At 28.9% G+C, this 72,089-nt stretch overlaps 5 protein-coding genes across 35 annotated transcripts in view; 2 read left to right on the top strand and 3 right to left on the bottom strand.

Annotated features, from left to right (window-relative positions):
* The window catches only part of LOC110613280 (two-component response regulator-like PRR37), a 16,933-nt gene extending 14,625 nt beyond the window's left edge, over positions 1-2,308 (bottom strand). Inside the window, exons 1-2 of one of the 2 annotated variants that reach the window (XM_021754331.2) lie at positions 1,994-2,308; positions 670-1,124 (exon numbers count right to left, since the gene is read on the bottom strand). In XM_021754331.2, the coding sequence (XP_021610023.1) occupies positions 670-1,036 (367 nt within the window). In that variant the 5' untranslated portion in view covers positions 1,037-1,124; positions 1,994-2,308. The remainder of the gene's footprint in view (positions 1-669; positions 1,125-1,993) is intronic. The other variant, XM_021754332.2, reaches the window with a different exon arrangement.
* An 11,522-nt stretch (positions 2,309-13,830) lies between these two features.
* Positions 13,831-14,457, bottom strand: LOC122723507. Its single transcript, XM_043955806.1, has one exon. The coding sequence runs from the start codon at positions 14,241-14,243 to the stop codon at positions 13,995-13,997; it is 249 nt and encodes an 82-aa protein (XP_043811741.1). The 5' UTR covers positions 14,244-14,457; the 3' UTR covers positions 13,831-13,994.
* A 6,725-nt stretch (positions 14,458-21,182) lies between these two features.
* Positions 21,183-39,027, top strand: LOC110614056 (DNA repair protein RAD51 homolog 2). Of its 22 annotated transcripts, XR_002487703.2 has the most exons (14): positions 21,189-21,416; positions 21,615-21,734; positions 21,886-22,038; positions 22,854-22,957; positions 23,070-23,133; positions 23,231-23,286; positions 25,311-25,391; positions 25,865-25,924; positions 26,022-26,113; positions 26,188-26,307; positions 27,801-27,944; positions 28,257-28,315; positions 34,764-34,922; positions 38,456-39,016. XR_002487703.2 is itself a non-coding variant. In XM_043955959.1 (13 exons), the coding sequence occupies exons 1-12, from the start codon at positions 21,333-21,335 to the stop codon at positions 28,298-28,300; spliced, it is 1,071 nt and encodes a 356-aa protein (XP_043811894.1). In that variant the 5' UTR covers positions 21,184-21,332; the 3' UTR covers positions 28,301-28,315; positions 29,281-34,494. The 22 variants fall into 22 exon arrangements, 17 of the variants coding, with proteins under 17 accessions (XP_021611209.1, XP_021611208.1, XP_021611207.1 ...); XR_002487707.2 differs by lacking the exon at positions 27,801-27,944 and having other exon boundaries at positions 21,183-21,416; positions 26,022-26,067; positions 38,456-39,027; XM_043955959.1 differs by lacking the exons at positions 34,764-34,922; positions 38,456-39,016 and adding an exon at positions 29,281-34,494 and having other exon boundaries at positions 21,184-21,416; positions 26,022-26,067; positions 27,806-27,944.
* A 7,803-nt stretch (positions 39,028-46,830) lies between these two features.
* LOC110613860 (ethylene-responsive transcription factor RAP2-7) lies at positions 46,831-51,404 on the top strand. 5 transcript variants are annotated; one of them, XM_021755218.2, is made up of 10 exons: positions 46,844-48,071; positions 48,454-48,479; positions 48,596-48,626; positions 48,724-48,811; positions 48,909-49,054; positions 49,270-49,314; positions 49,425-49,528; positions 49,652-49,776; positions 50,043-50,150; positions 50,631-51,404. In XM_021755218.2, exons 1-10 carry the CDS (start codon positions 47,515-47,517, stop codon positions 50,913-50,915), a joined length of 1,515 nt encoding a protein of 504 aa, XP_021610910.1. In that variant the 5' UTR covers positions 46,844-47,514; the 3' UTR covers positions 50,916-51,404. The 5 variants fall into 5 exon arrangements, with proteins under 5 accessions (XP_043812057.1, XP_021610913.1, XP_021610910.1 ...); XM_021755220.2 differs by having other exon boundaries at positions 46,845-48,071; positions 50,634-51,404; XM_043956123.1 differs by having other exon boundaries at positions 47,996-48,071; positions 48,454-48,495.
* A 5,586-nt stretch (positions 51,405-56,990) lies between these two features.
* LOC110612741 lies at positions 56,991-66,784 on the bottom strand. Of its 5 annotated transcripts, none has more exons than XM_021753517.2 (14): positions 66,575-66,784; positions 65,678-65,777; positions 65,137-65,264; positions 64,901-65,051; positions 64,688-64,797; positions 64,267-64,350; positions 64,135-64,183; positions 63,923-64,014; positions 61,442-61,580; positions 61,086-61,165; positions 59,510-61,017; positions 58,378-58,491; positions 57,553-58,301; positions 56,991-57,284 (listed from the first exon to the last, which is right to left on the bottom strand). In XM_021753517.2, exons 2-13 carry the CDS (start codon positions 65,768-65,770, stop codon positions 57,727-57,729), a joined length of 3,123 nt encoding a protein of 1,040 aa, XP_021609209.1. In that variant the 5' UTR covers positions 65,771-65,777; positions 66,575-66,784; the 3' UTR covers positions 56,991-57,284; positions 57,553-57,726. The 5 variants fall into 5 exon arrangements, with proteins under 5 accessions (XP_021609209.1, XP_021609211.1, XP_021609212.1 ...); XM_021753519.2 differs by having other exon boundaries at positions 58,378-58,488; XM_021753520.2 differs by having other exon boundaries at positions 61,442-61,574.
* Between the last annotated feature and the right edge of the window lie 5,305 nt (positions 66,785-72,089).

Raw genomic sequence — 72,089 nt, 5'->3', positions numbered from 1 at the left:
ACTTCTCCATTGACATTACTAAAAGGTATCACTTCAAAACCCCCTACAAGTTTTCAGTATTTCTTATCTGGAAGCCTATTCAACATAGAGGAGCAAAATAACTTTATTAGCAAAAGGAAACCCTGCTCATGACTGGAGTACAGATCAGTCACAAATATAAACATTCATCATGATAATGACATCGACAAAAGAATTGAGTTGTGACGTATCCAATGGAAGTGATTCATGTTTTCTCATACTTCAGTAGTGCTTTGAACCCATCACATGAAGGAACATCAACTCATCATGACATATCAACTCATCGTGACCAGCTGTATGCTAGCATACAGACTAGAAAAGCCACACTAGTTGCAACAATGATAAAGATGGTGACATGCAATGAATAGAATAAGATGACTTGCCACACAAACATCAAACTACTACCGACCAGGCAAACTCCTTGTAAATGGAGAATAAACTTATTGTTCCTGTATGATACAGAGTATATTAAAAATAAAAATATTTAAACAAAAATCAGTTTGCACCTGCATATCAGTGGCAGGTTACTAAAAGTTAGAGCTCTGAAAATTACATGTGCCTTGACCAAAAAAATTGATGTGATATACCTAAGGAGGAGTGTAAATATGAAGGAATCTGAACATGGACAGGATTCAGAGACTGTTAACTCACCTTCATAACTGCAATTCCGTAGTAGAGCACTGACAACATGACGTGTTGAATCATCATTTTCCACTAGAAGAACTTTCAGAGACCTAATAGGGAGAAACCTCTCCCAGCGTATGACAGAGTTTTGAGATTGTTGTTGTGCTATCTGGAACCCATCATGTACCTGAATTTCTCCTCCAGCCCCATTGTTTTCTGCTGCAGGTGCATCATCAACCCTGGTAACACCATCCTCAGATGAGCCAAAACCCTGACCCTGATCTTGACCCATCACTCCAATCCTAGCTTCCTTCTGTTCACAACACATTTCGTTCTTTCTATCAGCCAATCCTTTCTCGCCCACTAAAGCATTGGTCAATGCAGCAGCAACCATCAACCAGTTTCAGAAAGACCATTGATGAGCAATGCATAGGATTGCATAGACAAGCTACTCCTTTCTAATTTACTATGACAAGTAGATGCTGTTTTTCCAGAAATCATGCATGTAAGCACAAGCCATTCAACAGAAGCCCAAACGAAGAAAGTTTTCAGCAATCAACATTCATTATGGAACTAATAAAAATGAAAAGATTCATCAAATCCCAAATCATGTTCCAGCTAATATAATTTCACAAAAGAGCAACTCAAAACTCAAAGCCCATCCCCTCTATGTATAAATCTAACAGAAATGAGGAATATCACTTTGCTTTCTACTGGGAGGGAAAAAGAAAAAGATGCAAGTTCATGACTGCACAAGAAAATAACATTTCATATGTGTGTGTGTGTGTGTGTGTGTGTGTGTGCACGTGTATACATATATATATTTCCCATTAGCATGGAAAAGTAATAAGAAAATCAAATCTCCGACCATCAAAATCTCTTTGACAACAACTTAAAGCCCCCAAAATCTTGGTACAATAACCATAGCGCATACTGTTAGAAGTTAACAAAAGTATCCAAACTGATAATTAAAAGATTTAAACTGCTTTTCAGCACTACCTCAATACAGAATATTTACATATCAATAGAGCCTTGATTTCCAATATTTTAGCAGATAAAATAGGAGGAGAAGAGAAAGGGAAATGAGCAAATTATCCTCTGTTTAGAAGGGAAAAACAAAGATGCAGATAAAAGAAAACAATTTTCACTCATATATCAAAAGTAGACAATATTAGATCTAATAACAAATGCCGCCTCTAAATCCAGAACATGAAAATCCAAATTAGAAAATTTGCAATTTCAACTTGCTTCTCTTTCCTTAAATTTTCTCAGCAACCAAACATACTAGATTTGTACATCAACAGAACCTCCTCAAGTAAATTAAAAACAAAATTATATGAGAATATAATACCTTATTGAGAGATTCTCGAGGGAGCAAATATTCACAACAGCTCCATTATTTGAGCTCGAAGCAGATGAAATCAAAAAAATCAGATTTAAAAATTACAAAAACTTGAAATCAAATGAACTTGTTAGTGCTAAGAATCAAGGAAAAAAAAACTTCAAAACGCGATTCAAAAACCCCTTCCGTATTCCTTCTGCTTTTCAAAAACGTTGCAGGGAAAAAACTTGACTGGCTAAGAAATTTCGAAAGCATAAAACCCGTAAAAAACAAAGGAAAGGAAAAGAAAAAAAAAAGTTTAGAGAGAGTGAGAGAGGTTTTAGAGAGAGAAAGAAGATATTATTCAATGGGAGATGACGTGTAATAAGTGGAGGTCCAGAGAGGCTCCGATGTCCAGGTGGAAGTGGGGTCATGAAAGGTGGAAAAAAAAATAGCCATCGATGATTGTCTGACGTGGACAAAATCTAAAGCTGGGAGTTCGTGAGTTAAGGGCGATCCTCTAGATCCGTGGGTGGAAACGTGGCTGATCTCCCAACTATTTAAAAGGTCTCATCCTTGGTTGACACTCCAAAACTATACGGTGTCGTTTGAATTCCAGGAAAAAAGAAAACTAATATATAATTTCCCTATAATTTACTGAAACAACAAAATTGCCATTATAGCTTATCACCTTATCCATTTTCATTTTCATTTTTATTTTTATTTTTATTTTTATTTTTATTTTTATTTTTATTTTTATTTTTATTTTTATTTTTATTTTTTTAAAAATAAGAAACCAACTGACCTAACTTGTCCTCTTATTTTAGCTTTTCTTTCAAGACAGCTTTTTTTTTTTTTTTTTAATAAGACAGCTATTTTGTGTTGTAACACCAAAATATCTACTCTGGGGGTTTGGGGAGGAGATTCAATTATGGCAATTACTTTACATAATTTTATTTTTATTATTAGATCAAGAAATTGATTATTATGAGAAAATTTTCTAATTTTAGGTAATAATTTAAAATTTTTTATTTATATTTATATTTAACTTTACATTAAATTATTATAGTCTAATTATAATATAGATTGTAGGTTAAAAAAGTAATTTATTACCCAACTTTATCATAATGCTATGAAATTTTAAAATTAATAATTTTATATTTTATCTTATTTAAAATTATTGATTTTCAATAATAAATTTTGTTTAGTCATTTATAATTTGTAACATGTAACTAATTTTTCTGCATATATAATTTTGTATTGATAGTTTTATTTTAATATGACAAAAAATACTATTCACAAAGCTTTACTCTTATTAAAAAATTTTAACACTTTTCTTATTTTGATATTTTATTTTAATATTATTAGAATTTTAATTATTATAAGTAGTAAAATTATTTGGAAATAATAAAACTTAAAAGGTTTAAATTAATGAATTATATATTTTATAATAAAATTATTTAATAATTATAAATAAAAGCCACATTATCCCTTTCCACAACCGAAATTTATTTTTTTTATTTTTTTATAGTAAAATTATATAATTTTAGATAAAATTAGTCAACTCAGTTAAAAATAATATATTTTAAAAAAATAATTATAATTATTTTAATTTATTTTTAATTTTATTAAATTATATTTTATTAATAGATATAATTTAATTAACAGTTATATATATATGAGAGTAATAATAATAATTACAAATACATATACACATAAATATATAATTCATTTTAATAATTTATATTTTATTCATATAAATAGTATAAAACATAATTTATTTAAATATAATAAATTATAATTAATAAATTAAATTAGTTAACTACTATTATAAATATTTAATAATTGATAAGTGATTAAACTATATAATAATTTTATATTATTATTTTATATATAGATAATAATAATTATTATAAATATATATATATATAATTAGTTTAATAATTTATATTTTAACAGTATAAAAATGATGCCGCGCCATCTTTGATTCAAATTAAATAAATTAAAAATTAAACTTTAAATATTTATAAAAATTAAATTAATTGAATTAAAAAGAAAAATTAATATAAATTAATCTGCCTTGATTTGATTTATTTTGATTGATTAAATATTTTAATAAATTTTTTATTTTTATATTTTATTTTAAATATTTTATAATTTAATTAAAATATTATAATTTTATTTAAAATTTAATCGTCTTATATTATTAAAAGAATATATTAATATAATTTTTTAATTTAGTTTAATTTTATAAAAAAAATTATTAAAATTAAATTAAATTAAAATAATTAAAATTTTAAAATATTAAAATTAAATTAAAATTTTAAATTAATTCAATTTGATTCCTTACATTCAGGATATTGCCGACTCAAAAAGGTTACTCAGGTGTGTTGTACTGCAGTATCTCCCACCGTAGGATCAGAATCATGAGATTCCTCTGCCTTCTATCAGCATCGATCCTTTCCAACTCTACGTGTCTCCTTTTCTGTGTTTGGAGATAAAGAGAATAAGAAAAACAGAGAGCTTTCTCTTTTTGGTATATGTATATCCTTAAGGAGAAAAGCAGATAATTTATATAAATCGTCCCCAATTTTGATGATTGTTACAATTTAATCCCTCATTTTCAATATAAAGTCTTTCATCTTATAAACATTACATAAAAATCTATCATCTTTAAAAATGTTACATAAAATTTCTCAATTTTTAAAAATATTATCTAAAAAATTACTTAGTTAACTTTTCGTTTATTTATTTAGTAAAATTAATACAATGTAAAAAAAAATTAAAAATTAAAAATGTATGAGGGTGATTGTTGTTAATGTTTCGTGTACTTCTTTTAATTTTTATTTTTATATCATCACACTACATATTATTTATAAAAATAAGTATTCGATTGATTCGATTTAAAATTAAATTAAATTAATTTTAAATAAAAATTAATTTAAATTAAATTGACCTAATTTTTTTCGACTTCAGTGAATTCATGTATCACAATAGAAAATGGGACAGTTTTTTTTCTTTTGAATTTTTTTTCCATTGCAACTATTAAATTTGAATGATAGTATGAGACAAAGGCAAAATGGATTGAATATTCTAAGCATCCTGTTTGGTTTGAAGGAAAATTTTGAAGGATGAAAATGGAGCAAGCAAGAAAATATCAATAAAACAATAATTTAAGATGGAATACCTAAAGCTTATGTCCAATAAGGATTGTGTTACATGAGTTCACTAAAGACATTGAGAGTGATATTCAATTAGTGCGCCACCATGTTACTCAAACAACTCTAATCACGTGCAAATATTCCACTCCATGTGCTAATCACGTGCAAATATTTCACCAATGCTAATCCTTTGCTTCCAAGCAAGAAGAGATAGCTATTCAGACAAATGTTGTGGCTAAATGGCAACTGCTGCAATGACAGAAAAAGGCAAGCATTCGCAGTGATACAGAACTAGATGTGCTCGGTTTGGAATTCCCCGAGTTCATCTTAAGCAGATGATTGCGTGGCTTAGTTATTAGAGACATCAGGAACCTAGAGCTGAGTTTGGAAAATGTAGAAGATAATGATCCATTAAGATTCAGTTCAATAATGCTCTAGTGTCTGTTGCAGGTAACCAGTGACCAATTCTTACAAGCCTTGCCAAGAATCAGACAATTTCTTAGGATACCCCAAATAACATGCAATCTCTAGCATTATAGTTACCGGTGGGTCACAGTGAACCCCAGGAATGCTCAAGCAGAAATGCTACCTGTACCGATGCAAATAAAATTTAACTTTAATTTAATAAATTAAAAATATCTATAGTAAAAACTGAAAATAATAAACATTGGGATTTTGATAAATCTGGAATGCACCTGTGAACTTGTTGTCACGAAGCCACACCTTCTCCGACTATATCAAATGTTATTGATAGGGCATAGTATTTGGTAGGTGGATTGAATAAATTAAAAATTAAAATTTTAATATTTGTAAATATTAAATTAAATTGATTTTGTGTAGAAATCAATTTAAATTAAATATGTCTGAATCGTTTTGATTCGGTTCTGTTTAATCTATTGAACTTTTTAATGGACTTTTTAATTTTTTACCTCTTATTTTTAGTATTTTAAAACTTTATAATAATTGGATGCTTGGAATGTGGAACGTTACATATCAACGAATTACGATAAATTGAAATTGTATATAATAGTTAGTACGAAACTATTAAATAATTTGAATTAATCATTTTGGATCAAGTGAAAAGTGGATTTAAAAAGTTATTTAGGTCAGTTTGGGTCGAACTATTTCAATTTGTATCAAAGCCATCTAGATCAAAAAAATTGTGCAGAGTTAATGGACTTACGAAAAAAGGCTACCCGTGTGAGACTGGGTGGAGGCACTAGCAAACCACAATACCTAAGTGTCCGCGAATCTGGTCCTGATTTAATAATCGTGTTCACTTCAATTGTAATGAGAACATCACAAATTATTTAACGGAATAGACTGTAACGATCAGCTGATTGGGATGTGGAACACGTTCCATATCGGCAGATCACAACAAATTGAAATTGTTTATAATAGTAATTATGAAATTTGGATTAACTATTTTGGGTCAATTAGAAAGTGAGTTTAAAAGTTATTTGAGTGCTTTACAGTTTCAAATTTAATAAAAGTATTTTAATTTTAATTATGATCTAATCTCTATATTATCAAAAATAATATACTGTTGTCACTAATCGGTTTGATTTTATTAATTTTTTTTATCAAAATCGAATCGAAATAATTAAAATTTTTAAAAATAAAAGTCAAACCTGTTTGAATTTTTGAATTAATTCAGTTCGATCAATTTTTTCAGTTTGAATCGAATATTGTTACCCCATTATCGATAATAACACATTTATGCTACTAAATGACCCAGTTTCTGATTGTTAAGCTTCAAGCCTTAGGTTTCCTGAATTTCTAAAAAAATCCAGGCAAAACTCCATGGTTTATGAAGGCATTAGAGCTTGGAGAGAGTAGAAACTCAGGAAGGGAGGATGCCAGAGAATTGGAGCTATTGCAAGTATTGATGCTGGTGACTCGATTGGAGGGTCACAGTCAACTCAGTTCCTTAGAGTGGGAGTTAGAACTTTGGCTAGTTCAAGCATAGCGATGGCAATGGACAAGAGAAGAAAGAGAGAGTAGAGGAGAAGAATCTTTTTTAAGGTTTCACTTGGACATAGTGTTTTCCAAGCTTTCAATAACATAATGAAAGATAAACACCACATCTGATGGAGCTAACTCAGGTTTATGATCATGTCAACTCCAAATGAACGGGAGATTTGGACAAAAAAATAAAAAGAAAGAAATTTTCCTAAAAATTCCTCTGGCAAGTTTTAAATTTTAGTGTTTTATTGCTTCTTAAAGATGGGAATTATATTCATGATAGAGTCGGAAGGCCTCAGAATATAAGCATGTAAGCCCAAGGCTTCATTAAATACAGTAATCAAAAGGGTCTTAAGGCCCAGAAAAATAAAAGATCCAAGATACCAAAAAAACATTTAAGATCCAAGAAAATGAATCTAACCCATTTCTTGACCCGGCACGCAACTCAACAAACTGCTGCTCCACCATCCCAGCAACCTCAGTAGTCCCTACTGCTAATAAAATGGTCGGAAAAGGAACTCAACCCATATAAGCCAAACTAACTGAAGATCAAGGAAGATTATCAAATCTATCAACTAGCAAAGAATGAATCAAGGATTGACTGAAATCAACAATTAGTATTTGTTAGCATTAGTAGTATTTTTACATAATGTGTGAGGGTTATATTTGGGTCATGTATTTTTTTTTTCTTTTCTATTAGTAGGTTTTTAGTTAGTATAAATATATTTATGCTGTATTTTAGTTAACTCATTCCCTTTCCTTTCAAACCCGTAAATCACGTAAAACATGGTAGAAAACCTTGCTAAAACCTTGTAAAAACTTCAGTGTCCCGTGCAATGCCCCGCAAAACGAATCCGACATCCGAGATTCCACCTGACGGGAGGAATTCCGATGCCTGAACGAGCCGGGTATTACATTAGTAGATTCTAGTTAGTATCCTTTTGTCTATAAATATGATGTACTGATAAACATATAGGACATTTCTTCTATATCCTTCAATATTATATAAGATAATAAAGAAATATTTTCTCTAAAACTAAAATAGTACCAGAATAGGTTTGCTAGAAAGGCAATACTCTTTGCAGTGTGTTTTTTATTTTCTTCAAGATCTGTATTATAGAGTAGACTAATTCGGCTAGATCAAGCAATCCGATGACTCGAACAAAAGACTCAATGAAAAATGTTCTTGATAATAGTTTGGTCTTGCAGAACTCTGATAATTCGGCGATACTTCTTGTTTCCATTCAACTAATGGGAATCAACCGCAGATGATGGAATCGAGTGATGAAGATAGCTCTCGAAACAAAGAACAAGCTCCGCTTTGTAAAAGGAAAAACAACTATTCATGAGGAAGGATTTGAGGACTATGAAAAGTGAAGAAGTTGTGACTATATGATAACTTCCTGGATCTTAAACTCCATATCAAAGGATCTAGTAGGCATTTTTCTCTATGCCACAAATTCTAGAGAACTTTAAAACAAAACTAGGTGAACGATGCGATGCGACGAGAGCAACGACCTGATAATCTGTTAAATTAAATGCAAAATCGCATTGATTCCTCAAGAAAACTTGTTGGTGACTACATATTACAGTAAGTTGAAACAACTTTAGGATGAGTTGGCTAATATTGAGACTATACTGTCATGCAGTTGTGGATATGAGAAATTGGCGATTGAAATGCACAATACGAGTCATTTGATGCAGTTCCTCATGGGACTCAATGATGCTTACGATCAAGTGTGAAGTCATATCTTACTTTAAACCTCATTACCGACAGTAAATAAAGCATTTGTATTGCGAGTTGAATCATAGAAGGAAGTTCAAGTTAATTTCTCTGAGCAAACAGAGGCGATGGCCCTGGCCGTTAGGACACAAGGAGATCGTAAGGAAAATTGGAGATACAATCCAAATAGAGGCCGTTGCGACTATTGTAACTGAGACGGACAAACCATATTAGGTTGCTTCAAGCTTATAGGGTATCTGGAGTAGTTTAAAGCACGCCACAAGAACTATGTTAACTAAGGACAATCTCAACATAAATTTGTTGCTTGCACCTTACAATCGCAGAGACACAACATTAAATAAACACTATTAGTAGATGAGACTCCCTCACCCATCGTCGAGTTGAGCAAATATAATGAAGTTAAATGCAAAACTCGAGTTGTTGTACTAAGAAATGAACAAGCTCATTAAAGATAAGGCAGTTGCTACTGTGAGTACACTGAGCTCACATTCAGCTCATCCATCAACATACAATCCATTTGGTTACTTTGGTAATATTTTGTAATCTCAATCTATAATTATAATACTGGTATTTTATTTATTCAAATATGGTGTTCTATAATACAAAGAAACAAAATATAAATTACCGATACATTTCATCACATTACACCATTTACTCATTTGATTTCATGCATTTCGTTTGTTAGATCGCCTATTATGGTACACTTAGTAAATGATTCTGTGTATATATATACATAATAGTTTCTCTTTGGCACTTACATATAATTTTATATATTTATTATTTTAATAGTAAAATTTTAATTTTTAAATAATATTTTTAATTTAATTACACGGTCGATAAATGTATAAAATTTTATAAAACTAAAAGTTTTATTAGATAAAATTTTAAATCATCATTATAAAAATGCGACCGTAATATTTTATTACTGCTATTATTAATTTTTTTTATCTATTTATTAAATAAAATTTACATTATTATAACTTGAATCTCTTTATAAAATTAATAGTATTTATTAATTTACATTGAAAAAATAAAAACTAGTAAAGTTATTAATAATAATGTATGTTTGATAAAATAATATAAAAATTATATTTATTTTGCATATGTAATTATAATATATTATTTTCTATTTTTATTATATATATCGATTTCACAGAAATAATTAAGTGAAAATATTGATATTAAAATTTAATTTATCATAAATTAACTCAAAATAAAATAAAATAATTTTTATTATATATATTGATTTTACATAAATAACTACAATTAAAATATCTTTAAAGTAAAAATATTGACATTAAAGTTCAATTATCATAAATTAACTCAAAATTAAATAAAATATAAAAATCTTAAATTATATATAGCTATTATTTTATTGCTCTTAATAAGTATATTTACATATTTAAACTACGTAGAATTATAATATAGAATTTTCAAGATATGATAATTTTTTTTAACAATAATATATTATGTTAGTATCAATTTAATTTTTTTTATAAACATTAATATATTTAATATTAAAATAAAAAATAATTATTTTTAAATATTATTAATTAAAAATATTTCATTACATAAAAATATATATTTTCCTGCAAAATACAGCGATTCATCGTCTTGCATTCACCATTTTTATTATACGCATATTAATTAAATTAAATTATTATTACTTACAAAAAAAACATATTAATTATATTCAACTATTTTAATAAAACTATTAATTTAAAAAGAATTTTGTAGTATTTTGTTAAATAAATTAAAATAAAATTAGTAAATACCATAATTTAATATTTTTATAATTATATATATTATATTGTATGAATCAATAAAAAATAATTATTTTTAATGAGATTATATTTATAATTATAGTCTCAATTTTTAATGTAATTAATAAATTCTATGATTTATTTTAATTAACTTATTATTATTAAAAGTCTTATTTATAAGAAATTATAAAATAATTAAAAGATAACCTAATATTAAAGTATATCTGAGTAAATCTGAGAAATCTCGTATTTTACTTTCCTAATTCTTAAATTTCAATTAAAAAAATATACGTAAAATAATAATATTATTTTCATTAGAATTACAATAATTTTATATAAAATAATTTTATAATTAAAAAATTAAAATTTCATTTTTAAAAAAAATTAAAATTAAAATTTTATATTATTACTTAAATTTTTATAGATAATTGTAAAAAATAACACCTCCTAATAATTATAATTCCTTAAATTATAATAAACAAATAATATTTGAATTTAAAATTTAAACATTAAAAATTTTGTGTTAAATTTATTAATATATACTTTTATATAAAATGGGAATGAAGAAAATATAATAAATTGAGAAAATTTTGAGAATAGAGAAAGGTTTTCTTAAAATTTTTTTTATTAAACATTAAAAATTAAAATTGAATAATCAAATTAATAACATTATCAAAAATCAAAATGTATAATTTCAATATCTGCACGTGGTTAATTAATCAATCCTCGTGATGATCAAGAATAGGCTTTGATTATTTCAATGCAAAACTCATTGATTTATTTGGTTTATGATTAGCTGGCCTAGAAAGAGTTTTTCCTTTGAATTTTCCTCACCAAGGGTATAGTCTTTTTCTAGGATTATATAAATACTCCATATTTTTATATAAATTTAAAAATATAAATAAATATTAATTTATTTAATATTTTCTAATATAACTTTCACTATTCTATTTAAAAATTAAATAACTCATATTATTAAATTATTTTTTTAAGTAATGAATTTTACATTTTCATTATTTATTAAATAGATAATAATTCTATATATATAAAAGAAAAGGAAAAAAATACTTTATTTTTTTATTTTTTTAAGCAAAAAATACTTTATTATCTTTCATTATGATGAGATGTGACTATAAATTTTCACATTTTGATTTAAAATTAAATTGAATTAAATAAATTAAAAATTTAAATTTAAATATTTATAAAAATTAAATTAAATTAATTTTAATTAAAAATTAAATTGAATCAAACTGATTTAATTCGGTTTGATTTAATTTCATCGGTTTAAATTTTTAATAAATTTTTATTTTTTACATATTATTTTTAATATTTTAAAATTTAATTAAAATATTTTAATTTTAATTTAATTTAATCTATACTATTATTATTAATTAATTCAATTTAATTTTTGTAATTTTTTATTAAAATCGAACCGAACTAAAATAATTTAAAATTTTAAAATTAAAAATTAAATTGAACCAAACCGAAATAAATTAAATATTGAATCAAAATTTTAAATTAATTTAATTCAACCAATTTTTTTAATTTAAATCAAATACTGCTAATACATTCATCAAATCAAAACGTGAAAAATAAAATTAATTATCCAAAATTTAAAAGTTTGCTTTTGCTCTTTTCTACTCTCTCCAACACTTTTCCTTATTTCTGCGAACAAATTCACAAATAAAATTTTTAAATTTACTATTAAATTATCATTAAAATTTTAAATGAATTAAAAAATATATATAATTCATATTTTTAAAATTTAATTTTATTTAAACTTTTAATAATAATTCAATGGTAAATTTAGTATGTAAATTTAGCAATTTTTTGTCATAAAATAAATTCCTTTTTCGTGGAAGCAATTATTTGATTAGAAGATCAGTATCTGCTAAATCCATAGAAACGGAGTTCTGCATAAACAGAGTACTGTAGCAACAAATTTAAGAAGATAAATTTGTATTATTTCTTAAGTGGAATTATGGTAAAAGTCTCAAATTCACACGCAAGACATAAGTAAATATGAAATTTAAAAATTTGATAAACTCATTTCTTATGGCGCTCCACACCCCACATCTCACCTCTAGAGATAATAAAATGCTATAATGAATAGTTGATAAGTTAGCCAAAATTTTTTTGTATAATTGATAAAAGCGAATTCTCACTCTTACTCAAAACCATACATGTCAAAGGTATGAAAAAAATTATGATAATTTTGATTAAAAGCTAACTCTTATAAGTGTTTATTATTTTTATATAATAAGAAAAAAAAATAAAACTTTAAGACACTCTTTTTAGGGCCGGCCGAACTACACATAAAATTCAAACCCAATCACATACTAAAATAACACATCAAACACATAAATATTAAAACATAAACTCTAAAATATGGGCAGAATACAAGATAAGTGTTTAAATAATAAAATATAGCAAGTCCATCATAACAATATGAAATAAATTATACATCTATCTCTATTACACACTTTAAAAAAGGTGACTAGTTTAGGCGTGTTTTTAAGTTTCGAGACATTTGTCAATACAAACTCGATCAATTCTTGCGTCATTCTTGAATATATAAGTTCATAGCGGCTTCAATTTTCTTAACTTTAATTCTCATGTAACTGTGATCGATGGTTCCTATCACTTTCCAATCCCGTCACCAATATCATCACAAAATTTGGAAAAACATGTTATCAAACACTCAAAAAAAGCACATCCTTTTAGCTGCAAATGTATAAATTCCCTTGGTATATTTCACAAGAACAGACATGGAAGATGCATGAGTTACAAAACTACAAAGGAAATACCAAGAAAAAGCTCATCAATTTCAATTTTCAATTAGCTATATTCCGCTTATAACAACATGCCTACTTACATCAAAAGGGGGAAAATATAATAAAAGTATTATTTATGAATACAAATTGCGGCAGTAGGCCAATTTGGGAGAAAAAAAGAAGAAGAAAATCCCAATTCAATTGTAGCAACAGATAGCTTTGCTCCTTGTCACTGGTCCGCTGTGGAACTCTTACTTCCTTAATTCTCATTCATGTGATTGTACTTGATGGATCTTATCACTTTCCAATCCCGTAACCAGTATCATCACAAAATTTGAAAAATTTTTTTAGCAAACACTCAAAAAAGCACATCCTTTTAGCTGCAAATGTATAAATTCCCTTGGTATATTTCACAAGAACAGACATGGAAGATGCATGAGTTATGAAACTACAGAGGAAATACCAAGAAAAAACTCATCAATTTCAATTTTCAATTAGCTATATTCAGCTTATAACAACATGCCTACTTACATAAAAAGGGGGAAAATATAATAAAAGAATTATTTATGAATACAAATTGCAGCAGTAGGCCAATTTTGGAGAAAAAAAGAAGAAAATCCCAATTCAACTGGAGCAACAGAGAGAACAAGGCTCAAGGATCATCTGAGTTATACCCACTAGAAATTGCAGCAGGAGCAGGGAGCTAGAGCTAGAGCTAGACTCAGAGAACGATTTACCAAGAGAAGCAAAGGTTGAAGAAGCTGATTTTATTAAATCTTTGAAAATCTTCGCCTTTATCTGGCCTCTCTTAGGAGGGAGAGTTTGGTGGCGGCGGTGGTGCTGTGGAGTGGATTTAGAGGGAAAAAGCTCCATTTTCTTGGAGATGGGTAGTGATTAGATCAAAATCTTGAAGAAAAGAGAAGGCTACAGAGGGAAGAAGAGTCCATGAGAGGTGAGTGTGAGACTTAAATGAGCAGAAAAAGAAGTATTTAAATAGAAAAGCAGGGGCGATGTGGAAGAGAGCTTCCTTGGTTGCCAAGGCTTACTGTGCAGACCTATGATCCGTTTGGATAATTTAAGGGAGGGAATGGAAAATAAGGGAGGCTCATGTACCTGGAAGCAGGTTAAAGTCTAAATGGACCACTGAATGGTCCAGGTCGGGTGAGGGAGGCTTTGAGTTTCAGTGATAAGCAGGACTTGTTGCCACGTGGCAAACCGTCACTGGCTTTTTATTTTCATTTATTCTAGAAGATCATTTTCATTGCGTGCCATCCAAAATTATTTGCAAGATGTTTTACTTTGGACAAAATTGAAATGGCTCAATAATTTAAATAATTTAGATTTATCATGAGAACGCTTCTCTCTCTAATTATTTTTTCTGAAAGCAAATCTCTCGTTTCCCACTCCATTTCACTAGAGGAGGGCTTCCTATTTGAACACGTGGTATGTACATATATGGTTTTCAACTATAGATATTATTTTATTAAATTCCTTCTCCATAAGATATTTTTAAATAATTTTTTTAATAAATTTATTTTTTAAATTAAAGTTAAATAATTACTTGAAAAATATTTTTCATAAAAATTTTTATAAAAAATATTTTTTAAATATCAATTTTTTTCGTAAAATAAACGGGGATTAAATGATTAGATTTACTGCTCTCCATTAATTACGACATCTTTTAATTTTATGTGCGTTGCTAATAAGTCGCTAGAAGATCTTCTCATAACTTGGATTTATTTTAAAACTTTGTTCGTTTTGTAAAAAATAGTTTTAAATTTTTTTTTTTTACATTTTTGAATGTTTAGAATGTTTAAAAAAATTAATTAATAAACTCTTTTTAAAAATAAAAATTAATTTTTATATTTTAAAGATTTTATTAATTCATTTATATATAAATTTATTAATATTTTTTTTTAAATAAAATTAAATAATGAAAAAATAGTTATTTTATTAAAAAAAAATTAATAACAAGGCTATGAAGAAGGCTTATACACTGGGACATACCACGTTGTCCCATTGAAAGATGAAAACTACATCAAGCATAGAGAGGAACAAGGCAAAATAACAAGGCTTATACACTGGGATTCCAATCAAATCTCCTCTCGTAGAACCCTAGGATAAGACAAGAGCCATAAAAGAACTAGAGCAAAGTAAGATGGAAAGAAAGTAAGGTACGGAATTAAGAGGAATTAGTGAATAGTGTGGCATTGCTTGTTGGTCTTGTCGACCCCTAGGAGATTGGATGCTAGCAGGGGCAGAGGGAGGATACGGTAAGGGGCACGTGCCAAAATGTTTTGAAGGGGATGAAGGTGCCGTGGCGGAGCAGCCGATGGTGCCGCAGCACTACAGTTGCAGCTGGTGGTGCCCTACCAAAGAGAAGTTTCTGGCTCCGCCACTGAATGCTAGGAAGCATAGTTGACATTCCCAGGAATTAGACCATTGAGAAGTATGTTAACCTGTCATTCCCAATAGGAACTTAGTTCTCTATTGGCACCAAAAACAACACCAAGAACCCTAATACTGCAAACATAACCAAGAGTCCTAATATTGAAAAGGATGTTAAATTCAATAATTAGCACTACAAAAATCTGTCGGAATAGTAACGGATATTAGTAACGGATTTAAATTCGTTACAAATTTGTAACAGATTAGTAACGAATTTTATATTCCGTTACTAATTTTTATTATTTAGTAACAGATTAACAATCCGGTACTAAATCTATTACTTAATAAAATTATTTATAAATTTAATAACGGATTTTGAGATCCGTTGCTAAATTAGCTAAAAATTAGTAACGGATCTTAATCCGTTAATAAATTTGTTACTAAATCGGTTGTTAAATAAATAAAGTAAATAAATAAAATAGTAACGGATTTAATAACGGAATGCAATCTATTATATAATTAGTTACGGATTTAGTAACGGATTTAATCTGTTACTATTTTTTTAATAAAAAACTTGATTTTTTATTTTTTAAAATTTCAAATTTTCTTTTTAAGTTAGTAACGGATATAATCTGTCCCTAAATCCGTTACTGATTCGAAAATTAGTAACGGATTCTATAATCCGTTACTAAATTTTAGAAAATAAAATACCGCGCTTTTATTTTAAATTCCCGCATTTTTATTTCTAATTTATTAACGGAAAAAATCCATTACTAAATTCGTTACTAATCTAAAAATTAGTAACGGATTAAGAAATCCGTTACTAAAATTTGGAGAATAAAACCGCCTTTTTATTTTTGTTTGCCCGCGTTTTTTTTTTAAATTTAGTAACGGATTTAATCCGTTACTAAATCCGTTACTAATTCGCGTATTTATACACTTACCCATTTTGTCTCCCTTCACTTCATTCATTTTCTTTCTCCCCATTTTATTTCCCTTCATTTCATTCATTTTCTTTCTCCTCCTCTCTCCTCATTTCTTCATTTCTCCCTTATCTTATTTTTTTTCTTAATTATTAACTCCATTTTTTTTCATTTTCTTTCATTGCCTTCAATTTTCTCTTCAATTTTCTTTCATTTCCTTCAATTTTCTTTCATTATTGATCTTCCTTTTATCACTTGATTTTTGTTTTATTTTCTCTCATATTTTTTTCTTTCATTTTCTTCTATTTTCTTTCATTTTCTCTTCCACTTTTTATCATTTTCCCTTCCTTTTTCTATCATTATTCATTCATTTACTTTCTTTTCTCTCATATATATACTCTAACCTTTTTTTTACATTCTTTTGTATATCTTCATTTTCTCTTTATTTTTCTTCATTTTTTTCTTCATCTTTCTCTCATTTTCTTTCTTTTTTCTATTTTTTCTTCCTTTTTTTCTCATTTCCTTTAATTTTCCCTTTTTTCTTATTTGCTCTTCATTTTTATCACTATTTTCTTTTATTTTATTTCTTTTGTTATTTTCTCTTTTATATCTCATTTTTTTCTATTCTCTCACATTTTTTTCTTTTTTTAAATTTTCTCATGTAATTTTATAATAATTTTCTCATAAAATTAATAAAATTTAAAATATTAAAGTTAATATTTAATATAAAATACAATGAAAAAATTAATAGTTTACCATAATTAAATTATTATCTAATGTAAAATATAATGAAATAAATTAATTCCATTTCAAAAGAAATGAAATAAATTAATAATTTAATATAATTTTTTAAATATTTTTTAAAATTAATAATATATTTAATAACGGAATATAAATTTAATATATTTTTTTTATTTTATCAAATTAGTAACGGATTAGTAACGGATTTCTATCCATTACTAAATTTAGTAACGGATGCAATTTATTTCTATATTTTTAATTTTTTTTAAATTATTAACGGATTTAAAATTCGTTACTAAATTTCATTACAAATCCGTTACTAAATTCATTACTAAATCAGTAACGGATTGTTAATCGGTTACTATTGTATTAGCAATGAGACTCATAGTAACGGATGTAAATCCATTACTAATCTGTTACTAATTAGTTAGTAACGGATTTTTCATTGATTAGTAACGGAAAAATCCGTTACTAATCCGGAAAAATCTTGTAGTGTAGTATCATATTCTTAATTTACCGTTTCTAAAGGACCTTTGAGTTAAAAAAAAAAAATTCTTTAATCTTATTTTGTCAAAATGGCCAACAATAATATTTTTTTTTAATTTCTTTTTGGTTTTGTTTGTTTTTCTTTTATTTTTAGAATTCACATATCAGATATTTTGGAGTGAGGGATCTTTAGATCTGTAGTTCTCTTGAAATTTTCTTCCTATTTTTTTGGTGTTTCTATGGGTTTGCTTGTAGGTTGTATTTCACCATTAGTTTCGATTTTCTAGTTTTGCCTTTATGTAGTGATGGTTCGCCTATCTTTTCCACATCAATTTCATCTGCGTGCCTCATATGTGCTTGAAGTTCCTTCTTTGGCTGTTGGAGGTTCACCTGTTTATTTTTTATGCTGAGATTCTCATGGTTCCTTAACCGATTTCTCTTTGTTGGACAGTCGATCCATGGTATTTTAGTTCATATCTTAGTATCTTCTCTTTCAACTCAGATGAAGTTTTTTTGCTTGGATGTTTATGAATTTATGACGATGAGGTCCAGAAGATGTTGGGTGATTATGGTGCTTGCACTTTTTGATACTTCAATGGGTTTTGGGTTGTCCTTCCAATGATCAACTAGAGTTTTCTCACAGATGGCAGTGACTCTTTATCCATTTGTTCTAACTAGGGTTTTATCAAATAAATTATACGAGGACGAGGGACATGAACCTACACTCCTTGATATGATTCAGAATAAGTCGATGTTGCTAGAAATTTAAATCTGTGATGTGTTATGAGATTTTAGCTCTTTTAAAAAATGAATATAACCTTTTGACTGAAAAAGCCAAAATCATATATATAAATACTAACTTAGCAAAATCTTCAAATAAATGATGAGCATATTTCCTGCCAAAACTAGTTAGCAAAATCTTCAATAAAAGTAAATAAGTATAATTTTATTATTTTATAAAAATTTTATATTTAATTAATAAAGTTTCGAGTATAGTGAGCAATTAGTTGAATTAATTTTGAATATATTTTTATAATATAGTCAATTTTAATTTTTGTAAGTATATATTTGATCAATTTTTAACAAACACATGAAGCATGAAAGGAGTCCAAGAGGGGTTTAAGATAGATCTGATAAAGAAATAAGAGATTAGACCGCCATTTGATGGAAAATAATTTGTATTTAAAAAATATTTTTTAATGAAATAATTTATTTTTATTATTTAATTTTAATATAAAAAATAAAATTTATTAATAAATTTATATAAATCTTAATAAATTTTTTTAAAGAAAACGTAATTTTTATAAAATAAATTATTTTTTTCTTTAATTAAAAAAATATTTTATATTAATTAAAATTTTTAAATAATCTAAACATCAAAAAATACTAAGAGATTATTAATTTTTATCTATGGGCATAATAAGAGACTCCATGGGCACTCCACGTGGAGGAAGAGGTAATTAATATACTTTTAAAATCTTGTGAAATTTTTATATATTTTTTAAAATTGAATATTAATTAAAATTTTTTTATATTATAAAAAGTAAATAATAATTTTCTCCTAACAGTAATGGTAAATAATATTAAAATAGTAATTTAACAATATATTAAAAATAGTAATTATAATTTTCTCTATATTTGTAAATAAATTGTAATTTATTTAAAAATATATTATATTTAACAATAATTAATTTTATATATATATATATATATTTTAAAATAGGTATTGAAAATTGTAAAATATAATCTGAAATCTCTAATATTTATTCAGATTTATTTATTACAGATTTATTTATTACAATACTAAATTTATAAGTACATAAATTTTATATGTTAATATGTAAAATTACTGATATAGATATATATTAACGAAGTAAATATAAAAGTATTAATCATAAAATATATATATATATAATAAGTAGAAATAAAATTTTAAATTATAATTATTTATATGCATGTTGATAATTATTATAATATATTAATAAATATTATAAGTTTAAAAATAAATATTATAACTAGTTTTATTATTATTTATTATATTTTAAATTTATTTATACTATATTGTAATTTAAAATAATTTATTGATAAAAATTTATTTAAAAATTATAATTAATAAAGTTTAATTAATAATATCATATGAATAAAAATTAAAGTATACCAGCCGTCCTTATGAAAAGGGCTCTAATTAATTCGTATCCTATCAAGACTGCAGTCTGATTTGGACCATAAATTGAATTAGAATTGGATGGATCAAATTTAAAATCAGATTGGTCAGTTAATTTCAAAATTTGAACTGAAACTTTAAAAACCTAAAATCAGTATGGTTTAATTTTTTTTTTTTTTTTAAATAAATTATTAAATTAACATCCATCCACCCTTACGAGTTCCGGCAGGATTTGTTCCCTTAGATTCTCGCATCGCATCCTTCCCCAAGTGGATTTGGCCCAAATTTCCTTTTGAAAATTAGGTCGCCTCCCCACTACTCGAACCCTTGACCTCCCACTTTAAGGGAATAGTCTGGTGAGAGTGAGTACTAATTACTCTATTCCGACCTTTTCACCGACACTGTTACCTTATGTCAATTAAATTAATGTATAAGTAAATTAAATTATTAAATATTTTTTTCATTCTATATATTTTTTTATTTTTTAATTATCTTAAAATTTTTATGCACTTTTATTTTTTTAATTATAATAATATATAAATTGACTATTATAATTTTATCTTATTTTTAAAAAAATTCTCAAAATCACTTTTAATATTTAATAAAATTTAATATATTTTAAAAGGAATATAATTAAAAAATTAATAAAAAAATTATATTACTTAATATTTATTTTTCAAATAAAAATTATGGATGAAAAGAATAATTAAATTTAAATTTATTTTTAATTTATAAAAAATATTATTTATATTTAAATGTAATATTATTTTATTTTTATATTATAGATATATTATTTTATTTTTTAGATTATGTAATATTTTATAATTTATTTGTTTAATAAAAATATATATTTAATAATATTTAAGACTTATATTTATTTTTTTACATTTTATTTAAATTTTTATAAATTAAAATCGGATTAACAATTTATAATTTAAATTTTATTTTGAAATTAAAATTAAAATTAAAATTATGAAAAATAGAATCATATTCACTTTAAAATTAGATTGAAATCAGATCAGAACCGTTAAGAAACCAAAATGTGCTTGAATCGTTTTAAATCAAATCACTTACAATTCAGTTAGAAAAATAAATTGAACCGCTGGTTCCGAACCAGAACCGGACCGTGGCAAAAATTTATTTTCCATAAACGAAAATTCATAAAAACTTGGACGTTAGGGTTTCCGGGTGGCGGGAAGATCAGGCGGGATAAAAACAAAGAGATTGAGTGAGAGGAGAACAGAAATAGAAATAGAAGAAATGGCTAACAAGCTGATCAGCGAAATGGGACTGCCCAAATCAATCGCAAACATATTTGCGGCTCGGAATATCAATACTGCCAAGGTACTATTGCTTTTGTCTTTCTCTTTTCAGTTTCATATCCTCTGTATTTGTACACTTACTACGTAGAAGCTTTGAAGGAGAATTCGACTTTTTGTTATTAATCCATATAATTAAACAAAAATGATTTTTTTGGGGTTTTTTGTTTGGTGCCGTTTTGTTTGGTTTCCTTGAAATTGAATACTGTTTGTCTGTTTCCAGGATGCGTTATCTTTGACTGAATTCGAGTTGATGGAGCTGTTAGATGTGGGAATGGCGGATGTAACATCTGCAGTGGCGCACATTAGCGCAGTTGTTTCGCCTCCATATCAAACTGTGGGTGTGAGGTTTTACGATGAATATTGAACTAGTTTTTATAATTTACTTCAATTTAATATGTTTTCATGATTTTTGATTTCTTGGAATTTGGTTGTTATAATTTTAAATTGAAAAGCATTGTCTCTTAGAATTTCTGACTTGCTTGTTTTTGTAGGCACTTTTTTTGATGGAGCAACGGCTACAAAATGAGCAATTTGCAGGGCATCTGCCCACTCGTCTTAAGGGATTAGATGATGCCTTATGCGGTGGCATACCATTTGGTGTTTTGACAGAGTTAGTTGGTCCAGCTGGAATTGGTAAAACACAAGTATGGCTTTCATCTAACTTCGTCATTGTATTTATTTATTTTTTTCTCACTTTTGGCTTATAGACAGTGTGGGCTTACGAATGTATCATCATGTTTTTTAATGTGAGGTTTGTATGCACGTACATTCTATGTGAAGCTTTTAGGATATTGGGATTATGCTGAATATTGCGGCTTCACTCAAGATCGCTAGGGGTGGATCATATGCTGTAATCACTCATTAATAAATAGTATTGCACCAGGATTGGTGGAATTTTATTGAAAAAAAAAAAAAAAAAAAGAGAAGGCTGAAAACAACTTTAGCCAAGACGCTGAGAAATGAGATGTTGGATATTTGAGATGGCTTATACTTGGTCCCTGATAGGAATAAATGGTGTAGCATTTCAAAACCTTTTTTCCTTTAGAAATTTAGATTAATAATAACTTGATTTGAATTTAACTGTAGTTCTGGCAATTGTTCTTTTTTTCTTTTCTAATTCATAACAAGTCTGAAGAAAACTTTGAGGTCTTGGATTGTAGATGCATGTTTGGTCTGTGACCTGCATACGCTGCTGCATGATGCACTCATCACAATAACTTTCAGAGGACAAATTCTTTAATGTAGCTAGAGCTGGTTTAACCCGTTAACTGCCTTTTCACTGTGATTGATTTCTTTGCCAAATTATTCCTATGATTATTACCTTTGCTCCAATATCATCTTCTCCTTGCGAGTGTTACATAATTTCTTGTTGTTGCAGCCTAATGAGATGTGTGTATCTGTGTGCTTTATGGACAACATCCAATTTGAGTAGTTCTTTGATGTTTTTCTTTAACTGTAGTTTTGCCTGAAGATATCGTTGCTGGCTTCACTGCCAGCAAGTTATGGAGGTTTAGAAGGCCATGTAGTATATATTGATGTAGAATCCAAATTTAGTTCAAGAAGGTACTTGAAGCACACCTATTGGTATCATTTATTTAAAGTCTGTGACATTATTTTTCTTTTATATATCACAAGAATTAAAGCTGTTTCAAATTATGAAATGTGCTTTTCTTAGGATAATAGAAATTGGATCAACAAGTTTTCCAGAGATATTTCATAGGAAAGGAATGGCACAGGAGGTAAGAAAAAAGGTTTTAGAAGACACCTTTTTGAGTTTATTGCATCATTGCTTAAGTTTTTCATTTTTCAAGGACTGATGTTCCATTTATTCTGCAGATGGCTGGTAGGATACTTGTTCTGCGACCAACATCACTTTCTGAATTTACTGAGAGGTGTGAATCAATGAAAGCTTTACTTCACATTTAGTGATGAACGCCACATACTAGATATGAGTTCAATGTGGCTCTATGGGAAACAAAATGAAAAATCCAGCTTGGTATTTGGTCGTGCACAATGAATACCAATTGTTCTAGATTTCAAACTAAACATATTTGAAACAGAGATAAAAAAGGAGAGGGAAGCTGAGAATTTGATTGGGTCATGGGGACTGAAATAGCAAAAAAGAGATTCTGTGACCGTGAATAGTAGATTTGAAGCTACTGTTCACAAGGGACGTGTGAAGAAAAGCTGAGCAGATGACCAGACCGAGTGGGCTGGAGTCGCCGGTCTTCGGCAATGCTAGAGGAAGGATCGCCGGAGTGAAAAAGTCGCCGTAGAACTATTCATGCCCTGGTGCGTGTACCGGAAGCCGATTTTGGTGGCGGTGCGTGGAGGTGATTCTGGTGACGGTGCTTCACAGGGTCTCCGATTGAAGGCCGGCAAGACTGGTGGGTTAGGTGATGAGACCAACTAATTTCCAAAAAGTCTCCAAACGGAGGTGGTAAATCTGCCGCTCACAATTAGGCCAAGTTTCTTGGCTTTGATACCATGTTAAATCTAAATCAAGCCTAACTCACTTGAAAAACTAGCTTTGAATTGCCCATAACCCATATAAGGGGCACATTATCCTTTCCCTAAAACCGACATGGATTCAACAACACTCTCATAAGATTCAACACACTCTCATGGGAGGCCCAATATTGGTGGGTGGGACATTTTGATACCATGAAACAGAGATGATACTGAGATGAAAAAGGAAATTTGAGAGAAAGATGTTTGATAATTCCCTCAAGCCAATTGGGTATATATACCACTTACAATAGTAAATTAATTCCCTAATTATAGTCTAATAATATCTCAATCATATCACAATCATAATCATATTTCTAATTATGTACACAATCACTACAAATTTAGGCTATTTACAATTACTATAAATTTAGGCTTTTTATAAAAAGTATCTCAACAATATTAATATTGGGGCGTTTAGGTGACACTTATAGATGACAAATAATATAAAAAAGAGAAACTTTAGACAAAGCTCATGGTTTGAACTTATTTTACTATGATCATCATGTAAGTTTTGCCTCAATAATTTCATAAGATAATAAATTCAGCAATAATAATAAAAATTATTCTAATGGCGCAGTAATCAAGCATTACCCCTGATCATAATGTCTCAGCATTCCATAAACAGTTGCACACAATATCAAACTCTAGACAATCTAATTAACGAACAATATGTGAAGTGAATATAATCAGTCTCTATTAAGTGCTTGAAATTAATATATTATGAGCATCTTACAACTTTATAGTTGAGTGAATAATTTGCATCTATGAATTAATAGTTGATTAGTATTTATGTATTTTGTCATGTATTTCTTGATTTATTTTACTTTTCAAGCATATTGATTTGGCGATAATCTCTGTTGTTAGGAAACTAAATTATTACATGCTTGTGCAACTCTTTCATCAGTAATCTTATAGCATTTCTAGTGAACTATGAGCCCGTGTCAGTTTGTGTTTCTCTTTTATGTTCAATCAATAGCGAAAACTAATCTTTCCTCTTTAACCGCAATAAGGGTGATGCAAATCGGGAAAAAAAATTTGTTGATTCTACTTTTGAGGGACTGAACCATTCTCATTGTTGGAAATATAAAGCAAGATTCTGATATTCCCTTCCAAGGGATGCAGTAGTCCATGTAGCATCTTCCAAATCAACAAGGTCTTGTCATTTCGACATGATTCACAGGACCAGGCCATGAGTGTCGGAGTTTTAACTATTTAACCATTCCATGTTACAGCTTTGGGTTGCATTGACTCATAGGATGGTGCTAAGTGGAAAGAATGGGACATTTGTATTGTGTGTGTTTACTTGGCATGATTTCTTCTTATTCCTGAACAATCATTTACTCTTAGTCTATTTTTTCTCGATTTTAATTGACTGGTAAAATTATAAATATTGCTTTGTCACCAGTTTGCAACAAATCAAGGTTTTGCTACTTCAACAACAAGTGAAGTTGTTAGTTATTGATAGCATGGCTGCTCTAATTTCAGGGTAAGCTGCAACCCCTTTTTATGAGAGAGAATATTGTAAATAAAGGTTAGCTATTTTGATATTATTATGTGCTCAATATTTTGTTCTATTTTGTTCATTTACATGGACATATGTTGTTTCTAATTATTTTGAGAACTTGTACCAAATCTTATAATTTAATCATTGGTTCACAAAATATTTTGATTCTCTATTCGACACCATGATTCTTGTGTGTTCAAGATGTATTATATACTGTATAATGGTTAACTTACTTTGCTAATATGATTAATGGATAAAATTGTTGCTTTATAACATTTCTCATTAAGCTGAGGGATTACTCACAGAATGAGAGTTCAGAATTGAGTGGTTACTAACCAGTTTCCTTTTTACCAGAGATAATATTTTCTTATTTATATATCATTGACTTTTAAATTGACCTGTTCTTCTATTTGGATCGTGTTATTATTAAAGCAGCGGTACCATGTCTTTTTCAGGGAATATGATCAGGGGGCTCCTAGACAACATTCATTGGGATGGCATATTTCTTTTCTTAAGTGAGAATCTTCTGCTCATTAATGAGATTATCATTATGTTTTTACTTTACTCCATGCTCAAGGCTTGTCATATCTTCTTCTTTTCTTTTGAACATAGGTCACTTGCTGAATTTTCGCGAATACCTGTTGTGGTGACAAATCAAGTGAGATCTCAAAGACGTGATGAAGTCTGCCAGTATTCTTTTCAAGGTCTATTAGAATTTTGTATTTGTGAAAATCTTCTACCTGATTTGTTAACAGAATATGTATTTTCTCATGTGCAGCACAAAAAAATGCTGAAACTCAAGAGGGAACTGACAAATATGATTCTCATGTTGTTGCTGCTTTGGGAATTCATTGGGCTCATTCTGTCACCATTCGTCTTGTGCTTGAAGCTAAATCAGGTTTGCATGACACTTGCAATACCTTTTACTAAGCTTTAGCTGCCATGAATAATTTTGTATATCAAAACGTGAGTATATCAATACTTTTGTAAATTACTTAAATATAATTTTTATTTTTCAATCTAAAAGTAAATTTTAAACCTAAATAATGCAATGGTAATAATAATTTATTATAACAAATTTTGTTATTGAGATGAACAATTTAGTTTGATATTTTAATATTATATAAAATTTAAATTGGAATAAAGAAGTATTAAAAAAACAAATGAAATATAGAGGGTGTTTGGTTTTTCTACTTAATATTTTAATATTATATAAAATTTAAATTGGAATAAAGAAGTATTAAAAAAACAAATGAAATATAGAGGGTGTTTGGTTTTTCTACTTACTATTAACTTAAAATATGTTTTTAACTTATAAATCAATTTAAAAATAAATAAGTTAATTGTTTGGTAAAATTACTTAAAAATTACTTTTAAGTAGTTAAAAGTATTTAGTTAAGAGGTGCTTAAAAGTAACTTAATTTATTAAAATGACGAAAAGAATATGTAAAATTTGTAGTGATTAAAATAAGGACAATGTTGATATCGTAAAAAATGTCAAGATTATATAGTTTTTTTACTTGGTCAAATATTAGTTTTAAAACAAGTAGATAAGTCATAAGTTAAGCTTATCTTACTTGGAACTTCTTATTTTAAGTAGTTTCTTGTACTTACCATACCAAATATCCTCATAATTTAGTTAAGTGTTCTTTTATTCTTTTATCTAAAAAAGATCTAATATCTTAGTTTTGAAATTTTATTAAAATATATATATTATAATTTAAAAGAACGATGAAAATTATAAAAATAGAGATGGCAGGTTTGAACCTAACATCTTTGAATAATGAGGCACCCAGTGAATTCATCTAGTTTTTGCACACTAATTGAGCTTTGAGATTTTTGTAACGAAGAAACAAAATAAAATAATAATACAAAGGAAAAAGAATGTGATATGGAATTTGATCCAGGAACCATGAGTCAATGATACTGACAAGGTTAGTAAATTGTAGAACTCTCATGTCTTTTCCTTGCAGATTGACAAATAAATTAAGGATAAAACATGAAAACTATTTTAAGTTGTTTTCTAAGCATTAGTTTAAATTTAGAAAACTTGGAATTTTTTTTCTAGTTCTCTTTTTGCAAAATTTTTAAAGCTAAACCTAAATTCCACTGTCAGTTTCCTTCAATAATTTTTTTTGTAAAACAAATCTTGTTTTCCACAATTAAAGGTATTATTTTTTTTCACCTATTTCAACAATCTATCTTCCAAAACCATTGTGCTTTGCTATGATGTATATTATTTAAATAGAATGTGGTTAGCAACAATGTTCTGCAATGATGAAAATTCCTTTGACAAAATTCCTTTTTATTGATTAGTAGGCTCTTCTTATTATGTTAACAATTGAATTCAAAGAATTTGCCCACTAGTTACTGAGATACCTTTGGTTTTAGGTCAGAGGTACATTAAGGTGGCGAAATCTCCAATGTCACCACCCATAGCGTTCCCTTTTATCATAACATCATCGGGGATAGCATTACTGGAGGATGATGGAATAGAACTGAGAGGGCAAGAGATAAACACAATTCATTGTCAAGGTTTGTTACTGAGATTTATTAGTAGATGATCAAGACAACCAGTGGTACAGAACTACAGATTAAAGATAATAGGATGGAACGAATACCTACTATTAGCTGATACATATTTATCTGTATACTTGACAAAATGATGGTAATCCTAGCTATCTGCACCCCTGATTACTGCAACACATTGTAAGCGTATTTGTATGCTTATCCTTTTATCTGCTTTAAGCCCTCAATGTTGTAGCCTGTTTTCTTTAGTTTCTTTTGTTTTTTGGGTTGATGTAACTAGATGTTATAATCTAATATTTGAAGGTATAAAAAATGCAGGCCTTGATGAAATTATTAATTTTGATGGGGAAAGGATGAAGTAATCAATCAGATTGAAGGTAAAATTTCTTTCTTGTTTAACTATTATTCTTGAAGCTAGATTTATCAGGATTTGAAATCAGATCACTCATTGCTTTACCATAAAACTATTTACATGTTATAATATCTGGGTAATAGCCATTTCTAGACAAGTTGTAGGTAAACTTGGAATTAACACCCAGTGTGTCTGCTTAACAATGGTAAAATAAGTAAATAGTATGCCACTCTTCGACAATTGAACTAGCGGTGGAAATCCCATGTCTAGCAAAAGCTCCTTTCTTGAAATTGACCGATAAAAGCGAGAAACCTATGAAGTATCTTAGAATATAAATTCTAAAACCAATTTAGCGGTAAACATCTCAAGGTGCAAAGTCGGTTTGAAAAAAAAATGAAACCTAGTAACCATTTAGATTGCATTTGTTGCAGGGTTGAGGAAATGAGTAAAAGCTTACATTAGCAAAATGGGGGTAAAGGAACTTGGCAAAGGGATAGAAGCAGTAAAATTTATGTTTCTTTGGTAAGGAGAAAAACCACAATGAAATGATATGTATTATAATTGCAACTCATCTAAGATGATTAATCAACGAATAGAGTTGAAATGAAATAAGAAAAAGAATTATCTTCTTCCCCCCTTCAACCCCCTCTCTTATACCTGCTTACAAATAATAGCCTTAATGTAAACAAGAAAATGCATTGCTACTTAGGTGTGGGACTAGCGGTAGGTGATGACCTTTCATCTCAATGGGGTTTTGTAATGCTAAGAACATTTTTCCTGCATACATTTAGTACATGGCTGCTATCCTGATATATTGAAATTTGACCAAGTCATTCTATGTAGTAAGCTTGTTTGCAATTTCCCCATTTTTCATACTATCTCATGTTCCTTCTTTTCCACCTCAGAGTCATAGGTTGAGAAAAGTACGAAATGCACTTAAAATAGAACTCAAATTAGAGAATACCAACTCAAAAATTGTTTTGGAGGCAGATTGATAGGACAGGGGGTCCAAAAACAAGGAGTTTTAAGGTATATTCCAGAAGAGCTAAAGGACAAAATGAAGGATTGGTAGCAGATGGGAATTTGGCGGCCAGCCAATATGGGAGAGTATGCCAACTGTCATGAATCAGTTATAACCGAAGCACCCAATCCAACTTATAGGGAGTGCAGCAGAAAGGGAGGGCATCTTTTGCAATCTGTAATTGGGAATTTCTCTGAAGAGAAAGGGCAGGGTATTCTGCACGGGAGGTTTACTACTGGTCTTGGGATTCACTCTGTTTTTTTGTTTTTCTTTCTATTTTCTTTCTCTAAAATTTTGTTTAACTTTGCCGTTGTTGTTTGGTATTGAAACAAGAGCAGGAACTTATTAGAAGAGATATTGATTGTAACTATTTTTCTTGCTTTTGTGAATAGTGCTGTCATCAAGACAATCATTTTCTCTTCAATTATCTGTGTGTCAAATCCTTACTCCTTGCTCTATTGATTTGGTCCGACCTGCCGAATCCCTTTCCCTCATGACCAAAACTAGAATGGAGAAAATGGAGCAGGTAGAGAGGAGTGTGAGTGAGTTGGAAGGAGCTATAGCTGCAATACGATTGGGGTAGGAACATATTTAGGCAGAGCAGGAAACAAAAGTTTAATAGGTTGGAAGCTTTAATAGCCACCTTGGTTAAAGGCAAGGGAACAACAGAGGTGGGTGATTACAGTTCAGTCTCCCATTATTATGACTCCCCTAAACTCGTCTGACGCAAGAGCATAGACCCTTATTGTTGGAGGATATTACTTCGGTGGCAAAGAAAGTGGAGATGCCGAATTTTGATGGAACAGATATGGTGGAATGGGTGCCTAGAACTGAAAAATTCTTTGGAATACAGGACACCGCAGAGGAAATCAAAATTTCTCTTGCTCTCGTGAGTATGGAAGGATCACCTCTGCACTTGTTGTGTTGGTTGCAGCAAAGAAATCTTCAACTAACATGCGCTCAGCTGCGGGAGGAGTTAATGCAATGATACAATAATGAAATGTCGGAAAATCCATATGAGCACTTGGTGGCACTAGTGCAGGTTAGAACGATGGCTGAATATGTAAATGAATTTGTAACTAGAGCTTCACTGGTACCCGATGTTATATACAGACATCGTTGGGTTTCTTCTTGAATGGATTGAGGGAAGACATAAGATTGCGGCTTTGCTCCCATGAGACTACTGATTTACAGAACTATGAAATCGGTTCTTGAGATTGAACGATAACGATTATCTTCTTCCAAGAGCTAAAGGACAACATGGGCAGATGGTGGATTGTAGCAGAAGGGGATCAGCCATGGGTTGGGTCAGAAATCATTGGGTTTTCAAATTCAAAAAGGACCAATTGTGCCTCGTACAATTTACAAATGGGATGGGCCACTCTCAAAAGCACTTGATAACCGGACCCACCCGACCACTAAAGTCTCAGCTCCAACAGGTGGTCCTCCTAGAGCCCTCAACTATTCAAATCGACAAGCTGCTCGACAATACTGGGCATCAAGAGTACCAGGAGATGAGGGTAAAGGGGCTTTGTTTTAAGTGCAAACAGCCATACTCACCTTTGCATGAGTATCCGAGTAAGTCTCAGGGCCAGCATTGCTGGGGAAGATGAATTTTCGGTTGAGGAAGGGGAAACTACAGAGATTGAAGGTGAGGCACTGGAAACTGAGATCATCGAAGCCCTTTCTCCAGAATAGAACTACCAATGTTCTCACTGGAGGGTATTCATAGACCTAGAACGATGAAGTTCCGTGGGTTGGTAGACGAGAATGAAGTAGTGGTCCTAATCGATAGCGGGGCAAGTCACAATTTTGTGTCTTCTAATTTGGTGCAACAGATGAAGAAAACAGGAGATGTAGATTATGCAGCGACTATGTGGCCCCTAGAAACTCATGTGAAGTTTGAAGAAGCTGAAGATAACCTCCAACCATAACAATAGGAATTACAGAAGTTAATTAGCAGGTATGGGAAAATTTTTGAGGAAATACGGGAGCTGCCTCCACAAAGACCAGCGGATCACCGCATTCCTATGCAATTGGGTATGGGTCCTGTATCTGTTAAACCATAATGATATGGCCACATTTAAAAGGATGAGATTGAGACAACGGTTAGGGATAAGCTTGCAGCAAGGATCATACGGCCTAGCACCAGTCCGTTCTCAAGCCCAGTACTGTTGGTAAAAAAGAAAGACAGAAGTTGGAGATTTTGCATAGGCTATCGGCAGCTCAATAGGCTATCGGCAGCTCAACGAAGCCATAGTACCCAATAAGCATCCTATTCCTGTGATTCAAGAATTGTTTGAAGAATTATAGCACATATTTCACGAACTTGGACTTGATATCTGGATATCATCAATTCCGCAGACCACATTTCGAACTCATTCGTGGCACTATGAGTTTATAGTCATACCTTTTGACTTAATGAATGCTCCAACAACTTTTCAAGCAGTCATGATTGATATTTTCAGACCTCAATTGGTGTTCTTCGATGACATCTTAATATACAGTAAAGATTGGGAATCTCATATGAAGCATTTGGAGAAGGTATTCAAAATCTTACAAGAACAAAGGTTTCATGTCAACGGGAAGAAATGTTCTTTTGGTAGATTCTCGATAGAATATCTAGGACACATAATTTCAACAAAAGGGGTGGAGATGGATCACAGAAAGGTGTATGCTATTATTCAATGGCCAATCCTAAATCAATTAAAGCTATACGAGGATTTTTAGGACTTACTGGGTATTATCACAGGTTCATCAAAGGATATGGACAGTTGGCTCAACCACTGACAGCTCTACTTAAAAAGAGCATTCTCAAAAGTTTCAGTGGAATGAAGAGGTTCAGGTGGCATTCGAATCATTAAAGAAATCGATTATTTCATCACATGTTTTGTCACTGCCAAAATTTCAGTTACCATTAGTGGTCGAGTGAGATGCGTCTGGAATTGGTGTAGGAGCTATATTGATGCAACAAGGGCGTCCCATTGCTTTCTTCAACAAGGCTGTGTCAGGGAAATTTTTATGCTAAATCAATGTATGGAAGGGAATTAATGGCTTTGGTTCTGGCTATTCAAAACCGGAGGCCTTACTTGATAGGGCATAAATTCACTGTTAAAACAAAAAATGGCAAGCACACCTGCCCAGCAATATTTGATCTCAAAGCTGATGGGGTACGGTTTTATGATTGAATATAGAACTGGCAAATCAAATAGAGCAACAGATGTTTTATCCAGAAGGGAGGAAGAAGTGGAAATTCAGATTGTTCTGTTCTGCAATGGGCTGATTGGGATCAAATTAATGTTGAAGTTCAGCAGGACAGTGACCTACGAAAGATCATTCAAGACTTGCAGACAGGGACTCAACAACATATCAATTACTCCCTTATTCATGGAAGGTGACATTACAAAGGAAGGTTAGTGCTACCTGCAAAATCCCCATGGAGGCATGGATACACAAATTAATTTCTGAGGTTAGAGAGGGCATTCCGGAGCATATCGTACTTACAGGTGTTTGGCTTCTAACTTCTATTGGAAGGGGATGATGTTGACTTTCTAGAAATTCGTGGCAGCTTATTTGGTCTGTCAAACACACAAATATGAAACTCAGAGCCCTGCTGAATTATTGCAGTCACTTCCCTTACTAGAGAACATTTGGGAAGATATATCAATTGACTTCATCATAGGAATGCCACGTTCAAAGAAATCTGATTGTATTTTTGTGGTGGTTGATTGATTGTCTAAATTTAGTCATTTTATTCCTTTTGGACATCCTTTACTGTCAAAGATGTAGTAGAGATATTTGTTAGAGAAGTGGTGCAATTGCATGGAGTGCCATGGACGATAGTAAGTGATTGAGACCCTCTGTTTCTTAGTAATTTTTTAGGAGAAATTTTCAGAATACAAGGGACAATTAAAATTCAGTACCGCTACCATCCTCAGTTGGACGGGCAAACAGAGGTCTTGAATAGGTGGTTGGAGACCTATTTAAGATGTTTTTCTTCTGAGCAGCCTAGAGGATGGTCGAAGAGGTTATGTTGGGCAGAGTATTGGTATACTACCGGTTTCCAATCAGCCATTAGAAGGACACCGTTCGAGGTTATATATGGGTGACCATCCCCTGCTCTTCATCAGTATTTGCCAGGAGAAACCAGAGTGGAAGTTATCTCTCAACACTTTCAAGATAGGGATGAAATTTTGAGACAACTCAAATTTAATTTGCATCGTGCTCAGAAGATAATGAAAAAGAATGCGGACAAACACCGGCGAGATTTAGAATTTGCTGTTGGGGATCGTGTTTTCCTGAAATTAAGACCTCACAGATAGCACTCAGTGGCAATCCGAGTTTATCCTAAGCTGCCCACCCATTATTTTGGGCCATTTGAGGTGATCGCAAAAATAGGTGCAGTAGCGCATAAGCTGAAGTTGCTTGATACAAGAAAATATATCCTATGTTTCATATTTTTCAATTAAAACGAGTTGTGGGTTATCACCCTATCATTGCAAATATACCAACCCAATTAGAAGTTTTAGATGAAGAAATGGTTGAACCCTGAACTTATTTGTCAATAGAGACAGCTGCGTGAAGCTAATCAACTGATATCCTAAGTGTTGGTAAAATGGAAAGGGAAAGAGATAGAACAAGCTACATGCATGAATTCATCGGATTGACAAGGTCAATTTTCGTATTTCAGCCTCGGGGACAAGGCTAATCTTCGACAGGGAGGTAATGATAGGGCAGAGGGTCCAAAAACAAGGAGTTTTAAGGTATATTCCAGAAGAGCTCAAAGACAAAAATGAAGGATTGGCAGCAGTTGGGAATTGGGCAGCAGCCTCTGGAAATATCGGAGAGTCCAACGGTCATGAATAAGTTATAATCGAAGCACCCAATCCAACTTATAGGGGAGGGCAGCAGAAAGGGAGACATCTTTAGCAATCTGTAATTGGGAGTTACTCTGAAGAAAAAAGGCAATGTATTGTATTCTGGACAAGATTTTTACTCTTGGTCTTGGGATTCAATCTGTTTTTTATTTTTCTTTTTATTTTCTTTCTCTGAAATTTCATTTTACTTTTCTGTTGTTGTTTGGTATTGAAACAAGAGCAATAACTTCTTAGAAGAGATATTGATTGTAACTATTTTTCTTGCCATTGTGAATAGTGTTGTCATCAATGCAAGTATTTTCTCTTCATTCATCTCTTTTTATCAAATCCTTACTCCTTGCTCTATCACAGATCTTTGAAAGTCTAAACATTAGAAGTAAATTACATGCTATTGCTAGCTTGTTTTGCATGATATAGAAGATTTCGGATTTTGCATTATATATGTATATATCTCAAATTCAGCTGAATCACGATGAAGTTTACCGTAGGATATCTTGTTCAAAATTTTGATGATTCTAAAATTTGAAGAAATCAAATCTTATTCTAACATCAAGTGTTTGTTAAGTGTTTTATAGAGTTTTTATGTTAAAGACTTTGATGGATGGGGATACAAAGCTTGAAGATGTCTTGAGAGTTTATCCCCTAAATCTGATTCAAGATGAGTCAAAGTCATAGAATACAAGATCAAGCTACTACAGTGATTTGAAGGTTTCAAAGGATGACACTCCAATAAGGTAACTCTTAGGATCTTTGCAAAAGAAAATTATAATTTCAGTTGCCAAGATTTAAAATGTTTTTCTCATGTATATTAGTGTTTTAGAAACTCATTTATCCAATTGAAAGTGATAAAAGTGATTTACATAGTTAAAGTTTTCAAAGTTTGGTATTGTTCTAAAATTAGAACTTGCAATTTCAAAACTAAAATTTCTTGTTTTGACACATGGATTTTAATTTCGCTAGAGTCTAAAATAACGGTTAGTTTTTTAGCAAATCACCTTTGTATCTACCAGGATCAGCTCCCAAAGGGCTCTTTCTCACTTCCAACCTATATATACATCATTTTACAATATTTGCAATTAATACAAATCTATTATTGATTGAGATTAATTAGAGGAGTTATTGTTTTCATTTAAGAGCACTCGTTGAGCATTTCCTAACAAATCCAACTCTCTATTAAATTGATCGGCTAACTTGTGCTCTGTTGAGAGGAAGTGATACTCTTATAAAAAATTATAAAAACTTTGGAAAACTTGTGAAAATTATAAAGGCTCGACTCTTGCCGGTTGAAAAAGAGTTAATACTAAAATCATAGAATCTGTTGAAACTGATTATAATTTTGAGTTTGAGCACAATGTAGCTCTTAAACCTCATAAGATCTCATTTTCAGTTGTTGGTCCTTTCTCTGGACGGTCTATATATACCAAAAGTACTGCGAGAAAGCCTATATACGCAAAATCCCTTGTCAATTGCCTGTACTTTAAGAAGTGGACCCTTTCCCTTGAAAACTAAGACCTAGCCTGGAAGAGCTAGCAACAAAGGATGCCCCTTTGATCTCTCAATATCTATTTTACTTATGAATTGGACTCTTTTTAAAATATCTTCAAATTCAAGCCTTTACTCGTGATTATAAAAATTTAGTGTGATTAGATGCTTCAACAAACAAAACAGGTATAATACACAACAATAAAAACTCAAATCTCACAAGGCAATACAATCAATTAAGTTTAGCAATTATATCATTGATAAACATAATAAATAAATATATAAAAGCTAAAATTAAAAAGAGTAGGGATAAGAGAAATTAACATTTTGATTTTTATAGTGGTTCAACTAACTGGTCTACATCCACTCTTTCAAAATTCTCCTTTGAGTACTCCTTTCCACTATTGACTTTTTTTCAATCGGTTAGAGACAAAACTTTACCCTCTCCACAAGTTTTTGCCACTTTCTACAAGAGTATTACTCACTCTCAACAAGCCACAGGCTATTCCAAGTTTACAAACCTTAAATAGGTTCAAATAGACGATAGAAATAAACTTTCAATTAATTTCAGAATATCTAACAAGAGAAGAGAATTGGATTTTCCAAGGAATGCTCTTGAATGGAAGCAATAACTTCTCACAACTAATCTCAATCAATGATAGGTTTTCATTAAGTGCAAAATAATGTTGTGTGTGTAGGCTGGAAATGAGACTGACAGAATTAGAAACAATGAAGAGCTGATATCTCTTTTGTTACTTACAATAGATGCTGAAAAGTAAGAAGAAAGCAAATAAGATAATAGAAATGGCTGCCAAGAGCCCCCAGGGAAGGATCCTCGTGCTGAGAGAATTCTGCCTCTCTGAAAGTAGAGATAAATCTCAGAATATACTGATGCCTTCTCTCATCACCCTTCTTTCTCTTTATACTCTTTCTGTTAGCCTTCTCTTCTTGAATATTCCCCCCTTTTGCAAGCTATCCAACCACATAGTTTTTAACCTCCTTTATTTCCCTCTTGCTTTTCTAGAATTCTCCACATCTCTAACAATACCACCCCCTCAAAGATAGCCTTGTCCTCAAGGCTGGATTTCAAACATAAAAATTGAAGAAGACAGTGTAGCAGCTCCATTAGTTTATGTAGAACTAGAAATATTTGCAGACCGTTGTGATTCCTATTGAATCCACCACATTTCCCCGGTAGCACATAATAGCAAATCAACAAACAATCGCCTGAAATGGTTACTTTTGATTTTTCTGCAAATCTTTCTATTGAACCAAACTCATAGCTGAATAACTGATTCATGTCATTCTCTATCCAGTCAAGTAGATAAATAACACAGACAAGCACAATAAAAATTATCAGCATCTGAATTTGCATGATTGCCTTTCCCATCAAAGTTGCAAGAGAAACTTCCAAGATGAAGTCCCATAGTATCCACATACGATGTTGGTGAAATGAATAGAGAATTTGAGGCTAATATTAAAACTGTGGAGAAATTTAAATATTGAAATGGAATAGCAATTTGAGCAGAGTGTACAAATTAGACTCATGATCAATGAAGAATGCAACCCCAAGGGTACTCCACCACAATTGAATCTTCAAATCATAAGAGAGTTCCTCAGTGTGCTCATTTGCAGAAATAAAAAGCAATTGCAGCAACACCCACCAAGCACTTATGCGTGTTGAGGCTAAAGAGATCTTACCTTCATGGTTCATTATATGTTTGTGGAATCAAGTTTGTTGTACTAAGGGTTTTTTTGAATGAATGCAAGCATATCCTTCCTATTGGCATTACAAGCAATGTGAAATCTCCACTTATCAATACAACCCACATAATTTGCCTTATTGTTGGAGGTGGCTTGATAAGTTGGGCATTTGGAGGCTTTGGCAAGGGTGTTTTGAATTGCAATGGGCTGATATATAGAGGCATGAGTGGAACAAAAATCCTTTTGGAATCCTCTATCAAAATTGGCCTCAACCCAAATAGAATAGATCCCAGCTCAAGCCCATATATCATCAGCTTCTTTCCCACCATGTTCCTAGAAATGAAAAGTCGAATTTGGGTATCTATCAGGTGTGCAATATGCATGTTAGCCTTACTACTTAAGTCGATCTGAATGTATCAAAACTCTTAAGTTTATATGATAGGATCTAGACTATTAGGCTCATAGATGTCAAACTTGAAAAACTTCGACTATATAACTCACGTCTTATGTGTTTCATGACTTTGATTCATCTTGAATTAGATTTGGAGGTTAAACTCTCTTAATAACGTTTTAAATTTTGTTTTCTTTTATATCAAAGTCTTCAAAATAAAAGCTTTACAAGATAAGACACTTAACAAACACTTGCAATATAAAAATATTAGATTAAAATTTGATTTTCTTAAGTTTTGTAATCATCAAAGTTAGAGCTCATGGGGTCAACAAATACCAAAAGGAAGATATATGCTTATGCATCTAACTTTTATTTATTATAATGTTGGAAGGTAAGATTAGGATCAGCCAATCCTCATTCACTTACAAAAGGAAAAGATGTAACCAATACTTTTTGTATCCTTGGAGGTTTATAAAGTAGAAGCTAGTGTATGTTGTAAGCTAGGATTCTTTTTAATTGCAGAAATTATAAAGGGAAATTCTTGTTTCCTTTTCAATGTAGAAGCTTCAGAAATTTGAGGTTTTGGTAATAACTGATAATACTATGTTTAAGTTGGAATCAGATTTTGATCCTCAATTAGATACTCTTTCTTAATACAATCTAATTGTACTCTTTGTGGCTTGTTGATAGTGAATACTGTTGTTTCTTTACTAGCCAGAGCTTGGGCACGAGATCTAAGGTAAGGGCAGCTGATAGGTTGCCTTCCTAGATTTGAAGGTAAGAGCTCCACTTTTTCTTTAGACTTTTATGAAGGAAATATGCTTAAGATGTTGCACGTGTCATTATGTACTTAAATAGACGATGCTTCCTTCTGGGGCTTTTTAGTTCAGCTCCACGAAGTTCAGCATAACATCCAAAATCAAAGGCCTTAGAATCATTTGGTTACCTAAAAATATGGTGCCATTACCCAAAGGGAAAGAAAGAGAGAAAATCTTACTGGGTACAACAAAATTGAGACATTATTAAAAAATTGTTGATTTTCAGTTTGTGATTTATAGCTGGGAATATGAATTTGGTGTGTTGCTTGTTTTGTTTTATATTCAATGGCATTTCTTCTGTTTGGGGCAAAGGTCGGCGTTGTCGACTCTTTGCAAAATATAACGTGTTTGCTGTGTTTTGCTTGTAATTCAACTTTATAAGCCATCTCTTTCAAGCTGAAAGGACAAAAAAAAGTAAAATAAAATTATAGGTGTTAAATAGTAAGAATATTTAAGATAAATTAATAATTTTTTTCAATACAACATAAAAAAAAATGGATTTTACAAAAACACTGACGTTTTAATTACGTTTTACAAAAGTTAAAACCTAAACTTAAAATCAATTTAGTTTAAAATTGAATCTCATTAAATAAATTTAAAATTAAAATTTTAATATTTATAAAAATTGAATTGAATTAATTTTAATAAAAATTGAATTGAATTTATCTTATTTAGTTCTATTGATCGATTTAAATTTTTAATAAATTTTTTATTTTTTATTTTTTATTTTTTATATTTTAAAACTTAATTAAAATATTTTAATTTTAATATTATTTAATTTCATTGTATTATTAAAAATAATATATTATTATCACTAATCAATTCAATTTGATTTTTTTAATATTTTTTAAATTAAAATTGAATCAAATCAAAATTTTTAAAATTAAAAATTAAATTAAACTAAAATAAATATAAATTAAAATAAAATTTTAAATTCATTTAATTCATTTAATTTTTTTATTTAAACTAAATATTATTCACCTCTGTCGGCTTCTTCGTCAATTCCCTAATCCTTGAGTAATCTATTTGCATATCTTTGATTTGAGGTTATTGTAATGGTAAGAACTAAAGCTTGCATTTCACTTCGTTCTAGGTTTTTTTTAATTTTGTAGAAATTAATAAAATATATTATTTATAAAAAAGTTAATTATTTATTTAAAACTAATAAATTTTACTTTTTAAATAGAGATTTATTAAAAAAATAAATAAATAGATTATTGCATAAAAAAATAAAATGAAATAAAGAAAAATAAATTTATTTTTACGGCAAAGATAGAGAGAGAGAGAGAGAGAGAGAGAGAGAGAGAGAGGGACTGTGTAAACGTTTGTTAATGGAATGGGGAGACGAAAACACACTAACTTGCGTCTCTTGAAAAGGATAAATTCAAATCAAACCGTTGGGTTGGAACCGAAGGGCAATTATGTAAATTCACAAGGAATAAGTAGATCTCCTGATCTTTTCAGACAAATCAATTATAATAATTGGAGTTGCAGTTGAAGAGAGAGAAAGAAATAATAAAAAATAGAGAAATTGCTTTAAGAAAATGGAATAATAATGGTAATAATAAATAGAATAGAAAGTTTTAACAAAAAGACATGATTAAAATATTAGGTTGAAGGAATGGACATGAATGATCCACGTCTCCCTCTGAGTAAACCTCGTACAACTCTTGCCGACAACATTCCCGCTCCTCGTTCTTTCCTTTTTCTATCTCTATTTTTAATTTCTTTTTCATTTTTATTTTTATAACTAGAGAGCATGACCTCGTTTCCGTTCAAATTTAGCATTAGAAAGGTAAAATAAAACTATCATTCATTAAGATTTTGAAGTGCAAATTATAATTTATTTTTTAATTTATTAAATTTATATAATATTTTAATGATAATTTAAAAAATTTATTAGATAAAAAAATTTAAGTATTATTTTATATTTATATTTTAATTTTAAAATTTTAGACAATAAAATTAATTTTTTATGTTTATCTTAATTTTAATCATTTTTCTTAATTAATTTTAATTAAAATTTTTTATTTTAAATAATAAAATTAAATTTTTTTAATTTATCATAAATATTAAATTAAATATAAAAAATTAATAATAAATTATAATATGATTATTAAAATTTTATATTAATAAATATATAATCTTTTAATTTAAATTTTATATTGAAAATATATTTATTTTATATTTATCATATAACTATTAAATAAATTTTTTACTATATAAAATATCACATAAAAATATTATGTATTAAATATTTTATTGAAAATTTATACTTATCACATATAAATATTATATATTAAAATATTTTATTGAAAATTTATACTTATCATTATTATGTATATATTTTTAATATATAAAAAATTATAATTTATATTAATAATATTAAAAAAATAAAATATTTCATATTTTAATATGTAAAGTCATTTTTTATAATTTTTATAAAAATTTAAATATGTTAATTTTTAAGTTATTTAAAATATTGAATATTTTTATTTTATTTATCTATCTAAAATGTAAACTTATAATATATATTTATTTATTGATTGATTTAATAGAAATTATATTTTATACTATAATTTTTTATATTTTAAATTTTTATTAAATTACAATATGTGTGTAAGAATTGAATGGAAAAGTAAATAATGTGATTAATAAAAATGGATGAAATAAAAATATGTATTTTAAAGATTATTTTATTAATTAAATAAAATTTTAGTTATTTTATTGTAATTTTTTTATAATTTTTTAAATTCAATTTAATACTTTTATTATAATTGTGATAAATTTAAAAAAATTTAATATTATTATTTAAAATTTAAAATTTTAAAAATAAATACAAATTAAAATAAATATTTAGATTTTTTTATTTAATAATTTTTTTAGGAATAATCGTATGAATTATAAATTTTTTAGTTAAAATTAATTAAGATAAAGAATTAAAATTAAAATAAATATAAAAAAATTGATTTTATTATCAAAAATTTTAAAATTACGATATAAATGAGAAAAATAATAAACATTTAAATGTTTTTATCCAATAAACTTAATTTAAAAATAAATTAAAATAGATAATAATACTAAATTTAAAAACTAAATTTGTATTTAAATTACATAATTTTTATCAATTTTACTTTTTTATTGTATTAAAATTATCGTTTATTTTATTTTTATAATATAGTAATATATAAATTGATTATTATAATTTTATTTTATTTTAAAAAAAAAAATATTGTTTAATATTTAATAAAATTTAATATTTTAAAATGAATATAATTAAAAAATTAAAAAAAAATTTTTAATATATATATAATAAATAAAAATTATGAAATAAAAAATATAATAAAAATAAAAGATATTAAATTTTATTTTAAATTTAAATTTATTTTAAACTATTATTAAAAAGTTAAATCAATATAAATGATTTAAAAGAACACATTTAATCTTTTAATGATAATTTTATGGATAAATTTAAAATTAAAAAGTAAAATTTAATATTTTTAATATTATTGTATAAGTAAATTAGATATTTAGGACAAAATGTCTAATCCAAGGGCGAATAATTGTTGGTAGACGAGGCAACATTCATCGAAGAGTGAGCTACAATGTCTATATGCTTTTACTTTATTCATTATGTTTTTTCTTTATTTTAAAAAAAGAAAATAAAATTGACATGCGCACATTGCTTTGCCTTGAGAAATTATCATCACATTTTATGTTTACTCACTTCACCTTTCATGCAAAATCATTTCCCTAAAAACATAAAATGTCAAATTTTAATCACACTCAAAATCACAAGAAAATTAAAGTAATGACTAATGGAGTTTGAAAGAGTCCGGAGGTAGCCAGGCTTAACCGATCATTAATATATGTACGAGAGCAAAACTCGTACTAATAAATATTATATTTTAAAAATTAAAAAAAAAATTAAATAGCCGTCGAACGAGAATTAAAATTTTATACGAATAAATAGATTTTCGATGTTAATTTTATAATTATCTTAAAAATGACACAAAAATTAAAGCGATGCCTAATAAAATTTGAACCGTCAGACATATAATAGTTTAAAAAGGTTTCAACTAATATAATATATACTCATAATGTGTCATATAAGATGGAATTCAGACTAATCAAGATTTGATTTATGGGTCGATTAGAATTTGAAAGAATTCGAAGGCAGCAAGTCTTAGACTAATCACTAAAGTCTGTATGAGAGTAAAGGCTGCAATAATAGAAATTCTGTTCAAAAACTCAAAGCAAATTAAATAATTATTTGACGAGAATTAAAATCTCGTACTTATGAATAGGCTATCAATATGAAAGTAAAAGTCACATTAGAACGCACTCGAAAAAGATAAAAACAAAAAAAATAAAAAGAGGGAATAATCAAACTACGAATAAACTTACCAAAAAAAATATCAAACCCTAAACTCATCTTAAATCTTGAAGCATTCAAAAGCTTCATAAAAATTAGTCATAACATTTCTATCGCATTATTAATTTCACTTATTAATAGTAATTTTAGTAATATAATTTTTTAATTTTATTTTAGTAAAATAACTTAATTTATTAAAAAAATGAAAGATTTTTGTGTTTATATATATTAATTTTTAAAATGAATTTGGGGAAACTAGTTTTTTGAAATCTAATTAAGATATAAAAAATAATTGTAGTTGTCTACTTTTTTTACAAGAAAATTCATGTATTTCAATTGGCATTTAGAAAATAATTATACTATAATGTTTTCATAATTAAAATAGAGTACTTATTTAAGAAATATTTATTCACACTAATAAAAAAATTAATCATGTTTTAATTAAATTAAATAAAAAACTAGTTATAGTTAGTATTAGAGAAATTAAATTAAAAAAATAGGATTTTTGATCAAATTGCCAAAAGTAGCCCTTAACCAAATTAAAAAAAGATGCAACATAGGAAGCACGTGACCTAAATCAGGTAAGAAAAGGTTGAGAAAAATGACAAATTACATTGAATAATAAATTATTTCAACAAATCGATCGATCTAGAAATAGTAAGAAAGGGACCCACCATGGTCCACTTCTACTTTTTATTTTTTTATTTTTATTTTATTTTTCTGTTGAGAATGACGCCATCATTTCTTTTCTGTCTCTTCTATTTATATGTATCAACTATAATAATTATTTTTTTAATATATATAATAATGCTTTTTATATAATAAATTATAAATATTATCATTATCGAAATTGAAAGCACTTTTAAGAGTTTGTCGCACTGATTGGTGGGTGCATGGGTATTTTCTTATTTTAAAATTTTTTAATTTCTATTGTTAAATATTTTAATATATTTTTTAAAATTAAAAAATTAATTAAAAAATTTTTTATATTATAGAAATTAAATAATAATTTTTTTAATCATACATAACACCCATTAATAATTTCAATAATTACTCATAATTCATGCTGGTAATTTAATTGTATAGTTACAACTATGAATTTTATTTTTATTATGATGATAAATCTAAATTAATTAATGATAATTTACAGTTGCACACTATTGTGTGGAAAAATGTTGAAAAGGAAAATAAAATTTTAAAATCTCTTATTATTTTCATTATTAAAAACATTATTTAATTGAAACTTAAATGTTTTTAATGTATTTAATTAACGAAGTCTCTGAATCCATTAAAATATGCATTTTTAATCTAAAAGTTAATTATCATCAGATTATTTAATTAAAAACTATCAATTGTTTTTAATGCTTTTTAATGTGCAGCTTGATTTAATTCTGCGATTAATTCATTTAATAAACTAAATATTGAGTCTTTATTTTTCTAATTTCTTATTATAAAAAATAAAATTATTTAAAAGTATTTATCTTAACTTTTAAACCGATAAAATTAACTTATAAATTTATTTATAAAAATAAATTGATATTTGCATTTATAAATTCATATATTTACTAGAGGCCAATTTCACATGACTCACTTAACATACTTTTTAGTAATTTTAATCAAAACTAGATAATTTCTCCACTTAAACTACATTTTAAAATAAATTAGAATTTATTCAAATTTAATATGTGGGATCAACAGCGGATATGAGTATTTTCAATATCCAATTCGACTAAATTTTAATAGAATGAATTTAAATTATTATAATCAGATTTAGGATGAATTTCAATTTAAAAAATAATATTTATTGCGGATTCGAGTTTAAAAGAAATACTAATTGCGGATTCAAAATCATTTGAATTTTATGTATAGGATATCCCCTATAGAAATCCGTTTATATAAATAATTAATTTAATATAAAAAATATATTTTATAATAATATTTATAAATTTATATATTTTTTATTTAAAAATTAAAATTTAAATATTTTTTAAAAATATTAAAATTTTTAAATAAAAATTATTAATGAAAAATATTTTTTATATAAATTATTAATTAAAATATATAAGATTAAATGAATTCAATTTTATTTAAATAATAATAATCGAGTTTGGGACTGATTCAGATAATTTAAATTAATTTTTAATCAAATTCATATATTACTAATATAAATCGAATTTGAATTTGGATAGTTTAATTTTTATGGGTACCCTATCCGTTTACATCTTTATTAATATGGTATTAAAAATTCACATTAATTTGACTCTTATAAATATTTCATGTTTTAACATAGTCTATTTAAAATAAGAGTAATCTGTACTTTATAATAGTTTTAGATACTCCTCTCACTTAAATTAATTTTTGGATCAGATAGGTCTATTTAATTTTATGATTTATGATTTTTAAATTAAAACTTAGTATTTAAATTTGATTTTAGCTTAATTTTGATTAATTTAGTTTGAATAAATTTAATAGGCAATTTTTTTTTTGAAAAATTCAATTTTAATCGAAATGCAATTAGTTGATTTAATTCTAATATAAATTTAATTTTATTTTTTTATTCAAGTCTAAAATCAATTGGATTAAGAATTATAATTTAATTTAATTTTAGTTTAATTCTCTTGAAAGCATTAGAAAGTTATACAAGCTTCAATTTTTCATTTCACAAGATTTTATTTTATAAAAAAATAAATAATTTTTTATAAAATCATATATATTTTATTTTCTTTAAAATTATAAATTACAATAATTAAATTCTCCTATTGCAAATAAAAAAATTAAAAAGAAGAATTGAATTAAATTAAATTATTATAAAATTGTTTATTTCAAATAAGAGATAAACTATTTAAGTTTGAAAACTTATAAAATTAGAATTATTTACAATTATTTTAAAATAAGAAAACCACATTTACCTTTTTTAAATATATATGTTTTTATATCGTGTCATTTATTTATTTAATTATTTAATAAATGTAACAATTTATATTTATTATATTATAATTATTTTATTATTAGAATAAATAAACAAAAATTAAATAATTTTTAAAAAGGAGAATAGTGTAATATACATATTATTATGATAGATTTTTAATAGTAAATTATACTATGTATATGCTTATATATTAATTGCATCAGTTGGACAAGATTTTACTATACATATATAAACAAACTATAATTAATTACCAATATAACAGGTCAATAGTAATAGTTAGACTTATATTATTTTCTTTATTTATTTATTTATTGTAATAATAAAATAAGTATAATATCATAAATAAAATTTTTAGAATAGAAAAATAATTAATATTTTAATAATAAAAATTTACTATTTAATTTTTATATAAAGAAATTTATTAGTTATTTTTTAAAAAAAATATGTTAAATATTTATAATATTTTTTAAAAAAATTTAATTAATTAATTTTTCATTAATTTTCATTGTTAAATATTTCGATACATATAATTTTAAAAAAAAATTAATTAAAATTTTAATTTTATAATATTTAATAGTTAAAATTTAAAAAAATTAATTAATAAATTTATAAAAAATATTATAAATATTTTAATATATTTTTTAAAATTGAAATATTAATTAATCTATTTATATTAAAGATATTTTAAATTTTTTATAATATTTAATAGTTAAAATTTTTTTTAAAAATAATTAATAATTTTTATAAAAAATATTATAAATATTTTAATATATTTTTTAAAATTAAAATACTAAATAATAGTGTTTTTATGATAGAGGGGTAAAATAGTATTTTTCCAATAACGAGCTTTTATCAATTATCAGTTGTTAGCGTTAGACCCAACAGCCCTAATCATAATTTTTCCCTGGACTGCAGATGATGGTCATGCTGTAGCGGCAGCCAGCAGCTAAGTAAAAAGAATACCCAAACCAAAAAGTAAGGAGGACCGATGACCGGCAAAGCCGGTTATATCTGAAGCTCAAATGAGAGGGAAAATGTTACATGTATTTATTTGTCAATTGCTTCTCTTTCTCTCCCAGCTTACAATTCACCCTCTGAGATGTTCCTTTACAAGTCCCACTCCCACCTCTTTCTCTATGGAACCACCTGCTCGCCTCCGATGATGTCACCTCCGTCTGTTACCTTCTCGCCGGTTTTTCCACTAATGCAACTCCTCCATTCTTAGGCCTCCCTCACCCTTCGTCGAATCGCCGTCGAAAACTTCCTTTTAAAGCTTGCTAGATAAGATTCTTATTCTCCGGCGGACGGAAACTTTATCCGGTGGTTTCGTACTTGTTCTTGCTCTCGCCTTCTGTAAATAGATTTTTGCTATTTGTTTTCTTTTTGCCTCGCTCTATTTTCATTTACCTTCAATGCTTTAATTTTGTTTCGTTTGGAATTTCGATCCGATCGATCTCCGGCGTTGGATTAATTATTGTTTTAGAAGGAAAAAAGAGTTCATCGTAGCTGAATTACTTTGTTTTTGTTGCTATTTGAGCTAAATTAGCCTTAAAAATTGAGGTAAATTTGGGTGAGGTGAGAAAAGAAAAAGAGTAGCGTCTAAAGATAATTTGTAAATTTTGCTGCTATGTTGGATCTTAATCTGACTGAGGAATCGTCCGAGTCGATTCAGAACTCGAACTCTGTGGTTTTGATGGACAAGTATCAGTACCAGTACTCTGAAGGATCGGGAACGTCTAATTCATCAATCATCAATGCGGACGCCTCAAGCAACGACGACTCGTGCTCTACACGGGCCTGCACAGGTGATGCTACTAATAGCAGTAATAACAATACTAGTAGTTTATTCACTTTCAACTTCGGAATATTGAAAGTGGGTGGTGGTGCTGTAACGGAGAATGAAAACGTCGCCCTTGAGACCAAGGAGTTTTTCCCCGTGGGTAATAGGAAGGAAGTTGGCGGGGATTACGGGAATTCTATTGGGCAAGGCACCTCTAGGAACTGGATTGATCTCTCGTTTGAAAGGAAGCAAGACATTGGTAATGGAGAGGTGCGGGAGGTGCGGGTGGTGCAGCCACCGGCGCAGCATGTTAAGAAGAGCAGGAGGGGACCCAGGTCCAGAAGCTCGCAGTACAGAGGAGTCACCTTCTATAGGAGGACTGGACGATGGGAATCTCATATCTGGTATTTTATGTTGATTTTTTTATTATTATTCTTTGGTTCATCGGTTTTGTGTTTTTTGGTTGACTAATAGAATCCTGGTTGATCTCGGTAAATTTTGATGGGTTTTGACTTGGTGGTTGAATTTAATTTTACGTTCTTTACTTGAGGATTAGGTCAGAATTTTTTTGAATTTGGATGTGTTTGGTTGTGTGGACTGTGGATGAATTGAATTTTTGGTGTCTTTATTGGAAAATTTTATGTCAGTCGAACTTATTTTCTTTCGGAAAAGTTAAGTTAGCGAAGAAAGTATGTTCAACGCCAAAGTGATCTGTTTTGTTTTACTGAATTTCCAAATTTGGATGGTTTTGTTAATCATTTCTATTATTTTCATTTTTTCTTGCAGGGATTGTGGGAAACAAGTCTATTTGGGTATGGATGTGATGTGGTCGGTTTATTGATCATAATTAAGTTTTATTAGCAACAAAATGTTTATTTTCATTTTCTTTGGAATATATTTAATTGACTTTGAAGTTGAATTTGTTTAGGTGGATTTGACACTGCTCATGCGGCGGCAAGGTGAATTATATTGATAATTTGTTCTTATCCCCTCCATCTCCTTTTTCTTTCCTCCTCTCCCTAATTCAAGCTATGTTGTCCTAATTTTTGCATTCAGAGCTTATGATCGAGCTGCTATCAAATTTAGGGGCGTTGATGCTGACATCAATTTCAGTCTCAAAGATTATGAGGAGGATCTGAAACAGGTTGGATAATAATGATATCAGTATGAGTAAATTCAGCTTGTTCTGATGGTGGTTTCATTGGGTCCTTATCGAGCATCTAACTCTAATCACTTGGCAGGTAAAGAATTTGACTAAAGAAGAATTTGTGCACATACTTCGTCGCCAGAGCACTGGTTTCTCAAGAGGAAGCTCAAAGTACCGAGGGGTGACACTGCATAAGTGTGGTCGATGGGAAGCAAGAATGGGGCAATTCCTTGGCAAAAAGTGAGGCATCATTTAAGGACTCTGATTTGTTTCATGTTTTTCTATCGTTAGTTATTGACATGTAAATTTCTCCGCATGCAAACTGAGAATTGGTTTCAAATTAATTCTCAATTATTTTTTTCTTGTATGGAAAAACAATACTAAAATTGCCTATTTCAAAGAAGAAATAATTGGCAATGGTGTTTCATCATGGAGATTATGGTGCTTGCATGCAGGTATATATATCTTGGGCTGTTCGACAGTGAAGTAGAAGCTGCAAGGTCCTAATGATCACAAATTACACTCTGCTGATAATTTATTATCCTGGATTCTCATCTTTAATACCATTCCTTCTTCACAACATGTCTCCCTTTTGATTTTCTGAAACCAGGGCTTACGACAAGGCAGCTATCAAATGTAATGGAAGGGAGGCAGTGACCAACTTTGAGCCAAGTGCATATGAAGGGGAGATGATCTCTGAAGCCAGTAATGAAGGTATTATTTGATTAATAATATGCAATTGTTATTCCTGAGGTTTTGGTTTAAATAAAATTTGTTTTAGAAATGGGTTTGTGAAGGTCTAGTTGAGTTTAGCTTGAAAATGGATTTTTGTTGCAGGTACTGGACACAATCTTGATCTGAACTTGGGGATATCCCGTTCTTTGGGTGATGGCCCCAAGGAAAACGAGAGTTGTCTACAGTTCCACTTGGGCCCTTATGCCATGGACACCAAGAGTGCAAGGGTAAGATTTGACCTGAGATTATTTTCCCCTCTTTTCCGGGTCTTTTGACTTGAGAATATTTGAGTACTTTGGTTTCTATTTATATCTTTCATATTGAGTTGGGAAGATTCTGTCCTTTATTAGAGGTTTCTTAACTGGTGATGGGCATTTGCCTTTTAAATCATTACCTAGTTGTTGAAAATTTTTATAAAGCTTTGGAGATTCCTTTATGTTTACAATGAAACATGTGTTTTAGTTTTAAAGCAGTCAAAATTTTACTTCTTCAGGAGAACTCAACAGCTCTAATGGTGGGTGATCTGCCTTCCAAAGGGCCATTAATATCAGATCGTCCAGTGTTCTGGAACAGCGTCTATCCTAGTTTCTTTCCTAATGAGGTATTTCATTGTTGCCACTTGCTAGTGACCAAACATTTACTAACCACAGCCGCATTGACCCATTGTTGGCTGCTGAATTTGCTAATGGATTTCTCTCTTTGAGCATTTAACTGAATTTGACATCTTGCTTTTGCTGTTAACTCTTAAGCATGAATTTAGCTCAACACATAACAAGTTAACAACTCAATTTATTTTCCACTTTATAAATTCATTTCCAGAAATTGAGTATCATCAGAAAAACAGTTATAACTGGTAGTTATATGGAGTAAAATCAGTTAACATCTCTGGTGTAGTTGCTTGAAATTTCTCTGCATCGAATGTTCTTCAAACTGTTGTTATTTCTAGGAATGGAAAGGAGAGCTTCAACCTGTAGAAAAATACACCATCTTAGCATGTACCTCATGCACTTTGTGGTTAAGAATAAATCTTCGCCTGGACATCTCGTCTTCTATCCATTATAACTGAAAGAAATTTTTTTAGCAGGAAAGAGCTCCAGATAAGAGAATTGAATTGGGTTCTTCACAGGGACTTCCCAACTGGGTGTGGCAAACGCACGGTCAGGTCACTGCCACCCCAATAACATTGTTCTCTACTGCAGCATCATCAGGATTCTCATTTTCGGCTACACCTCCCTCTGCTGCCATTCGTCCACCGAAACCTCCCAACCCAGCAGCCCACAATCTATGTTTCACTCCACCTGCTTCCATGGCAACCAGTGCCACTCACTTCTACTGTCTAGTGAAGCCACCGCAGACACCACCATAAATGATTCCCTCTGCATTGTGGGGAGGTAAGAATAAAAAAACAATGGCATTCAGCTTCATAATCATAATAGATTGAAAATATTGATTTGATATATGCTATTTCGTGCATTTTTTACTCTTGATAAATCTTTACTTTGTTGGATATGTGAGAATACTATAAGCCCATTTGCACGTGTTTTTGAGCAAATATGACAAATTCTTATCATGTGATTGCAGCTCCTCGTATGGTTGTGTATGAACTTTTTCCCCGTGCTTTTTCTGCCGTTTGATATTTTGCTGCTTTGGTTCAATCCTTGGAGGCCCCACAAGTTGGATTATGATTGTGCAATACCTCGTAACAGTAGCAAAAATATGCTCCACTTACTACTGGCAAAAAAAAAAAGTGTGAAGATTTTAGGAGTACAACTAAAACGCATAGTACATTTTTTACATAAAGCTCTTTACAAGTGGGACAGGAACCCAAATGAGAAAAGTTGTTTCCCATTCTTTCCTTATTGAGTGATAAACATTGTTTTGCACAAGAGGTTAGAGATTGATAGGGTGATGTCAAAATGTTATTTGACAAAAGGTAATTTCCACTAATGGGGAAAATGGGATCTTTGTCCTAAATATCTTGCAAATCAAATTGTCCTGACTGCTTGATTGCGACTTTGAAAGGCACAAAACAATATGTGTGGGTATCAGCTAGTAACCACTTGCAATGCTATAAAAATTCTAGTTTTGTCAAAAAGGGTTACATCACCAAAAAGCTCCTTTCAAAGGTACCTTTCCTTAGTATCACAAACAATTAACGAAAAGCTTTTTTTTTTTTTTTTTTTTTTTCAAAGATAGGAGAATAAAGGCTAAGGCCCAAATACATGCTAATAAAAATAACAGACACAAGAAAACCTAGAATCACAAGCTCAAGCCAAAAGCCTAGCTAAGGAAGACAGATCATTCAAGTTGAAGGTTGGTCGGTGTATGTGCATGATGTAACATGAGTTTTGAGTTGAGATCTTTTGGGGTGTGCTCCATTCACATAGGTTATTGATAGGTGTGTGTCGATAATTGTGTGTGGATTTATATACCATCAAGGAAGTTTGTCAAAATTATTATGGTTTTGATTAGGATTCGATTATTGATCTGTATGTCTTTATTCTCGAAAAAAGAAGACAGACCACTATTGACAGCTCTATCCTCCTGAAAACGAAGGAGCAGATCCATCAGGCAAAAGCCTCAGAAGGTTCAAGATAACAAACAAAACTCAAAGTACGAGCTAGGAGGCAAAGTACTAAATAAATTTTGAGATTCAATAGAGGAGTCAAATTAAGCAACAGTAGCCAGGCAGGAGAGTCTCAGAGACACAAAAGCCATCATCCTGTGTTTTAAAGGACCCTTGGATGTTAAATGGCAGCCTAACCTTCACAAGTCGAAAACATAGAGCACCCATATTAGTGTCTCCGGTACAAGCTATCAGCCCCTAGGATGATCTAAAGCTAAGCAAACCTAAATATCAACTCACGCTAAGAAATGCTCACCTTTCATGTTTAGAGTGCTAAAGTCTTAACAAGTAAGATCAATCTGCTAAAATTTTATTCAAAAATATAATAAATAGTCATCTATTAAAAATAAATTTATATTCAATCTAATTTTACTTAAAAATTAAAATTTCAAAGAAAAAAGTTGGCCTTATATAAAATTAATAAATATATATAAAAACATAAATAATTAATAAGTACAAATATTCTAACAAAGTATTGAAATCATTTAGTATCGGGCATGGTTCAAGTGCAATCATCCATTTTTTTAATTTTAAGAGCATCTAAAATTTAATTTAGCATTTTTTTTAATAAAAAATTGAATTAATATTTAAAAAAACGAGCAATTATATGCTAAGTTGCATGAATATTTTGTCTTTTCCAAGCTATTCCTTCAAATTTCATATACCTTATATTATTAATGCAGAAAAATTAATTGAAGTAAAATTTTATATACTTTTAAAAATTAATATATACTTTCTATATCTTAATAATTCAAATTTATAGAGCATGTGAATTGTGGTTAAATTAAAAAAAATGATAACGAATAAGTTGAAATATAAATCAACCTAATTTTCATCCTATCTCTTTAATTATTTATAAAGATTTTATTAAATTTTATATTTTTAAAATTAAAGTTTTTATTCATTTTTATCATAAAAAGTATATATAAAATCTTCCATTAGTTTTTTTTTTCAATATTTTTTTCTCTTTTTTATCTTTTTTTAATTAATTATATTATTTAAGTTATAATAATTTATATTAATAATATTTTAATATATTTTTTTACTATTTAATTATATAATCAAATTTAAATAAAAATTATGATGATAACTATTATTTTTAATTTCAAAATTCATAATTTATAACACAAAAATGTAATGTATAATATAATACATATTGGAGAAAATTTCTAAATAAATAAATGATAATTTTGATATGTGATTATAATATATATTTTTACTTATTTTTAGAATATATATTATTTTTATTTAATTTTTAAAAATTTTAGTAGATCTTACCATTCGATTCGAATTGATTCTCATTTTATGAAATAAAAATTTTGATTTTGGATTGGATAATTATAGTCTTTCAACAGCCTCATTTTAAAAAAAAATTGTTCGGCTTGATAAATAAAATATAAGGGAATGTATAATTTGCCTTTCATCTCTTTAAAAGAAATTATTTTATTCTTTAATTTTATTCTAGTGTTATTTATTTATTTAATTTTTAAATTACAAATAATTTAATTACTAAAATGTGAATACAGGAGTGTATATATATCACTCTCTTGGACTTTTAATTATAAAATTATATTTTAAATTGCAATTTAATTAAAAAAATCATATTTTTAATAAATAAGCTCTATCTTTTTAGCTTCCAAGACGCCATTGTATTTCATGGCCGTGAGAGATGTGCACGAATTTTTTTATCTCGAAAGAAATTAACAACTATACTAAAATTAAAAAAAAAAAATTGATATTGCGAAAATAAATCATATCGAATTGAATTTATTTTATTATATGATTTTGATTTTTTATTAAGAATTATATTGAAATCGAACCGTAATCATATCGAACTAGAATTATATTAAAAATTAATTATATATATATTTTTAATAATTTTAATAATACTATAATTTTATCATATAATTTTAATAATACTATAATTAAAATTAATTATATATATATTTTTAATAATTTTAATAATACTATAATTTTATCATATAATTTTAATAATATATTCTATATCTTATATAATTTTAATATAATTTTATAAATTATATCATTAAAATTTTAAAATTCTATTTAAAGAATTTAAATTTAAATTTTATAAATTGTTGAATAATATATAGTATAAATTTATAAATAAATAAGAGTATAATAAAATAATTATTTAAGAGTTTTTGGTCCATTGCGACTATATATGTAATACACTCTCCTTTTTATTATTTTTATATTTAATATCATCTAACAATTTTTATAAATTAAATTATTTATATAATTTAAATATAACTCTCTCAACTATAAATTAGTTATTAATAATATTATAAAATAATTATATATTCTAATCAATTATTAAAAAATTTTAACAATATAATTTAAATAATCTAATTAATTAATTATAGTTTATTATATTTAAATAGATTATATATATTTATTATTTTAATTATAATGTATTAACCACTTTATAATTAAATGTGAGCGAATCACTAATATAATATATTTTTGTATATTAATTACACATGAATTTTTTAATTAAAATTATATAATTAATAATTATGTATATATAATAATAATAATAATATTTTTATTGAGAATAGTATATAAAATTATAATATTCTTGTTTAAATATTAGTACTATTATTTTCATTATTATTTTGATATTAGTTATATAGTATTTTAAAATAAATATAAAAATATTATAATTTTATTTTAAAATTTAAACTAATATTAAAATTAAAGTTAAATAAGAAACGAAAAATCAAAGGTTATTTAGCTTCAATTATAATTGTCAGCAAGAATCGTACTGAATAGCCCTAAATCCTAGTAGTGGCAAAATTTACTACAATAAATCTATTAACTCTCATAACTCATAATTACAAAGCAATTAGGTTGTTTGGAAAATGAGAGAATACATCCCATATAGCATAGGGGCTAGCTTTTGGTCAAACCTTGTATTCCTCCTCCATATCCATCAAAAACAGGCCTAATATATCCTAGGTTTCCTTGTTCATACCAATATGACAACACCTTAGATATGTCAATAGGGTAGGTTTTGAACCACATTTGGGTCCAAATCCAGTTGGATTATCTACCTCCCACCTCCATTACTCTTCATAGAGGACATAGCTATACCCATTGGCAGAGGATGTTTTGGGAATTTCTTGATTCTAAAGTTAATTTTAATATCAATAAATTAAAACTTTTGAAAAGCAAGCCACCAGTGGAAACTTTTAAGGAGACCAAATTCTAGAAGCTATGAATGTGTGGTATTAATAAAGAGTCAAATAAAATTCATAATTAATACAAAAGTCTCAGGACAACTAATCATTAAAATAGTAAATATCAGAGAGAGATTCATTTTGACATAATTTTGTAAGTTCAGATTCTAGTCCTCATGTAGGCCAGGGGTTCAATTCCTGTCATTCTCCATGGTCTTAAAATGAGTCAGCCAAGTTATTTGAAATAGGTATATGATCCTTTCCATTACCAATAGCATTAATATAACCAATCATCTCCCCAACCATGTTACTAATTTTTTTTTTATAGCCTAATTAGTTGAAAAATATTCACATTTATATTCTTTTATATTTTAATTTAACTAATTTTAAAATTAAAATTAAATATAAATAACTTAATTATTAAATACATCGTTTATATTTTATATAATAATAAATTTTATTTAATAATAATAATTAAAATATTTTATAGCAAATATTATTTAATAAAAATTAACAGCATAAACAATATATTTATTATAAAATTTTTATTATTCTTAAAATTAAATTACAAATTATAAAATCCAGCTACCATTCAAATGAAATTTAGCTTTTTAAAATTAAATATATCAGATTAATTAAAATTCTAAATATTTTTATATATAAAATTAATATATATTTAAAAAATAATAAAATATTACATTTAAAAGGTCAAGTAAATTCTTACATTTTAAAAATAACAATTAATCCATTTAAATAATATTGAATTAATTTATATAAAATTTAATTATTTAAATTTAAATATAAAATGATGTAAAGGTTGAAAATTTTTCAGTTAATTTTTTATATTAAGATTTTTCATTTAAAATTAGATAATAAAAAAATTAAATTGAATTGAATTTCTACAAAATTATTGATATATGGATAAAGTTTATATATTATAAAATGAAATCAAACATGATCATGTAGCAATGACTATAAAACTACATCATATTAATTAATCAGAAGTACTACTGCCTTCTCTTTAATTCGCTAAATACACCTCTTTTTTTAACAGCGAAAATTACTTTTTTGTTCCATAACAAGATTAGGTCCATTATGTTTAATTTAACGCATTCAACAATTTGACAGATAATTTCTTTATTTCAAAAAAAGAAAAAAAAAAAACGAAACTCCTCCCCAATCAATTTGATTCAATTTCATTATTAAAGTACAGCTAGATTATAGAAAAAGAAGATCTAATTCAATATATGCATCCACATTTTCATTAGAACCCAAATCCAGAAACTGCCATAATTAAATTACGTCACCCCACAAAATTGACTTCTGTCTTCAAACAATTTAAGAAAAAAAATAAATACAATAAAAAATAATAGCCCACAATGCGAGACTCCCACAGCAAATTATTCTTGAAACTAATAAATTTCACATTTTCAATTTATGTTAAAATAAATTAAATATTAAACTAACAAAATATGCCTTATAACAGATCTATAATTTAAAAAGAAACAGAAAAAAAAAAAAAAAGTAAAATATATCCTTTTCAAGACTGATAAAGTATAGTTTTTAAAACTAATAATTGAAAAAAATAAATATATTAGTAGCAGACAACTTGGAATCACACGAAAGCACCCCGATTTTAATTTTCAAATGTAAACCTCGGTTCATATGAAGTATAGAAATGAGATCAGCCGAAGGCAAAATGAAGAAAGAAAGAAAGAAAGAGGATTTTTCAAACTTTGCATCTATTTTTATAGTTGTGAGAGTAGCAACCAAAATTATACTTGCCTATATAACAAGGGAGCAAAACACTCAATCCACTGGAAGGATGAACCTGCCAGTTTCACATTATACACTCATTTCACAGTTGCACAATCTTCATATATCAAATGTAGGTTGCAGCTTCCTCCACCTGTAAACATACAATTTTCACCACCAAAAGCAAATTAATTAATCAAACCATCTTATCGTCTTTTGCTTCCCATGCATGTTACCTTCCCCTTTCCCCAGTTATCTGAATAACTTTTTTCTTTTTTGACATGCATGAGCTGTATTAAGAAGCAATTACGTTACCCAAAGCTCCAATTATTTCCACAATGCACTAGAAACTACTGCTCACAAATCAATGAAGTAACCACATAAACAAATAAAATAAATAAAGACAGAAAGATCATCATTACCTGCTGCCTTCAAGACCCCAATTTTCGAGAGTTTATCCTTCATCAGGCTGCCCAAAGAGACCAGTCATGAGTCAGTCCCCATACTTCAGTACACAGCCACATGCATACAGGTTATTTATGCTTCCTCGTCAGCCATCGCTGGCCAGATAAAAATTTGTCTCATTCCAACAGCTTTCACATCTCAAATGTTCTGTTATACAAGTCTCCTGAACTTGGCATTCGAAACTTGGAATCTTCATACCCAGCAGCGTAGAATTTATTCAATCCCAGTCTCTCATTACGCAATAGTTCTGCCACACCAAGATTGTTTCCACCTTGAACCTCATTCCAGCCATCCCAGTGCCCATTTGACACAAGTCCATTCCTAGAATGCTGAAGAGACATTTGCATAAAAGGAGATAAATTGCTCATTTGTGATTGATCCACAAGCCTCGAGGAAATGCCATAAGAATCAGTAAGAGAAGAAAAGCTATCCCCAATTTCAGTATATCTCAGGTTCTGGTGGGGTGAGAGAGATCTTTGCATCAATAACTGAAGCCTTGCCTCATTCTCAAACGCACTTAGCTGTTGTGGGAAACTTGGTCTCATGTCTAAGCCTGGATTGGAAAGCCCACCTTGAAGTCTCCCTTTACCAACTGCCAGAATTGCAGGATCCATGAATTCAATATCGCCACTGCTATTGATATTTCCAGTTGAGGGTGGCTGATATGAATTTCTCAGCATGGAAGACGAGTCAAGCAAATGACTCCCTGAATAAAAGAAAAATAAAATAAACTTATGATGTAGAAACAAAAAACTTGCTGGGTAACAAATATGAAAACTAACCAGATAAGGAATCAAAAAGATGGTCTATCCTCTCATGAGAAGAAAAGCCCGGGGGTGGAAGTCTGTTAGGAGTGGAGAATCCAGGAGGGGCAGAAATTTGGGCTCTTGAAACTGCTAAATAATGAAATTAATGTTCAGTATATTAACAAGCACACAAAAAGGAAAAAAAAAATCTTCAATCCAAAAGGTGAATGACACAAAAATACAGACAAAATATCACACCCTCTGCAAAGGTGTAACTAAAGAACTATGTGAGGAACCAAAAGCGATCATATTTCCTTTTAAAAAAAATTCATTTGAAGATTGCCTAGTAGCAAATAGTTCTAATATTACAAGAAGTGCATAAATATTGCTTAAAACATCCAAGTTCGAAAACAGCTAATAAGCTGTCAAATTATAATGTCTTGCAATCCAGTATCCTACACAAAGGGTTCTTTAACTATGAACATATGAAGCATAAGTTGTCCTCAATTCTTGGACAGCCAAGATTTTTCACACTACCAACAACACCAGAAACCCAAAACTCTTCATTCCAGGAAATCCAACATCCAAACTTCCCAACTAGTGAAAAAAATGGCAAAGAAACTTGTAACCCAGCAAAAGCCCTCATTTTTTGCTTCCAAGGGGGCACAACATTAAACAAGTTTTAAAAGACAGACTGAAGAGTAGCACAAGTTTTCAGCATTTTATGCTTGTTACCAAAAGCATAAAACATACTAATCTACTGACTCTAGTGCTAAAAAGGAATGTGGCAACACAATGTGGACAACACATAAATACAAAAATCCAACTGCCTGAACAATAGAAACAAAATAAAAATTTGATGATCATAATCAACCAATCTCATCCCGGCTACCATTATTAATGTTCTATTAAGCCTCAATTTTAGCAATCAAGAAAAGAGAATGGGAATGGTCCCTATTATTTGAATGGTCCCGTCCCTGTTTCTAAGCCATGCACAAATAGCAAGCTCCATATACAGATGGAAATCCAGTAATCAATCTTGTACTCTCAGCCTCTCACCCTCAGTTCTCAAATTGACAAACATACCAATACAAGATAATGAACAACTACATTTGGTTCAAGAAACATGTTGGGCTTTAAGCATGAATGAAAGAAGAAATATACTCACCAGAAGGCTTATTAGAAGAGAAAACCGAAGGACCACTGGTAAAATTTTCAGATTCCTCAAAAGTACAGGTAGAGAAACCATTACTCATCCCAGCCTTATCCAAATACAATTTTCTTTTTTCTGAAAAATTCTGATTAACTGAGAGATTCTTTGTCAACTTTCCGAAAACACTAAAAGATGGATCCACGTCAACAAATTGATTTCTCGTTTCTTCCTGTCTTGCAAAAGAGAACCTTGACTGATTGTTATTTTGAACTTTCCAAGAACCCGACATTTTTAGAGAGCTAGGCTGTTTATCAGTTTCACCCAACAACTTGGCCAAATTCTGAGGTGAAGTCAATGGATCATCCCATCCATCGAGGTCGAGTGATAATATATTTGAAATTATGCTGCTCTCACCCACATCCAAGGATGTTGCATCCCCTGGAAAATTTTCAATGAGCTGGCCTGCTTCCCCTTCATTTGGAAGAGAGAAGGAATGCTCTATGTTTCTATCCAAACCAGCAGCACTGCCGAGCAATTTCTCATGATATCCATTTGACATTACAGTGTTGCTAGATGCATGCATAAGTGTGTTGTCAACAAATCTATTATCCATGAATAGAGGATCAGAATTTAGATTAGCAGCACCAAAAAGATCATTATGTTGCAAATGCGACCTTGAATTATTTGAAATATGGAGTGAATTAGCTGAATTTGGCATGCATGTAGTCCGAGTTACAACTTCTGGATCCTTGAGTCTCTGATTATCAAATGATATTATATCCTCCTCCACCTCAGAAACATTATTAGTAACTGTTTGAATTTGAGGATCTGTTCTCCAATCAGGCTTCTGTTCTCTTGGACAATAAATTTTCTCAGTTCCTGGTGAAGATAAAGGTTCTCTATATTGATCAGGATATGATTGTTGTAATCCTTGACTGCTAGGCGATAAAGGCAATTTTGTCACACTGTGATCTGTAAGAGGACTACTAGTTCTCATTAAACCAGAAAGTTGACTTCTAAAATTATTGTCAGTCTTTATTGATTCCTTATCAGTAGAACTAATTCCCAACTGTTCATGCCCGGAAGATGGCACAACATGAAGAAAGGAATCTGTACCATTTGACAACAAAGGAGAGCCCCAGTCATTGTGCTTAGCTGGAGGACTAGATGAGTGATTACTCGATGTTTCAGCAACAGCACCATCAGTAGTGGATGGTTTATCTGGCATATTGGCTAGAAAATCTTCAACATTAGGTTTGACATATATAACGGGATCATCTTGAACATTAGGTTTGACATATTTCAATGGATCTTGTTTGCCTTTACCACTGGTGGCTTGACCATCTTCATTCCAAGTTGCCCTTTTTCCAACATCACTATGCAAGGTAGAAGCCTGGTTTGTACTTGCTACTGTTGTTGATAAACCTAATGTGCCATTAACAACGTCTTGTTTTGGTTTATTAGGTCCATTTGAAGATGCTGAATTAGCAGCAGTCTGTGGCTGACTACCAGCACGCATCCCCCTGGTACAACAGCTATTCAGGAAGGCTGACAATCAAAAGTTAAGGCTACACATAAGTGATTGACATACCATGAAGCTGCAGCAGGAAGTGCAATAGATCTGCCGGAGCTTCCATTTGGAGGAGAACCCTTGCTTATACTAATTGTATTCTGCAAGATAAATATATAAAAATATTAAACCACCGAAAGCTACAGGGACACGTCTCAGTGTTCTGTTATGCAAACAACATATCAGTACTTAAATTATCTTCATAAAGAGAGAAGTATTGAGGAAATGAAAATTTTTTCATTATTCAGTTATTCAAGTAAAAAAGGGAAATAGGGATAATATAACAGGAACTGCAATTTAGTATCCTATTATTAATTTCTTCCCCAAATAAAAAGAGTTCTGCTGCATAATTTATAATACAAACAACAAAATCTTACATTTGAAGTATTTTTTACTATAGGTTTCGCTACAGCAGCAGAACTATTGCTGCTATAATCATCCATAGGTGGAGGCAACATACTCCCTGAACGCCGCAGCATATTGTTTGTTGCACCAGTAATTTGTTGAACCCTACTCCTTCAAAACAATCACGAGTTAAATTCAAAGAAAAAGATTTCAAGAAAATAAAAACCTAAGCAACAAAATGCCAACACATCAGCTTTAAGGTAAAATATTAATATGGAAAAAGCAGAGATAACAGGGAAATGACAGGGGTAAAGCAGGTACACTGGAAATTTAGATTTCATTTTAGCAAGTTAAAATCAACTTTACAAGAACCCAAACAAAAAATGAAAGAAAAATGCGCTGCAATGTCAAACAAAGATAAGACAGACAATTAAACATTCATATTGCTGACTCAACTTCGAAGTATAATGAACTCTCAATATATGAATATTCCACCTACTCAATATGTAAGAAGAAAGCCCAAGAATAATGTCCTCCAAAATTGGGGTTGCACATGGCTCTAGGGGCTCCAACAGAACTAAAGGACCATACCATACGTGCATTTTCAAAATCGAAAAAGATGCCCTTCTTTGTGCTAAAGGGTTGAAGGGAGATAGTGCATCTCCTTCTTCTGCTAGGATTGGAAATCCTGTATTTTACATATCGATACAATGTATCAACCTTCCATAGAAGATCCTTATTCGTATTGGATACGTGCTGCAAAGCTTGAGAGATGACACCTCGTGTGGGTTGACTTACAGCTCTAACCATTCCACCACTCTCTTCAAAGCATTCCCTAAACCCTGCTGATACAGCATGAAGGCAAACGAATTCTCATGCAAGTCTGACCCGCTCTCCCTACTTGGAGCTTGGCTATCTTCCGAAATTGATGGCCCCGAAGTTCCTCATGGAGCCACCATCTAAACCCCCCCGGTAACAGAGCCTCCAAAAAAGTAAAGAATTAAAGAAGCCTAAGCCCTAACACATTGAAACCTCTGATCCACAAATTTTGTAAAGAAAGGTCTTCAGTAACATAGCGCAAAAGCATGAGATCCACAAAGGTAACCAAATGCCTAGCTCTTAGGACAAGGAGCGTCCAAAGTCTTACGAATTTTATAATATATATTATCAATTATATATATTCTATATCAAATCATATTATCATTTATTATATAGATTATTCTATTATTTATTATATAATATATATATATATATATATACACACACACTATAACACTCTGCGCTCTTCGTCTTTCATCGATGGTGAGTGTTAGTTTCATCTTTTTCAAGCAAGAGAGAAGTATGGGTTGCCCAAATCAACCTACCCACCTAAGCATGCACGTTGATTTGATAACTAAAATGAAACAAAAAAGGGAATGTCAACGCATAAGGGAAAAAACGATTGATCTCTCTATCAATACACCTGCTAAAGGCCCAACCCATAGAGTACTTATTCGGGGGCTATTCATCCTTACCTAAGGCAGCATACATTCTTCATTGTGCTGCGCTCTCCAAGTGTGCTTGTTGTCCCAACCGAATGAACCTATATTTATTATTAATGTAAACCATTTAACGTGGAAGTAGACACTTCCAGAGAAGTTATTTTACAAGAATTATGATTTAGATATGTTTGATTGGTATATTAAATACCAAGAAGTAAAAGAGTACTAATGAGAAGTTGACTATAAAACTAACATTCCCCACTCTAAAAATAAGTCTAGAATTTGAAATATTCAATTTATAGAGCGTATTCTACATTGCACAAATACTCAACTCATTTTGAAAAATAAGAAAACAAACACATGTAATAATCAATATTCAATTTTTTAACCATAGTAACAATAATAAACAAAATGTAATAAAATTTTCTACAAAATATTTAGATGAATTTAACAATTTAACTTCTTTATTCAAATGCATCCAAAATACAAAATTATATCACGATTGTTTTTTCAATTTTTTGGAAATCTTTAGCAAAATACTCTACTACAGTGAAAACAAGAGGGATAAAGTTGGAAATATGAGCCTTTAATGCTTAATAACTTGGAGCTCCTTGGGTTAGGAAGGAGAATTTACTTCCTATATCGAAAGGGAGTGAAACCCATCAACTTTCCTGAAAGTTGTGCAGTCATGGCAATCAAGCAAGCCAACATTTCACGATCTCAAAGAATTTGAAAACTTCCCTTGCTAAGTTAGCCCAACCAAACAAACCTTTTATGCCTTTAGATATAACTATCAAGATATGGACTGAAATTAAAACCAAATTTAAAATCGAAAAGTTTGATCCCAGGTCTGGTTCCAAAAAATCAAATAACTGAAAGTTTAGTTCTGATTCAATTTCATACATAGAACCATATCAAATCAAAATCGAACATCCTACTCTACACAGTAATTAAGCCAATGGAAATCTAATTTCCCATTCATGACACAATAAATTCAAATCACTAACATAATCAACCAGAAAACAAATATACCTGGTGTATGCCGATATTATCTCATCTTTCGTAAAACTGTCTTCTTGAGAACCTATCTCATGCAAGTATAGACAATCTGGGTTGGTGCAGGGCTGCAAACAAACAAAATTATTCCCAATTAAATATACACCATTCATCTCTTTCTCTCAGAATATCTGGCAAAGCATTCCATATGCCTATGGAAGAGAAAAGATCAAACCAAATGACCATACCACGTTTCTCAGCCATGCATGACAGTATTTTGTGGTCCCAAAGCATGCCCTGAAATTTCCCCAAATTTTTAGCATATATAAACCCTTGAACCTATCATGCACAAGATGTTTCAGAAATAAAGATGCACATACTTCAAAGATCTACCATCCAGGACAAATCCATGTACAGATTGAATACAACGAATTGCTTCTTCCTCCTTTGAGTATGTTATATATCTGTAAATATTTAAATACAAAAAAAAAAAGAATTGAACTAAGAACCTTTAAAGAACAAGGGACAACAATTGTATTGAATGATTAGAAAATATGAAGAAAACAAGGGAGAGAAACCATACTTCAAATAATACAATAAATAAAGAAAAAAATGAGGTTGGGAAAATTCGGTCTTCTACTGTTCTTACAACTCACAAGCATCAATAACTTAAAATCAAGAAATCCAACAGCCGAGTAGGAGTTTCAATGAAGAAGCCCCATAGACCACAGTAAGAAGCACATCAATCAAACGGTAAAAAAAAAAAATTTAACAGCAAATGGTGAAGGCATTTACACTTACACACTACAAGTATTGTTTGGAAACTGTTGAATGACACCAGCTGCCGTTCGAGACATGGACACTTTCAGAACCTTCCCATACTGGCCAAAATAGTCTCTGCGCTGGAGAAGCTGCCCAAAAAAGGAAAAAATCCTTTCAGCAAGTCATCCAAGAGAGAAAGAGAGGGAGATATGAAACAACTAAAAAATTGAGTGATTGAGAGAGTGAAATTACATCTTCATCTGCCATATTAAGAGGTAACCCAACTATGTACACAAGGTTTCGCTGGATCACCCGTACACTGCTGAGTTGCTTTCTTCCTTCAGACGGTTTTGTCTTTGCTTTCTGTGACTTCTTACGCTCAACATTAATTTCAGCCACCAATCTTGGAATCAGAAGTTAGATATCAATACAATCTTCTAATAAACAAACAACTAGATATCAACAGAATCAGTTAATGCAGAAACAACCTTTCACAGCTAGCCGCCATCCCTACTATCTTCTCCTTGTCATAAGGAACCCTACATGCTGGGCACCGCCCCTCCGTATCATCCTTCTCTGCCATGTCCATTATGTGATGCCAACACCAAACGCATATCTGCCAGAAGCAAAGAGAGACCACAATATGCATGAGTAACTTAATCAGCTGTTAAACATTATAGAGAACAAGTGGAACAAAGAAGCATATGCCAATGATTGACAAATTACAACATCAGAAAGCTAATAAAGACACTAAAAACAGTAGAATAAAAATTTCCCCCTCATCCCCTCAATGCAATATAGACCACAAAAAATGGTTTTGTAGGTTCTCAACCTAGGGGAAGAGTGACAACAATTAGACAAAAAGAAAACAATAACACTAGTCACTACTAAAGTAAATCGCATTGATCAAAATAAAACCATAGATGTAATGATAATCGGAGGAAATTCAGGGATAACTCAATACATGCAACCTGAACTGCCATAACAATTACCTATGACCAAGTTTTTTTTTAAACAAGTATCACACACCTCGTAACCACATTTACAAGGCTTCAATTGCTGATCAGTCAAGTCCATCTCCTCTGCGCAAAGTGGGCAGGTCTTTTCTCCTTCGTCGCTCATGGTTGCCCTGGAAAAGAACAGTTATAGAGAAAAACAACCAGTGCAATATTAGAAAAATATATAAAGCCCCCGACTAGCAGTAGTTCCCAGAAAACTAAAAAATAAAAATAAAGAAGAAGAACCCAAATATGCAATCATTCAATAAACCAGACAGCAAATACAAGTATAAAACCCTTCACATAACTTTTAAGTAAACTCTAACTTTAAAGGCGCAAAACAGATGATTCAATAGTTGTATTATATCTTACTGTTCTTGTTCTCCAACCAATAATTAAACAGCAACCCCATTACTATAATGTGCGGGATAAGGGTCCCGCATTCCCATTACAGCGATCGCATCCAACTCAAAATTTTTTTTAAAAAAAAGTTATTGACAAAAAATTAAAAACGTTTTCAGAACCCAGCCAAAATGTCCAATCCAGAATTAAGTCGAGCCTACACAATTTAAACTCACAATTGCATCCACAAATCAGAGCGATCAAACCCTAATACCCCTATTTGCTTCCATTTCTATCTACACAGCAAAAACAATGACCAATCAAAAATAAAATGGCAAAACGAAACCCAGCTAAATCGCAGATCAAGTTTGTCAAATTCGCATACAATGAATAAAAATTACACCTCAAAATCCAAATCGGTTGCATGCAACACATAAAAATCAAAGCCAAACGCATCAAAAAAAGAAATCAAGTAGAAAAAATGATAATAATTTATTTATATTGGAGGCAAAAATTAGGGATCCAGAAAAATAAGACGAAGATCGAGGGGTAAGATTGGAAAAATTAGGGCTTTTTTAAGACTTACAGTTTCGGGATCGAGAAGATGGAGAGAGAGAGAGAGAGAATCTGTGACGATGATGTAGAGAAATGAAAAAACGGGAGGGAGCGAGAGAAGAAAACCACAAGAAGCTTTTTAAAGGTGCAGAGAGATAGAGAGATAGAGAGATAGAGAGCGTGAAGGCTCTTGTGTTGTTTGTTTGGATGGGTTTTTTGGCTGCTGCCTTTCTCTCATCTCTGCGTCGCTGTCGTTTAAATATTATTTTCTTCCTCTTTCTGCCCTTTGATTTTCCTTTATTTACGATATTATCCCCCCCGACTCCGAGTTGGGACAGCTTCTCAGTTTGTGGATTCTCTCCGGTTTACGAATCATCTGTGGCAACTGACACGTGGATGGTTTTGAAATCCTACGGTTGATGTTGGTTTTTTGTGGTCTTCATTTTTGGCCTTTAGATTTGTACCCGACTCTTTATCAGTGGGCCACCTGGTGAGATCTAAGATCCACGTGTGCTGCCTTTTTGAATCGAATGGCTGATATTAATTTGCATATTTTAATTTTAATTTTTTGTATATTTCCATCTGCATATAATGGGTTTTGAGAAAACTAACAACTAACCTTCCTAATAATCAAAATTTTGATGATAATTTAGAAGAAAATCTAATTATAATTTTTTAAGAAATTTTAAATTTAAATTTAGAATTAAAAACCCATATTATGTATATAAATAGAAAGTTTAATTATGACTGTACTATGCCAAATTAATCTAATTATTTATATTCTATAAACTAAATAAATAAAATAATAAATCACTGAAAACTATATATACCTAAAATTATACAATTATTTAAAAAATATTATAAAGAAGAAAATAAATTGAATAATAATATTATTTCCGGTTACATATTAATCGATCCGCTCACACATTATATATGGATTATTTATTATATTATTTTTAATAATATAATTTATTATTTATTTATTGTTATATTCTGTAATAATAAAATAAAATTTTATTAACAAAATATATACTTAAATTGATTACATATATACTATAGAAAGTACGAGATTTTAATAATTCACTATTTTTTAATTCAGTTTAAATTTTATTTAAACATATATTATTTTGAGCTACGTGTTATATATATATATAATTAGTAGAATTTTATAATGAATTAAATTATTAACTTAAAATTTTAATAAATATAATAAAAAGATTTTTAGGTAACTTTTTTTAATGGGTTAAGATTGTAGCAGTTGATATAATTTTTTTTAATTAAATTTCATACTAATTTTTTACTCTTAATGCCATGTGTCTGTGTGTATATAAATATGAGAGCTTTACATTTTATTATTTATATAAAGTATTTCCTTTTTTTTAACGTGCAAAAGATTTGCATTTCTAAGATTCAATAGACTAAAACATATACAAAATGCGAGATTAAGCTAAATCAAGAAATGCAATAAACAATCAAATCAACTACAAATTAAATCCAAGTGCATACTCAGAATAAATAGTTTTAAAATGAAATTGTAGCAATCGACCAGACTATTATATTCTGTACACAACTCCATCAAACCACTGTTTCAGAATCATAATATTGAATAGGTCAGAAAAATAATCAATAAGCAGCACGATCGATAAGCGGCAAGAACTAAATACGGCACTATAATCACTACAGGAAAAATAATAAAAAGCAAGCGAAAAGTATGCATGCAACACAAGAGAATTCAAAAAACAATATCGGACAGAGATGGCTTTGAAGAGTTAACACAGCGGAGGAGGCATCATAAACCCAGTCAATCATCGGCTTATGGAAATATTATCAGAGTGGCGCGGTTCCGAGCGGCGAACCCCTAATAACATAAAACTCTTGAAATAAATGAAAACCACAAGTTTGATTTTAATAATTACAAAAACTAAATTGAATCGAATAAGTGAGATAACTAAATTGAATCGAATCATAATATTTCATTTGGATTCAATTTGAAAATCGACTTCACATCAAATCCATAATATTTTGATACCAAATTCATATTCAATTAAAAATACAAATGTAATCCTATGAATTTTATCGAACAATACTCAAATAACGATGTCAATTCTTTATATAAATCGAACAGATTACAAATCATAATATTTGCCAACATTTGTACAAATTAAATGAAAAAATTCATTCAAGTATAAATGCTTCTTTGAAAAATTTCATTTAAGGGGACTCAAACATCAATTAATTGCCCACTTTTATACATTTCAATCAAAACTATATACAAATCATATTCTTTTTTTAAAAAAAAAAAAAGCTTATATATGAAACTTTCTCTTTGAATAGAATATCATATAGAGCAAAACATTATCTCATAACACGAAAAAAAGTGAAGCAAGTGAGTCTTTGAGGTTGAGCTCTCGAATTGACTATTATCTCAAATCTTAATCAAGTCATAAATTAAGTATCATAATCAATCTAAAAATCTCATCCACTTGAGACTAAAGTGAGAAAAAAAAAAGGCATGGATGACCATCACATTCACCTAATATGGCTTATCACAATCAAGGGCTTCAAGGACCATTGGCTTCATCTATGGAGAAATTGATCATGACCGAAACTAGTTTGTGAATGTATGAAGGCGTGTGGAAGAAAGGAGAGTAAGGATGGTTGCAAAATAGAAATGGAACTGAAACTAGTTTGTGAATACATGAAGCTGCGTGGAAGAAATGAGAGTAAGGATGGTTGCAAAGTAGAAATGAAAAAGATACACTAGGTGAGTAAGAGTTGTATAAAAAAGAGAAGAATAAGGGATAGTAGAGTTTTGATTAAAGAAAAGAAAGAACATATACTAAGAAATAAATAGCTCAAGTGACCCATTAAGGGCCAAAAATCTTAATTAATTACTAAGCTATACACGGGAAATATGCATTGCATTTCTAATATTTCATTATATTCGTCCGTTCAATTTTACAGATTTTTTAAAATTAAAATCGAATTTAATAGAACAAATCAATAATTATTGAATTTAAAACTAAATGGAATTAATTTATTATATAAATTGAATTAGTAAATTAAATTGATTCGATCAGTTTTTGTTGTTTAAACAGAATAATGATCACCTTTAAATATGAAAAAAAATTTAAAAATTTTAATATTTATATCTCGATAGAGGAGAGAATAAAATTCATAGCAGGACAAGAAAAGCCTTTAGGAAAACTTCCAACCCAAGCGAAAGAACCTACAAACATGAAAGAGAAAAGGTGGACAAAACTCATAAAATTTAGAGAATGAGCTAAAAGATATAGTATTTGTTGCCATTTGGTAATACATATATGTAAGATAACATGAATATATATAGAAATATTTATTATTTAGTTTCTATAATATATGGAAATTGATTAATTAATCTTTCAATTTTTAAAAATATATTAAAATATTTTTAAATTATTAAAAAATATACTAATTATGAATTTAGTTAGTTTTAATCCATTGAATATTTTACTATTTAATTCATGTGGTATAAAAAAAATTAATTAGTTAATTTTTAAGTTTTATAAAAATATATATTAATTAATTTTTGCATATTAAATGTATTTTATATATTTTACAACACTTACCGGCTAAAATTAATAAAATTAATTCTACAATTTGAATTTTTATTAGTTTTAATAAAATTCATATCAATAAGAAAATATAATAATTTAATATTGTTTATTGTATTGTTATCTTAAATCTTTTAATTGTTCACCCTCTTTTTCACTTATACTATTTAATTTGATTGTTACAAATTTTATGACTTGTTTGTTTGCGGAATATAATTTATATTTATAAAAAATATTTTCCGTCAACGTGATAATTTATTTTTTGTTATTTATTTTTAATTTGAAAAAAAATTTATTAATAATTTTATATATAGAGATTTTAATAAAAAAGTGAAAAATAACCTTTTCTTTTACAGTGAAAATAATGATTTACTTTTTTTACTAAAAAAATATTTTCAATTAATTAAATTTTTAAATGTTTCGAATACCAGAAATTATAAAAAATATTTTTTTGAAGAAAAATATTTTTCACAAAATAAATAAAGTCTAATATGTGATTTTTTAATTATTTTAATATTATAAAAAATTATTTTAGTATTCACATTTATATAATGTTTTATTATATATTTATATTTATATATTTTACAAAAATTATTATTTTTATTTGATTAAAAAATCCACAAAATGATATAATGTGTGTTAAAACAGTATCTAAGAATTCGCATTTTCCTCCAAAATTTATAACAGAATAAATTCTTATGATTGGTGAATTTTAAGATCATTAATTTTCAAAATTATATAAATATCACATGCATAAATAACATAATCTGCACGTTTTTATTTTAAAATATCTTAAATTCAATGTTTGTATAATCCAACTTTATAATTTATATTAAAAAAATTATTAATCATATTAAATATTTATATTATTTAATTATTATAATTTTAATTATATGTATTATTAGATAAATATTAATATTATGTCTGACCTAATATATATTTTTATTTTTAAAATTTATTTTATTAATTATAATTATATATTAAAAAAATTACTTCACTTCAAATTAATTTTGATTCAAACTTATATCTTTATTTAATTTACACATTATTTTCTAAATTTAATAGTATTTTTTCAATTATTTTATACCATAATTAATTAAAGTTGTTATTATATAATTAATTAATTTGCATAGAAAATAATAATTTAAAAAATATAATTATATATAATTATATTATTTTTTTATTAATTTAGTGGTAAGTACATTAAATTAGAAAAGTCTCAGATGCTACTCTCCAATCCACATTTAAAAAAAAAAATATTATTTTAATAATTTTTTAAATTTAAAATCTATAATATTTTAATTTGTATTTTATAAATTATAAAAAATTAACGCTTTAAATATAAATATAATAAAATATTTATGTAAATAATAGAATAAAATATTTTTTTAATTAATAATAATGTTACTAAATTAATATAATTTTATTATTTTAATTTATATAAAAAATATATATATTTATATAGTTAAAAATCAATTTTTATTACTTTATAAAATAACTATGATTTTCCATATATTTATAATATAAAACATATTAATTCTGTAAAATCTTTTTTTTTTTTTTTGAATTGCAAAAAAATCCAACTTGTTTTCCTACGAAAATAAATTTTACTTTATTTTTATACCAGGTAGCCGTAGAAACACCCTAAATTTATGGATTATCGTGAATAAAAGTGGGTCCCAAGGGCTGATGCGCATAGACTAATTTTCATCAGATTTGATTTTTTTTAGTATATATAAATAAATAAATAAATGATGTATTATAAATTTATTTATGAATTAATAATTCCATTCAAATGATTTTTGGATTTATTTTTTCACTGTTCTTATAAAAAAATTAAAAATTTAGAAAAAAAATTTATTAATTTTAAATTTTTTAAAAATTAAACTGTTCAACTCAAAATCATCTGAATTTATTGTAGTTTTTTTTATTTTACAATAATAATAAAAAATT

Source organism: Manihot esculenta, chromosome 4 (genome assembly GCF_001659605.2).
Source record: "Manihot esculenta cultivar AM560-2 chromosome 4, M.esculenta_v8, whole genome shotgun sequence".
In the NCBI taxonomy this organism is placed as follows: domain Eukaryota; kingdom Viridiplantae; phylum Streptophyta; class Magnoliopsida; order Malpighiales; family Euphorbiaceae; genus Manihot; species Manihot esculenta.
Note: the sequence above shows the minus strand (reverse complement) of the source record. Positions and strands in the feature narration are given on the sequence as shown.

Bases quoted from the DNA above. Each gene is read 5' to 3' on its own strand.
- LOC122723507 (XM_043955806.1), bottom strand. From the start codon at position 14,243: ATGGAGCTTTTTCCCTCTAAATCCACTCCACAGCACCACCGCCGCCAC.
- LOC110614056 (XM_021755508.2), top strand. From the start codon at position 21,333: ATGGCTAACAAGCTGATCAGCGAAATGGGACTGCCCAAATCAATCGCA. The intron at 23,287-25,310 runs GTGTGAATCAAT...CTTTGTCACCAG, and splicing joins CTTTCTGAATTTACTGAGAG to TTTGCAACAAATCAAGGTTT. The intron at 26,114-26,187 runs GTCTATTAGAAT...TCTCATGTGCAG, and splicing joins CTGCCAGTATTCTTTTCAAG to CACAAAAAAATGCTGAAACT.
- LOC110613860 (XM_021755218.2), top strand. From the start codon at position 47,515: ATGTTGGATCTTAATCTGACTGAGGAATCGTCCGAGTCGATTCAGAAC. The intron at 49,315-49,424 runs GTCCTAATGATC...TTCTGAAACCAG, and splicing joins AGTGAAGTAGAAGCTGCAAG to GGCTTACGACAAGGCAGCTA. The intron at 50,151-50,630 runs GTATTTCATTGT...AAATTTTTTTAG, and splicing joins CTAGTTTCTTTCCTAATGAG to CAGGAAAGAGCTCCAGATAA.
- LOC110612741 (XM_021753517.2), bottom strand. From the start codon at position 65,770: ATGAGCGACGAAGGAGAAAAGACCTGCCCACTTTGCGCAGAGGAGATG. The intron at 64,184-64,266 runs GTATGTGCATCT...GGGAAATTTCAG, and splicing joins CTGGATGGTAGATCTTTGAA to GGCATGCTTTGGGACCACAA. The intron at 58,492-59,509 runs GTGAGTATATTT...TTCATTATTTAG, and splicing joins CTCTTCTAATAAGCCTTCTG to CAGTTTCAAGAGCCCAAATT.